The sequence below is a fragment of the Pongo abelii genome, chromosome 11 (genome assembly GCF_028885655.2).
Source record: "Pongo abelii isolate AG06213 chromosome 11, NHGRI_mPonAbe1-v2.0_pri, whole genome shotgun sequence".
Classification (NCBI taxonomy): Eukaryota; Metazoa; Chordata; class Mammalia; order Primates; family Hominidae; genus Pongo; species Pongo abelii.
Genome location: NC_071996.2, coordinates 3,365,441 through 3,437,529, shown reverse-complemented (window position 1 = coordinate 3,437,529; position 72,089 = coordinate 3,365,441).

The following is a 72,089-nucleotide window of genomic DNA, read 5'->3' as shown; positions in this document are numbered from 1 at the left end:
ATTTCATCAAATTCCTTTCCACGTTCCATTCCACATTCCATCCCATTCCATTCCATTCCACATTCCATTCCATTCCATTCCATTAAATTCCAATTCACATTCCATCCCATTCCATTCCATTCCATTCCATTCCAGTCCATTCCATTCCTTTCCACCTTCCATTCCATTCCATTCCACATTTCATTCCACATTCCCTTCCATTCAATTCCACCTTCCATTCCTTTCCATTCCATTCCATTCCATTCCATTCCATATTCAATTGCATTCCATTACATTCCATTCCACATTCCATTTTATTACAACCTACCTTCCTTTCCATTCCATTCCATATTCCATTCCACATTCCCTTCCATTCCATTCCACCCTCCTTTCCTTTCCGTTCCATTCCATTCCACATTCCATTACACATTCCCTTCCCTTCCTCTCCACATTCCTTTCCTTTCCGTTCCATTCCCTTCCAATTTCCTTTCCATTGCATTCCATTCTGCAATCACTTCCACTCCATTCTACTTTCCATTTGATTCCATTCCACTTTCCATTCCACATTCCTTTCCATTCCATTCCACAATCCATTCCATTCCGTTGCAACTTCCATTGAATTCCATTTCACATTCCATTCCTTTCCATTTCACCTTCCATTCCATTCCATTCTAGTCTATTCCACATTCCATTCCATTCCATTCCTCATGGAATTCCTTTCCATTCCATTCCATTACACAATGTATCCCATTCCATCCAATTCCATTCCTCATTGCATTCCATTTCATTCCATTCCGTTCCATATTCCATTCCATTCGATTCCATTCCACCTTCCATTCCATTCCAATCCACACTGAATTTCATTCCATTCCATGTTCCATTCCACGTTCCATTGAACTTTCTATTCCACGTTTTATTCCATGTTCCACTACACGTTATATTCCATTCCATTCCGCGTTCTATACCACATTCCATTCCACATACCATTCCACCTTTCATTCCAAGTTCCATTCCACTTTGCATTCCACATTGCATTCCACTTTCCATTCCATTGCATTCCACATTCCATTCCATTCCATTCCACTTTCCATTCCACGTTCCTTTCCACGTTCCCTTTGACGTTCCATTCCACGTTCCTTTCCATTCAATTCCACATTCCATTCCACATTGCTTTCCTTTGTATTCCGCATTCCATTCCAAATTCCATTCCATTCCATTCCACATTCCATTCCACATTCCATTCCAGATTCTATTCCACGTTCCATTCCAGATTTGATTCCACATTTCATTCCAATTCGTTCCACATTCCTTTCCATTACATTCCAAATTCCATTCCAAATTCCATTCCATTCCATTCCACATTCCATTCCACATTCCATTCAACTTTCCATTCCACGTTCCATTCTTTTTCATTCCATGTTCCATTCCACTTTCCATTCCATTCCAATTTCCATTCCACATTCCGTTGCACATTCCTTTCTACATTTCATTCCTTTCCGTTCCTCATTCCTTTCAACATTCCATTCCATTCCTTTCCACATTCCATTCCATTGCACTCCACATTTCATTCCACATTTCCTTGCATTCCATTCCACATTCTATTCCACGTTCCATTGCATTCAATTCCACGTTCCATTCCACGTTTCATTCCACATTCCATTCCACAATCCATTCCGTTCCATTCCGCAATCAATTCCACATTCCATTCCACATTCCAATCCATTGTATTCCACGTTCCATTGCACTTTGCATTCCATTCCATTTCACCTTCCATTCTCATTTCACTGAATTACGTTCCACATTCCATTCCACATTCCATTACATTCCATTCCACATTTCATACCACATTCCATTCCATTGCATTCCACTTTCCATTCCACTTTCAATTCCACGTTGCATTCCACGCTCCATTCCACGTTCTATTGCATTCTGTTCCATGATTCATTCCATTCCATTCCACGTTTCATTTCTTTCCGTTCTGCATTCCATTCCCCATTCCATTTCACAATCCTTTCCACATTCTATTTCACTTTCCATTCCATTCCATTCCATTTCATTTGCATTCCATTCCTTGTTCCATTCCATTCCATTCCACGTTTCATTTCTTTCCATTCCGCATTCAATTCCACATTCCATTTCACAATCCTTAACACATTCTGTTTCACTTTCCATTCCATTCCATTCCATTTCATTTCACATTCCATTCCATTCCATACCACATTCCATTCCATTCCATTGCACATTCCTTTCCACATGCCATTCCTCATTCCATTCTTTTCCATTCTATTCCAGATTCCATTGCATTCCATTCCATCGCAAAATCCATTACACATTCCACTCCAGTTTCCATTCTACTGCATTCCACATTCCAATCAATTTCACTCGTCCTTCCATTCCATTAAATTCCACATTCCTTTCCATTCCATTCAATACCACATTCCATTCCATTGCATTCCCAATTCCATTCAATTCCATTCCATTCCACATTCCACTCCATTCAATTCCATTGCACATTCCATTGCATTACATTCCACATTCCATTCCATTGCAATCCGCATTCTATTCCACGGTCCATTCCACGTTGCGTTCCATGTTCCATTGCACGTCCAATTTCACATTCAATTCCTTTCCATTCCACATTCCATTCTGTTGCATTCCACATTCCATTCCATTCTATTCCACATTCCATTCCAAATTCCATTCTATTGCATTCCACATTCCATTCCATTCTATTCCACATTCCACTCCACTTTCCATTCCATTACATTCCACGTTCCATTCCAGGTTCCATTCCACATTCCATTCCACTTTCCAATGCAGTCCATTCCACATTCCATTCCATTCAATTTCAGTTTCCATTCCATATTCCATTCCACATTCTATTCCACATTCCATTTCATGTTCCATTCCACGATCCATTCCACGATACATTGCAGGTTCCATTCAACATTCTATTCCATTCCATTCTATTCCACTCCATGTTCCCTTCCACATTCCTTTCCACGTTCCATTCTACGTTCCCTGCCACATTCCATTCAATTCCGTTCCACGTTCTATTCCATGTTCCTTTCCATTCCATTCAACTTCCCATTCCGTATTCCATTGCACATACCATTCCACATTCCATTCCATGTTCCATTCCACGTTCCATTCCATGTTCCATTCCACATTCCATTTCATTCCATTCCACTTTCCATTCCACATTCCATTCCACATTCCATTCCACATTCCATTCCACATTACATTCCGTTCCATTCCACATACTATTCCACATTCCATTCCACATTCCTTTGCAGATTCGATTCCAATCCATTCCACTTTCCATTCCACATTCCATTCTATTTTCTATTCCGCATTCCATTCCATTCCATTCCACATTCCATTCTCATTCCTTTGCATTTCATTCCACATTGCATTCCACATTGCATTTCATTCCAATTCACAATCCATTCCACATTCCGTTCCATTCCACATTCCATTCCGCATTCCATTCCACATTCCATTCCATTCCTTTGAAAATTCTATTCCATTCCATTCCATTTCACATTCCATTCCACTTTAAATTAAATTCTATTCCGCATTCCATTCCACAATCCTATCCATTCCATTACACATTCCATTCCATTACAATCCAAATTTCATTCCACAATTAATTCCATTCCTTTCCACATTCCATTCCACAATCCATTCCCTTCCATTCCACATTCAATTGCATTACATTCAATTCCATTCCACTTTCCATTCCACATTCCATTCCATTCCATTCCACATTCAATTGTATGTTCCATTCCACATTCCATTCCATTCCACTCCACGTTCCAATTCACACTCAATTCCACATTTCATTCCACATTCCATTCCGTTCCATTGCACTTTCCATTCCACATTCCATGCCACATACAATTCCCCATTCCTTTCCATGTTCCATTGCATGTTCCATTCCACATTCCATTCCATTCCATTCCACTTTCCATTCCATTCCATTCCACATTCCTTTCCATTCAATTGCTTACTTCTTTAAATCCCATTGCATTCCACTTTCCTTTACATTCCATTCCAAATCCTTTCCATTCCATTCCATTCCATTCCACCTTCCAATCCATTCCACTCCACATTCTATTCCACATTCTTTTCCACGTTCCTTTCCATTTCATTCTACATTCCATTCCATTCCATTCCACATGCCATTCCATTTGATTCCACATTCCTTTCCACTTTCCATTCCACATTCCATTCCACATTCCATTCCATTCCATTCCATTCCACGTTGCATTCCACATTCTGTTCCACTCCACATTCGTTTAGAGATTCCATTCCACATTACATTCCTTTCCGTTCCACATTCCATTCCCCATTCCATTCCACATTACATTGCTTTCCACTCCACATTCCATTCCACATTCCATTCCAATTTCCGTTCCATTCCATTCCACATTCCGTTCCATTCCGTTACACACTCCATTCCACATTCCACTCCGTTCTATTGAGCATTCCATTCCTCATTCCATTCCACATTCCATTTCATTCCAGTACTCTTTCCATTGCATTTCATTGCACATTCCTTTTCACATTCTACTCCATTCCATTCTACGTTCCTTTCCATTCCATTCCACATTACATTCCACATTATATTCCGCATTCCATTCCATCTTCCATTCCGTTGCATTTCAGGTTCCTTTCCACATTCCATTGCATTCCATTACACATTCAATTGCATATTCCATACCTTTTCATTGCACATTCCGTTCCACATTCCATTCAATTCCCTTGCACATTCCATTAAATTGCATTCCACTTTGCATTCCACGTTCCATTTCATTCCATACCACTTACATTTCCGCATTCCATTCCACAGTCCATTCCACATTACATTCCTTTCCATTCCACATTCCATTCCACATTCTATTCCACATTCCACTCCATACCATTCCAAATTGCATTCCATATTCCATTCCATTGCATTCCACATTTCATGCCACATTCCATTCCATTCCATTCCACAATCCATTCCACATTCCATTCCATTCCATTCCAAATTCCACGCCACATTCCATTCCATTCCATTCAATTTCATTCCACATTCCTTTCCATTTCATTCCACATTCGATTCAATTTCATTCCACGTTCCTTTCGATTTCATTCCACATTCCATTCCTTTCCATTCCACATTCCATTCTTTCCATTCCACATTCCATTCCTTTCCACTTCACATTCCATTCACTTCCACTCCACATTCCATTCCATTCCTTTCCATTCCATTCCACATTCCTTTTCATGCCATTCCACCTTCCATTCCATTCCAATCCATTCCGTATTCCATTCCATTGCATTCCACATTCCATTCAATTTCATTCCACGTTAAATTCCATTCCATTCCACATTCCATTCCATTTCATTCACCATTCCATTCCATTCCCCATTCCATTCCATTCCATTCCACATTTCATTCCATTCCATTCGACATTACATTCCCTTCCATTCCACATTCCATTCCATTCCATTGCATTCCACATTCTTTTCCATTCCAATCCACATTCGATTCCATTCAATTGCATTCCACATTCCATTCCATTCCACTCCACATTGCATTCGATTCCATTCCACATTCCATTCCACATTCAATTCCATTCCATTCCATTCCACATTCCATTCCATTCCATTCCATTCAAAGTTACATTCCACATTCCATTCTGTTCCATTCCATTCCATTCCACCTTCCATTTCACATTCCATTCCACATTCCATTCCATTGCATTCCACATTCTATTCCACATTCCTTTCCATTCCATTCCACATTCCATTCCACATTCCATTCCATTCAAAATTCCACTCCACTCCATTCCATTTCATTCCACATTGCATTCCATTCCATTCCATTCCACATTCCATTCCATTGCATTCCACATTCCATTCCATTCCATTCCACATTCCATTCTATTCCACATTCAATTCCATTCCATTCTATTCCATATTCCATTCCATTACTTTCCACATCGCATGCCATTCCATTCCACATTACATTCCATTCCACATTGAATTCCACTCCTTTCCATTCCACATTCCATTAGATTCCAGTCCATTGCACTCCACTTTCCAATCCAATCCATTCCACATTTCATTCCATTCCATTGCATTCCATTCCACATTGCTTTCCACATTCCATTCCACATTCCATTCCATTCCATTCCACATTCCTTTCCATTCTAATCCACCTTCCTTTCCATTCCATTTCACATTCCATTCCATTCCATTCCATTCCATTCCATTCCGCATTCCAATCCATTCCATTTCACATTCCATTCCACGTTCCATTCCACTTTCCATTCCACATTCCATTCCACGTTCATTTCCACGTTCCATTCAACTTTCCATTCCACTTTCCATTCCTCTTTCCATTGCACATTCAATTCCACATTGCATTCCATTTCATTCCACATTCCATTACTTTCCATACCACATTCCATTCCACATTCCATTGCACGTTCCATTACTCGTTCCATTGCACTTTCCCCTCCATGTTCAATTCCACATTCCATCATACTTTCCATTAAAATTTCCATTCCAATCCATTTCACGTTCCATTCAACATTCCATTCCACTCTATTTCACCTTCCATTCCAAACTCCATTCCGCTCAACGTTCCATTCCACTTTCCATTCCACGTTCCATTCCACATTCCAATCCATTACATTTCACGTTCCTTTCCAAATTACTTTCCAGTCCATTACACATTCCATTACACTTTCTATTCCTTTCTATTCCACATTACATTGTCTTCCATTCCACATTCCGTTCCACATTCCATTCCACGTTCCATTCTACGTTCCACTTCACTTTCCATTGAACGTTCTATTCCTCGTTCAGTTTCGCATTCCATTCCATTCCATTCCACATTCCATTCCACATTCCACTTCATTCCATTCCACGTTCCATTCCACATTCCATTCCATTTCATTCCACATTCCATTCCACTCCATTCCAAATTCCATTCCACATTCTATTCCATTCCATTCCATTCCACATTCCATTCCCTTCCATTCCGCATTCCATTCCATTCCATTACATTCCACATTCCATGCCATTCTTTTCGACGTTCCATTCCTCATTCCATTACACATTCCCTTCCATTCCATTCCACGTTGCATTCCATTCAATTCCACATTCCATTCAGCATGCAATTGCATTCCCTTCCACATTCCATTACGTATTCCATTACATTCCATTCCACATATCATTCCATTACATTCTCTTCCATTCCACATTTCCTTCCATTCCATTCCACATTCCATTCCAATCCATTCCATTCCAAATTCCATTCCATTCCATTCCATTTCACATCACATTACTTTCTTTTCCACTTTCCATTCCATTCCACATTCCATTCCATTCCATTCCATTCCATTTCATTCCATTCCACATTGCATTCCATTCCATTCCATTCCATATTCTCTCCAACATTTCATTTCATTCCATTCCACATTCCATTCCATTCCATTCCACGGTCCATTCCACATGCCATTCCACATTCCATTCCATTCCATTCCACATTCCGTTCCACATTCCATTCCATTCCATTCCACATTCCATTCCACAATCCATTACAATCCATTCAACTTTCCAATCCATTCCATTCCACATTCCATTCCATTCGTTTCCTCATTCAATTCCATTCCATTCCATTCCATTCTATATTCCATTCCATTCCATATCTCATTCCTTTCCGTTCCATTCCACATTCAATTTCATTCCTTTCCACGTTCCATTCCAGTCCATTCCATTCCACTCCACTTCATTCCATTCCACATTCCATTCCATTCCATTCCACATTCCATTCCATTCGTTTCCTCATTCAATTCCATTCCATTCCATTCCATTCTATATTCCATTCCATTCCATATCCCATTCCTTTCTGTTCCATTCCACATTCCATTTCATTCCTTTCCACGTTCCATTCCAGTCCATTCCATTCCACATTCCATTCCATTTCACATTGCATTCCATTCCACTTCACTTTTCATTCCAGACCATTCCACATTCCATTCAATTCCATTCCGCATTCCATTGCATTGCATTCCACCTTCCTTTCCATTCCACATTCCATTCCATTCCATTCCATTACACATTCCATTCAACATTGCATTCCATTCCACATTCCATTATATTCGATTCCAAATTCTATTTCATACCATTCCATATTCCATACCAATCCATTCCACTTTCCATTCCATTCCATTCCACATTTCATTCCATTCCATTCATCTTCTTGTTCCATTCCATTCACCATTCCATTCCATTACACTTTCCATTCCATTCCATTCCATTACACATTTGATTCCACATTCCATTCCACTTTCCATTCCATTTCAAATTTCATTCAATTCTCTTCCATTCCACATTCCTTTCAATTCCTTTCCATTCCACACTCCTTTCTGTTCCATTCCACAATCCAATCAATTCCATTCCATTCCATTCCCCATTCCATTCCATTCCATTCCCCATTCTCTTCCATTCCATTCTACATTCCATTCCATAGCATTGCGTTCCATTCCCCATTTCATTCCATTCAATTCCATTCCACATTCCATTCCATTCCATTCCACATTCCATTCCATTCCATTCCATTCCATTCCACATTCCATTCCATATTGCATTCCATTCCATTCTATTTTCCATACAATTCCATTCCACTTTCCATTTCATTCCATTCCATTACACATTCCATTCCATACCATTTCCCTTTCCATTCCATTCCATTCCTTTCCACATTCAATTCCATTCCAATTCACTTTCCATTCCATTCCATTCCACATTCCACATTCCATTCCAAGTTACATTCCACTTTCCATTCCACGTCGCATTCCACGTTCCATTCCATTCCATTCCATGTTCCATTCCACATTGCATTCCACATTCCATTCCATTCGATTCCACATTTCATTCGATTCCATTGCACTTTCCTTTCCATTGAATTCCATTCCATTACATTCCACATTCCATTCCATTCCATATTCCTTTTGATTCCATTCCACATTCCATTCTATTCCATTCCATTCCATATTCTATTCCATTCTACATTCTATTCCATTCCATTCCACATTGTATTCCTTTTCATTCCATTCCATTGCACATTCCTTTCCACATTCCATTCCATTCCATTCCGCATTCTATACTATTCCATTCCACATTTAATTCCTTTCCATTCCAACTTCCATTCCATTGCATTCCACATTGCATTCCATTCCATTCCTCGTTCCACTCCTTTTATTTCACATTCCTTTCCATTCCATTCCACATTCCATTCCATTCCATTCCATGCCATTCCACATTCCATTCCATTCCATTCCGCATTCCATACCATTCCATTACTCATTCCATTCCATTCCATTCCTCTTTCCATTCCAACGCTTTCCACATTCCTTTACATACCATTCCACATTCCATTCCATTCCATTCTTTTCCAGTCCACATTCCATACCATTGCATACGCATTCCATTCCATTCCATTTCACATTCCATTCCATTCCTTTCCACATCCCATTCCATTCCATTCCATTCCATTCCACATTCCATTTCATTCCACATTCCATCGTATTCCATATTCCATTCCACATTCCATTTCATTCCACATTCCATTGCATTCCATATTCCATTCTATTCCGTTCCATTCCACATTCCATTCCATTCCATTCCACATTCCATTCCATTCCATTCCACATTCCATTCCATTCCATTCAATTCCACATTGCACTGCATTTCACATTGCATTCCATTCTACTGCACATTTCATTCCACACCACTCCACATTCCGTTCAACTCCATTCCGCATTCCATTCCATTGCATTCCACTTTCCATTCCATTCCATTAAACATTCCATTCCACATTCCCTTCCATTCCACTTTGCACTCCATTCCATTCAAAATTTTATTCCATTCCATTCTATATTCCATTCCATTCCATTCCACTTTCCATTCCATTCCATTCCATTTTCCACACCATTCCATTCCACATTCCATTCCACATTCCACTCCATTCCATTCCACATTCCACTCCATTCCATTGAACACTCCATTCCATTTCATTCCAAATTCCATTCCATTGTATTCCACATTCCAATTCGCATTCCATTCATTTCCGTTTCACATCACTTTCCACTCCATTACATTTCGTATTCAGTTGAATTCCATTCCAAATTCCATTCCACATTCCATTTCATTCCATTCAACATTCCATTCCATTCCATTCCGCATTCTGTTCCATTGCATACCATTCCATTCCACATACCAATGCCTTCCTTTCCACACTCCAATCCATTCCATTCCACATTTCATTTTGCATTGCGTTCCATTACATCCCACAGTCCATTCCACATTCCATTCCATTCGATTCCACATTCCATTCCATTACATTCCACATTGCATTCCATTCCATTCCACACTGCGTTAAATTCCATTCCACATTCCATTCCAAATTACATTCCATTCCATTCCACATTCCATTTCTTTTCATTCCACATTCCATTTCATTTCATTCCACATTCCATTCCACATTCCATTCCACATTCCATTCCATGTCCCATTCCGCATTCCATTTAACCTTTCTTTCCATGTTCCATTCCACATTCTCTTCCACGTTCCATTCCATTCCATTCCACAATCCATTCCACATTCCATTCCACGTTCCATTCTATTTCATTCCGCATTCCATTCCACCTTCCATTCCATTCCACACTGCGTTAAATTCCATTCCACATTCCATTCCAAATTACATTCCTTTCCATTCCACATTCCATTCCATTCCATTCCACATTCCATTCCACATTCCTTTCCATTCCATTCCACATTCAATTCCACATTCCATTCCACTTTCCATTCAACGTTCCATTCCACGTTCCATTCAATTCCATTCCATGTTCCATTTCACATTCCATTAAATTCAATCCCACATTCCTTTTCACATTCCATTCCATTCCATTCCACATTCCTTTTCACTTTGCATTCCACGTTCCATTCCACATTCCATTTAATTCCATTTCACATTCCATTTCCCAATCCATTTCACATTCCATTCCATTCCATTGCAAATTTCATTCCATTCCACGTTCCCTTCCACATGCCATTCCACGTTCCACTCCACTTTCCATTCCATTCCATTCCACTTTCCATTAACCATTCCATTCCATTCCCTTCCACTTTAAATTCCACTTTCCATTCTACATTCCATTCAACTTTGCATTCCATTCCATTCCACATCCATTGCACATTCCATTGCATTCCATTCCACATTCCATTCCATTCCACTCCACATTCCATTCCACTCCATATACCATTCCACATCCCATTCCATTGCATTCCACATTTCATTGCACATTCCATTCCACATTCTATTCTGTTCCTTTCCACATTCCACTCCACGTTAAATTTCATTCCATTCCGCATTCCAATCCTCATTCCATTCCCCATTCCGTGACGTTCCTTTGCACATTCCTTTCCACATTTCATTCTACAATCCATTCCACATTCCATTCCACATTCCAACCAAATTCCATTCCTTTCCACATTCCATTCCACATTCCAAGTACACTCCATTCCATTCCATTCCTCATTCTATTCCACATTCTATTGAATTCCATTCCTCAGTCAATTCCATATTCCATTCCATTGCATTTGGCATACGTTTCCACGTTCCGTTCCACCTTCCACTCCACTTTCCATTCCACGTTCCATTCCATTGCATTCCACTTTCCATTCCACATTCCATTCCACATTACATTTCACATTCCCTTCCATTCCATTCCACATACCATTCCATTTCTTTACACATTCCATTCCTGATTGCATTCCATTCCATTCTATTCCACATTCCATTCCACATTCCTTTCCACCTTCCATTCCACATTCCTTTCCATTCCATTCCACATTCCATTCCACATTCCATTTTATGTTCCATTCTATTCCACATTCCATTCCATTCCTTTCCACATACTTTTCCTTTCAGTTTCACATTCAATTCCTCTTCATTGCATTCCACATTACAATCCATTCCATTCCTCATACAGTTCCATTCCATTCCATTTTATTCCAAATTCCATTCCATTCCATTCTCTTCCACTTTCCATTCCATTCCATTCTATTCCACATTCCATTCCACATAATTTCTCATTCCATTCAATTACATTCCAGATTCCATTACACATTCTTTCCAGATTCTATTCCACGTTCCATTCTCTTCTATTCCACATTCCATCCCATTCCATTCCATGTTCCATTCCATTCCATTCCACTTTCCATTCCATACTCCGTTCCACATTCATTTCCAAGTTCCATTCCACGTTCCATTCCACATTCCATTGCACGTTCTATTCCGTACCATTCCAAGTTCCATGGCACTTTCCACTCCATACCATTCCACGACCCATTCCAGATTGCATTCCACATAAAATTCCATTCCGTTAAATTCTATTCCACTTTACATTCCACGTTCCATTCCACCTTCCATTCCACTTTCCCTTCCATTCCGTTCCACATTCCATGACACATTTCATTCCATTCCATTCCACATTCCTTTGCACATTGCATTCCACATTCCATTCCATTCCATTCCACTTTCCATTGCATATTCCAATCCATTCCATTCCACATTCCATTCCATTGAATTTGACGTTACATTCCACGTTCCATTCCACATTCCATTCCATTCAATTCCACTTTCCATTGCATATTCCATTCCATTCCATTCAACATTCCATTCCATTCCATTCAACATTCCATTCCACATTCCATTCCATTCCTTCCAACATTCCAATCCTTTCCACATTCCATTACACGTTCCATTCCACATTCCATTCCATTCCATTTTACGTTCCATTCCACATTCCAGTCCACATTCCATTCCACTTTCCATTCCGTTCCTTTCCACATTCCATTCCACACTCTACTCTACATTCCGTTCCACATTCCATTCCGTTGCACTCTACGTTTCATTACACTTTCCATTCTACATTTCATTGCAGATTGCAGTCCATTCCATTACACATTCCATTCCACATGACCTTCCACATTTCATTCCAGGTGCCATTCCATTCCATATTCCATTCCATTGCATTCCACATTCCATTCCACTCCATTCCACATTCCATTCCACATTTCATTCCATTCCATTTCACAGTCCATTACGTTAGTTTCCACATAACTTTCCAATTCCATTCAACGTTCCATTCCACATTCAATTCCATAATCCATACCACATTCCATTGCATTCCATTCCTAGTTCCATTCCATTCCATTCCACATTCCATTCCATTTAATTTCACTTTCCATTCTGTTCCATTCCACATTCCTTTCCACATTCCATTCCACATTTCATTGCACATTCCGTTCCACACTCCATTCCAAATTCCGTTCCACATTCCAATTCACATTCCATTCTGTTCCATTTCACATTCCATTACACATCCCTTTCTACAATCCATTCCGTTCCATTCCACATTCCATTGCATTCCATTCCACATTCCTTTCCACTTTCCATTCCCTTACATTCCACATTCCATTTCATGTTCACTTCCACATTCCTTTCCACGTTACATTCCACATTCAATTCCATTCCATTCCACATTCCATTCCACATTCCATTCCATTCAACATTGCATTCCACATTCCATTAAACGTTACATTTTACGTTCCATTCCACGTTCCTTTCCATTCCATTCCACGTTCCATTCCACATTCCTTTCCATTCCATTCCATTTTCTATTGCACTTTCCATTCCACATTCTTTTCCACGTTACATTCCTTTCCATTCCACATTCCATTCCATATTCCATTACTCATTCCATTCCTCATTCCATTCCACATTCCATTCTATATTCCATTCCAAATTCCAATCCACATTCCATTTCACATTTCACTCCATTCCGTTTCACATTCCATTCCACATACCATTCCATTCAATTTCACATTCCATTCCACATTGCATGCCACATTCCATTCCAATCCATTCCACATTCCTTTCAACATTGCATTCCACTTTCCATTCCATTCCATCCCACATTCCATTCCACATTCCATTCCATTCCCTTAGGTATTTCATTCCACGTTCTATTCCACGTTCCATTCCGTGTTCCATTCCATATTCCATTCCATTCCCTTCCACATTTCATACAATTCCATTCCATTCTATTCCACAATCCATTCCGTTCCATTCCACATTCCAAACACATTCCATTCCTTTCCATTCCTCTTTCCATTTAACATTCCATTCCATTCCACATTCCATTCCACCTTCCATTCCATTCCACATTCCATTCCACATTTCGTTGGATGGGAATGGAATAGAAGTTGGAATGGAGTGGTATTGAACTTGGAATGGATTGGAAGTGAATGGAATGTGGAATGTAATGTAATACAATGTGGAATGGAATGGAATGGAATGGATTGTGGAATGAAATGCCACGGAAAGTCGAATGGAACTTGGAATGGAACGTGGAATGGAATGGAATGGAACGTGGAATGGAATGGAATGGGTTGTGGAATGGAATGAAAAGCAATGTTGATTGCAATGGAACGGAATATGGAAGGCAATGCAAGGAAATGGAATGTGTATTGTAAAGGAATTGAATGGAATGGAATGTCAATGGAATGGAATGTGGAATTGAATGGAAGGGAATATGGAATGGAATGTGGAACGGAATGGAATGGAATGTGGAATGGGTTGGAGAGTAATGGAATGGAATGGAATGGAATGGAATGTGGAAGGGAATGGAATGGAATGGAATGTGGAATGGAATGGAATGGAATGGAATGGAATGGAATGGAATCGGATGTGTAATGGGATGTGAAATGGACAAGAATGTGGAGTGGAATAGGAAATGAAATGGAATAGAATGTGTAATGGAATGTGGAATTGATGGAAATGGAATGATGAATGTAATGTGGAGTGGAATGGAATTTGGAATGGAATGGAATGGAATTCAAAGTCGAATGGAATGGAATGGAATGCGGAATGGAATAGAATTAATGTGGAATGGAGTGGAATGGAATGTGGTATGGAATTTGGAATGCAATGGAATGGAATGAGCAGTGGAATGTGGAATGGAACTTCGAATGGAATGTAGAATGGAATTTGAAATGGAATGGAATGGAATGTGCACTAGAATGTGGCATGGAACTTGGTATGGAATGGAATGGAATGGGAAGGAACATGGAATGTAATCGAAAGGAATGGAATGGAATGTGGAATGGGATGGGATGTGGATTGGAATTGAATGGAATTTAGAAGGGAAGGGAATGGAATGTGGAATGAATGGAATGCAATATGGAATGGAATGGAATGTGAAATGGAATGGAATGGAATGTGGATTGGAATGGAATAGAATGTGGAAGGGAATGTGGAATGGAATCTAGAATGGAATGAGCAATGGAATGGAATGGAATGGAAAGGATTGGAATTTGGAATGGAATGGAATGGAATGTGGAATGGAATGGAATGGAATGGAATGGAATGGAATGTGGAATGGAATTGAATGAAATGTGCAATGGAATGGAATGGAAAAGATTGTGTAATGGATTGGAACAGAATGTGGAATGGAATGGAATAGAACAGAATGTACAATGAAATGTGGAATGGAATGGAATGTGTAAAGGATTGTGTAATAGAATCGAATGAAATGGAAGGGAATGCATAATGGAATGTGTAAAGGAATGGAATGAAATGGAATGGAATGTGTAATGGAATGTGACAGAATGGAATGGAAAGTGGAATGGAATGTGTAACGGAATATGGAATGGAATGGAATGTGTAATGGAATGGAATGTAATGGAAAGGAATGTGGAATGCAATGTGAAATGCAATGTGGAATGGAATGGAATGGAATGGAATGTGAAATTAAATCCAATGGAATGGAATGTAATGGAATATGGAATGGAAAGGAATGCAATTGAATGTGAAATGGAATGGAATCGAATGTTGAATGGAATGGAATGGAATGTGGAATGGAATGGAATATGCAATGGAATGCAATGGAATCGAATGGGAAATGGAGTGGAATGGAATGTGGAAAGGAGTGGAATGTAATGGAATGGAATGTGGAATGAATGTTGAACGGAATTTAATGGAATGTGTAATGGAATGGAATGGAACATGGAATGGAATGTGGTATGAAATGGAATGGAATGGAGTGGAAAGTGGAATGGAATGGAATGGAATGAAGGGTGGAATGGAAGGGAATGGAATGTGGAATGGAATGGAATGGAATGAGAATGGAACGGAATGTGCAATGGAATGGAATGGAATGTGGAATGGAATGGATTGGAATTCGAATTGAATGGAATGTGGAATGGAATAAAACGAATGTGGAATTGAATAGATTGGAATGTGGAATGGAATGTGGAATGGAATGGAATGGAATGTGGAATGGAAAGGAATTAAATGTGGAATGGAATGAAGTGGAATGTGGAATGGAATGCAATGGAAACAATGTGAAATGAAATGGAATGGAATGTGGAATGGAATGTAATGGAATGTGGAATGCAATGGAATATAATGGAATGTGAAAAGGAATGGAATGGATAGTGTAATGGAATAGAATGTTGAATGGAATGTTATGTAATGTGGAATGGAATGTGGAATGCAATGTAATGGAATGTTGAATGGAATTCGGAGTGGAATTGAATAGAATGGAATGTAGTGGAATGTGGAAAGGAATTGAATGGAAAGTGGAATTGAATGGAATTGAATGGAATGTTAAATGGATTGGAATGGAATGTGGAATGGAAGGGAATGGAATGTGGTATGGAATGGAATGGAATGCGGTCTGGAATGGAATGGAATGTGGAATGGAATGGAAAGGAATGGAATGGGATGGGGAATGGAAAGTGCAATGGAATGGAATAGAATGGAAAGTAGAATGGAATGTGGTATGGAATCTGGAATGGAATGAGGAATGGAATAGAGTGGAATGTGGAATGGAATGTGATATGGAATCTGGAATGGAATGTGCAATGGAATGAAATGGAATGTGGAATTGAATGCAACTGAAGTTGGAGTGGAATGGAATGGAATGCAGAATGGAATGTAGAATGGAATGGAATGAAATGGGATAGAATGAACTCTGTAATGAATGTGGAATGGAATGAAATGGAATGGGTTGGAATGTGGAAAGGAGTGGAATGTGGAATGGAATGGAATGGAACAGAATGTGAAATGGAATGGAATGGAACGTGTAATACAGTGGAAAGGAATGAGGAATGGAATGGAAGGAAATGTGGAATGGAAAGTAGAATGGAATGGAATGGAACATGGAATGGAATCGAATGGAAGGCTGCATGTAGTGGAATGGTATGTGGAATGGAATGGAATGGAACGGAATGGAACGGAATGGAATGTAGAATGGAATGTAATGTAATGTGGAATGGAGTGTGGAATGGATTGTAATGGAAAGTGGAATGGAACATGGAATGGAAAGGAATGGAAGGGGGAATGGAAAGGAGAGGAATGTGGAATGAAATCTAATTGAAAGTGGAATAGAATGCAATGAAATGGAATTGAGTGTAGAGTGGAAAGGAATGGAATGTGGAATGGAACATGGAATGGAATGGAATTGAATGTGGAATGGTATTGAATGGAATGCGGAATGGAATGGAATGGAATGTGGATTGAAAAGTGGAATGGAATGGAATGGAAAGTGGAAAACTATGCAACGGAATGCAATTTGGAATGGAATGGAATGCAGTGGAACGTGCAATGGAAAGGAACTTAATGTGGAATGAAATGTAGAATGGAATGTGGAATGCAATGTGGAATTGAATTTGGAAAACAAACAAAAGAAATGTGGAAAGTAGTGGAATTGAATGTGAACTGGAATAGTATAGAATGGAATAGAACATGAAATGGAATGGATTGTGTAATGGAATTCAAAGGAATTTGGAATGCAATGGAATTGAATATGGAATGGAATGCAAAGGAATGTGGAATTCAAAGTGGAATAGAATGCAAATGAACTTGGATTGGAATGGAATGGATTGCAGAGTGGAATGGAATGGAATGGAATGTGGAAAGGAATGGAATGCAAATGATTGGAATAGAAAGTGGAATTGAACGCAATGGAATGTGGAATGGAATGCAATGGATCATGGAATGGAATGGAATGCAGAATGGAATGGAAAGGAAAGGAAAGTAATGAGGAATGCAATGTGGAATGGAAAGGAATGGAACGTGGAAAGGAAAGTGGAATGAAATGTGGAATGCAATGGAATGGAATGTGGAATGCAAAGGAATGGAATGAGGAATGGAATGCAATGAAAGAGGGAATGGAATGGAATTGAATGGAAAGTGGAATGGAATGGAATGGAATGCAGAAAGGAATGTAATGCAAAGGAATGGAAAGGTATGGAATGTGGAAAGGAATGGAATGGAATGGAATTGAATGTGCAATGGAATGGAATGGAATATGGAATGGAATCGAATGGAAAGTGGAATGGCAAGGAATGGAAAGTGGAATGGAAGGGAATGGAATGTGGAATGGAATGTGGAATGGTACGGAATGGAATGGAATGGAATGTGGAATGGAATGGAATCAATGATAGAACGGCATTTGGAATGCAATGGAAAGGAAATTGGAATGTAAGGTGGAATGTAAGGTGGCATGGAACGTGGAGTGGTACGTGGAAGGGAATGTAATAGAACATGGAATGGAACGTGAAATGGAATGGAATGGAACGTGGAATGGAACGTGGTATGGAATGTTGAATGGAACGTGGAATGGAATTTAATGGAACCTGGAATGGCATAGATTGGAATGTGGAAGGGAATGGAAGGGAATGTGGAATAGAATGGAATGGAAGGTGGCATGGAATGGAATTCAATGGAATGTGTACAGCAATCGAATTGAATTTGGAATGGAATATCGAATGTAAATGAAAGGAATTTGGAATAGTATGGAATGGAATGAGGAACGCAATGGAATGGAAAGTAGAATGGAAAAGAACGGAATGTGCAAAGGAATGTGGAATTGAGCAGAATGGAATGTGGAGTGGAATCGAATGGAATATGGAATGGAATGAAATGGAATGTGGAAAGGAATGGAATGGATTTGGAATGGAATGGAATGGAATGTGCAATGGAATGGAATGGAATGTGGAGAGGAATTGACTGCATTGGAAAGTGGAATGGAATGGAATGGAATGTGAAATGGAATGTAGTGGAATGTGGAATTAAATTGAATATAATGGACCTGGGAATTGAATTCAAACAATCGTGGTTTGGAATGTAATGAATGTGGAAAGGAATGGAATGGAATGTGGTAGAGAATGACACGGAAGGTGGAATAGAATGGAATGGAATCAAATGTGGAATGGAATGGAATGTGGAATGGAATGGAATGGAATGCAACTTGGAATGGAGTGGAATGTGGAATGGAATGGAATGTGGATTGCAATTGGATGGAATGGAATGGAAAGTGGAATGGAATGGAATGGTACGTGGAATGGAATGGATCGTAATGTGGAATCGAATCGAATGGAACTTGGAATGGATTAGAATGTAATGTAGAATGGAACGGAAGGGAATGGAATGTGGAATGGAATAGGATGTGGAATACAATGGGATGGAAAGTAGAATGGCATGGAATGGAATGTGGAATGGAATGGAATGGAATGTGGTATAGAATGTGGAGTGGAATGGAAGGCAATGTGGAATGCACTATGGATGGAATGTTGAATGGAATGTGGAATGGAATGGAATGTGGAATGGAATGTGAAATGGAATGGAATGGAATGGAAAGGAACATGAAATGGAATGGAATGTTGAATGAAATGGAATGGAATGGAATGGGATGTGGAATGCAGTGGAATGGAATGGAATGGAATGTGGAATGCAATGGAATGGAATGTGGAGTGGAATGGAATGGAATATAAAATGGAAGGGAATGTGGAGTGGAATGGAATGGAACGTGAAATGGACTGGAATTGTATGGAATGGAATGGAAAGAGAAATAAAATGGAATGGAATGTGGAATGGAATTGAATGGAATGTGGACAGCAATGGAATGGAATATGGAATGGAAAGTTGAATGGGAATGCAATGTGGAGTGGAGTGGAATGGAACGTGGAGTGGAATAGAATGGAAAGTGGAGTGGTATGGAATGGAATATGGAATGGAATGTGGACTGGAATAAAATGGAATGGGATGGAATCGATTGTGGAATGGAATGGAATGAAATGTGCAATGGAATGGAATGGAATGCAATGTGGAATGGAATGGAATGTGCAATGGAATGGAATGGAATGCAATGTGGAATGGAATGGAATGGAATGTGGAAAGGAATGGAATGAAATGTGGCGTGGGATGAAATGTGGAATGGTATGCGAAAAGGAATGAAATGGAATGGACTGGAATGGAATGTGGAATGGAATAGAATGTGGACTGGAATGGAATGGAATGTTGAAAGAAAAGTGGAATATAATGGAATGGAATGTCGAACGGAAAGTGGAATGGAGTGGAATGGAATGTGGAATGGAATATATTGGAATGTGGAATTGAATGGAATGGAATGGAATGTGGAATGGAATGGAATGGAATGTGGTATGGAATGTGGATTGGAATGGAATGTGGATGGAATGGAATGCAATGGAATGGAATGTATAATGGAATTCAATGTGGAATGGAATGCAATGGAATGTGGATTGCAACGTGGATTGGAATCGAAAGTGGAATGGAATGGAATGGAATGAGATGTGGAATGTGGAGTGGAATGGAAGGCAATGTGGAATGCACTATTGATGGAATGTTGAATGGAATGTGGAATGAAATGGAATGGAATGTGGAATGGAATGTGAAATGGAATGGAATGGAATGGAAAGGAACGTGAAATGGATTGGAATGCTGAATGAAATGGAATGGAATGGAATGGGATGCGGAATGCAGTGGAATGGAATGGAATGGAATGTGGAATGCAATGGAATGGAATGTGGAGTGGAATGGAAAGGAATATGAAATGGAACGTAATGTGGAGTGGAATGGAATGGAATGTGAAATGGAATTGTATGGAATGTGAAATGGAATTGTATGGAATGGAATGGAAAGAGAAATAGAATGGAATGGAATGTGGAATGGAATTGAATGTAATGTGGACAGCAATGGAATGGAATGTGGAATGGAAAGTTGAATGGGAATGCAATGTGGAGTGGAGTGGAATAGAATGGAATGTGGAGTGGTATGGAATGAAATATGGAATGGAAAGTGGACTGGAATAAAATGGAATGGAATGGAATCGAATGTGGAATGGAATGGAATGAAATGTGGAATGGAATGGAATGGATTGCAATGTGGAATGGAATGGAATGTGGAAAGGAATGGAATGAAATGTGGCGTGGAATGAAATGTGGAATGGTATGCGAAAGGGAATGAAATGGAATGGACTGGAATGGAATGTGGAATGGAATAGAATGTGGAGTAGAATGGAATGGAATGTTGTAAGAAAAGTGGAATGTAATGGAATGGAATGTGGAATGGAAAGTGGAACGGAGTGGAAAGGAATGTGGAATGGAATAGATTGGAAAGTGGAATTGAATGGAATGGAATGGAATGTGGAATGGAATACAATGGAATGTGGTATGGAATGTGGATTGGAATGGAATGTGGAATGGAATGGAATGCAATGGAATGGAATGTATAATGGAATTCAATGTGGAATGGAATGCAATGGAATGTGGAATGCAACGTGGATTGGAATGGAAAGTGGAATGGAATGGAATGCAATGGAATGGAATGTATAATGGAATTCAATGTGGAACGGAATGGAAAGGAACATGGAAAGGAAGGAGGAATGGAACGTGGCAAGGAACATAGAATGGAACTTGGAATGGAATGGAACGGAACGTGGAATTTAATGGAAGTGAATGTGGGATCAAACGTGGAATGGAACAGAAAGGAATGTGGAATGGAATGTGGAATGCAATGGAATGGAATGTGTAATATAAGGCAAAGCAATGTGGAACGGAATGGAACGGAATGTGGAATGGAAATTGTAATGGAGCGTGGTAAGGAACGTGGAATGGAACGTTGAATGGAAATTGGACTGCATTGTGGAATGCAATGGAATGGAATGTGGAATCGAATGTGGGATAGAATGGAATGCAGAGGAATGTGGAATGGAATGTGGAATGCAATGTGAAATGGAATGTAATGGAAAGTTGAATGGAATGTGGAAAGAAATGGAATGGAATGTGTAATGGAATGCAATGGAATGTGGAATGCAACGTGGAATGGGATGGAATGGAATGTGGAATGGGAGGTGGAAAGGAATGTGGAATGGAAAGTGGAATGGAATGGAATGTGGAATCGAATGTATAATGGAACGTGGAATGGAATGGAATGTAGAATGGATTGTGGAATGGAATGTGGAATGCTATGTGGAATGCAATGGAATGGAATGTGGAATGAAACGTGAAATGAGATGGAATGGAATGTGGAATGGAATGAAATATAAAGAGGAATGGAAAGGAATGGAATGGAATGTGGAATGGAATAGAATGTGGAATCGAATTGGATGGAATTTGGAATGGCTTGGAATGGAATATTGAACGGAACAGAAAGGAATGTGGAATGGAATGGAGTGGAATGGAATCGAATGTGGAATGGAACGTGGATTGGAACCTAGAATGGAACTTGGAATGTTACGTGGAACGATACATCAAATGGAACGTGGAATGGAATGTCTGATGGAAAGTGGGAAGGAATGCACAATGGAATGTGCAATGGAATGGAATGGAATGTGCAATGGAATGGAATGGAATGAAATGCAATGTGGAATGGTATGTGGAATGGAAAAGAATGGAAAGTGGAATGGAATTGAATTGAATGGAACTTGGAATGGAATGGAGTGGAAAGTGGAATGGAATCGAAAGGAATGTGGAATGGAAGTGAATGGAATGGAACATGGAATGGAATGGAATGTGGAGTGGAATGGAATGGAATGGAATTGGAAGTGGAATGGAAAGGAATGTGCAGTGGAATGGAATGTGGAATGGAATGGATTGGAAAGTAGAATGGAATGGAATGGAAGGTGGAATCTAACGTATGCATCAGGGAATGGAATGGAATGCAAGGTGGAATGGAATGGATAAGAATGTGGAATGGAATGGAATGTCATGGGGAATGGAATGGAATGGAATGTGGAATGGAATGGATTGCAATGGAATGATGAATGGAATAGAATGTGGAATGGAATGGAATGTCGACAGGAATGGAAAGTGGAATGGATTTGAATGAAACGTGGAATGGATTGGAAAGAAATGGAAAGTGGAATGGAAAGTGGAATCAAAAGGAATAGAATGTGGTATGGAACATGGAATGGAATGCAATGGAAGGTGGAATGGAACGTGGAAAGGAATGGAATGGAACATGGAACGGAAGGTGGAACAGAAAGTAGAATGATATGTGGAATGTGGAATGGAATGGAATGGATGTGGAATGGAATGGAATGGAATGTGAAATGGAATGGAATGGAACGTGGAATGGAATGGAATCAAATGAATTTGGAATGCAATAGAATGTTACGTGGAATGGAATGCAGAATGGAATGCAATGGAATGTAGATTGGAATGGAATCCCATGTGGAATGGAATGTAAAGGAATGAAGAATTGAATGGAATGGAATGTGGAATGCAACGTGGAATGGAATGGAATAGAATGGAAAGGAATGGAATGTGGAATGGAATGGAATGGAATGAGGAAAGTAAAGTGGAATGGAACGTGGAATGGAATGGAATGGAAGGTGCAATGGAAAGGAATGGAATCTGGAAAGGAATGTGGAATGGAAAGAAATGGAAAGTAGAATGGAATGGAATGGAATGTGGAATAGAATGGAATGGGATGTGGAACGGAATGGAAGGGAATGTGGATTGGAATGGCGTGGAATGTGGAGTGGAATGGAATGGAATGTGGAATGGAATGTGGAATGAAATGCACTCTCAAATGCAATGGAATGGAATGTGGAATTGAGTGGCATGTGAAATATAATGGAATGGAAAGTGAAATGAAATGGAAAGGAATGTGGAATGGAATGTGGCATGGAATGAAATGGAATGAGGAATGGAATGTGAAATAGAATGGAATCGAATGTGGAATGCTATGGAATGGAAAGTGGAATGGAATGGAATGGAATATGGAATGGAATGTGGAATGGAATGGAATGGAATTGAATGTGGAATGGAACGGAATGGATGGTGGAATGGAATGAAATGAAATGTGGAATGTGGAATGGAATAGAATGTGGAATGGAATGGAATGGAATGGATTGGTATGGAATGTGGAAAGGAATGGAATGGAATGTGGAATGGACTGGAATGGAATGTGTAAAGAAATGTGGAATGGAATGGAAACTTATGGAATGGAATGTGGAATTAAATGGAATGGAATGTGGAAATAAATGGAATAGAATGGAATGTGAAATGGAAATAGAATGGAATGTGGAATGGAATGCAACGGAATGTTGAATTGAATGGAATGGAATGTGGAATGGAATGGAATATGGAGTGGAATGGAATGGAATGTGGAGTGGAAGGTGGAATGGAATGGAATGGAATGTGGAATGCAATGGAATGGAATGGAATGGAAGGTGGAATAGAATGGAATGGAAAGCGGAATGAAATGTGGAATGGAATTGAATGGAATGTGGAAAGGAATGGAATGGAATGGAATGGGAATATAATGGAATGGAATGTTGAATGGATTGTGGAAACGAATATGGAATGGAATGTGGAATGGAATGCAATCGAACTGAAAGGATTGTGGAATGGAATGGAATGGAATTTGGAATGCAATGGAATTGAATGGAATGTCAGATGGAATGGAAATTAATGTGGAATGGGATGCAATGGAATGTGTAATGGAATGGAATGGAATGTGCAATATAATGGAAAGGCATATGGAATGCAATGCTGAATGGTATGGAATGGAATGTAGAATGGAATGGAATGAAATGTGCAATGCAATGTGGAATGGAAAGGAATGTGGAGTGGAATGTGGAAGGAAATGGAATGGAACCTGGAATGCAATGGAAAATAATGGAATGTGGAATGGAATGGAATGGACGAAATTTAGAATAGAATGGAATGGATTGATATGTGGAATGGAATGGAATGGAATGTGGATTGGAACGGAATGGAATGTGGAAAGGAATGGAATGCGGAATGGAATGTGGAATGAAACGCACTCTCAAATGGAATGGAATGGAATGTGGAGTTCAATGGCATGTGAAATGGAATGGAATGGAAAGTGAAATGGAATGGAATGAAAAGAAATGTGGAATGGAATGGAATGGAATGTGGAAAGGAATGTGGAATGGAATGGAAAGGAATGTGGAATGCTATGCAATGGAATGTGGAATGAAATGGAATGGAATATGGAATGGAATGGAATGGAATGGAATGGAATGGAATAGAATGGGAAAATAAAGGAATGGAATGTGGAATGGAATGTGGAAAGCAATATGGAATGGAATGTGGAATGGAATGCAATCGAACAGAAAGGATTGTGGAATGCAATGGAATGGAATGTGGAATGGAATGGAATGGAATGGAATGTGAAATGCAATGGAAAAGAATGGAATGGAGGTGGAAAATAATGGAATGGAATGCAGAGTGGAATGTGGAATGGAATGTGGAAAGCAATGTGGAATGGAATGTGGAATGGAATGCAATCGAACAGAAAAGATTCTGGAATGGAATGGAATGGAATTTGGAATGCAATGGAATTGAAAGGAATGTGAGATGGATTGGAAAGGAATGTGGAATGGAATGGAATGGAATGTGTAATGGAATGGAATGGAATGTGTAATGGAATTTATCGGAATGTGTAATGGAATGGAAAGGAATGTGGAATGCAAAGTGGAATAGTATGGAATTTAGTGTGGAATGGAATGGAATGGAAAGTGCAATGCAATTGTGGAATGGAAAGGAATGGGGAGTGGAAAGTGGAAGGGAAATGAATGGAATCTGAAATACAATACAATGGAATGGAATGTGGAATGCAATGGAACGGAATGGAGTGGAATGGAACGGAATAGAATGGAATGGAATGGAATGGAATGGAATGTGGAATGCAAAGGAATGGAATGTGGAAAGAAATGGATTAGAATTTGGAACACAATGTGGAATGGAATGGAATGGGATGTGGAACGGAATGTGGAATGGAATGCAATGTGGAATGGAATGGAATGGAATGGAACGTAATGTGTAATGAAAAGGAATGGAATGGAATCTGAAATGGAAAAAGAATGGAATGTTTTATGGAATGGTATGGAATGTGGAATGAAATGAAATGGAATGTGGAATGGAATGTGGAATGGAATGGAATGGAAAGTGAAATGGAATGGAATGGAAAGTGGGATGCAATCTGAAATGGAATGTAACGGAATGGAGTTTAATGTGGAATCGAATGGAATGGAAAGGAATGTGAAATGGAAATAGAATCGAATGTTTAATGGAATGGAATGGAATGTGGAATTTAATTGAACGGAATGTGGAATGGAATGTAATGGAACGTGGAAAGGCATTTGCAATGGAATGAGATGGAATGTGGAATGCAATAGAATGGAAGGTGGAATGGAATGGAATGGAATGTGAAAAGCAAAGGAATGGAATGGAATGGAAAGTGGAATGGAATGGAATGTGGAATGGAAAGGCATATAATGGAAAGAAATGTGGAATTGAATGGAATGGAGTGGAATGTGTCATAGAATTTAATGGAACGGAATTGAATTTGGAATGCAATGGAATTGAATGGAATGGAATGAGGAATACAAAGGAATGGAATGTGGAATGGAATGAAATGGAATGTTGAATGTAATGGCATGGAACGTGGAATGGAACGTGGAATGGAATATAATGGAATGTGGAATGGATTGTGGAATGGAACGTGGAATGGAACGGAATGGAATGGAATGGAATGTGGAATAGAATGGAAAGTAATTGAATATGGAATAGAATGGGATGGAATGGAATGTGGAAGTAAATGTGGAATGGAATGGAACAGAATGTGGAATGGAATGGACTAGAACGTGGAATGGAATGGAATGGAATGGAATAGAATATAATGTGGAATGGAAGGGAATGGAATGTGGAATGGAATGGAATGGAAGGTGGAGTGGAATGGAATGGAATGTGGAATGAAATGGTATCTAATTTGGAACAGAAGGTGGAATATAATGGAATGGGTTGTGGATTGGAATGTGCAATGGAAAGGAAAGGAATGTGGAATGGAATGGAACGGAATGTGGAATGGAATACAATGGAAATTGGAATGGAATGGAATGTGAAATGGAATGAAGTGGAATGTGAATGTGATGTGGAATGGAATGTGGAAGGGAATGGAATGGAATAGAATATGGAATGGAATAGAATGGAATGTGGAATGGAATGGAATGGAAAAGAATGCGAAGTTTAATGGAATGGAATGTGGAATGGAATCTGTAATGGAAAGTGGAATGGAATGGAATGGAATGTGGATGGAATGGAATGGAATCTGGAATGGAATGGAAGGGAATGTGGAATGGAATGGAATGGAAAGTGGAATGGAATGGAATGGAATGTGGAATGGGATGTGGAATGGAGTGGAATAGACGGTGGAATGGAATGTGGAAGGCAAAGAATTGGAATTGAATGGAATGTGGAATTGAAAGGAAAGGAAATTGGAATGGTATTTAATAGAATGGAATGGAATGTGGAATGGAATGTGGAATGGAATGTGGAAAGGAATGCGGAATGGAATTTGGAATGGAATGGAATGGAATGTGGAGTGGAATGAGGAATTTAATGTGGAATATAATGGAATGGAAAGTGGAATAGAATGTGGAATGGAAAGTGGAATGGAATTGAATTCTACACGGAGTTTAATGGAAAGTGCAGTGGAGTGGAAAGGAGCGTGGAATGGATTGTGGAATGGAACGGAATGGAATGTGGAATGGAATGGAAAGGAATGTTGAATACAATGTGGAATGGAAAGTGGAATGGAATGAGGAATGGAATGGAACGAAATGTGGAACGGAATGGAATAGAAGGTGGAAAGGAATGTGTAATCAAATGTGGAATTGAACGGGGAATGAAATGGAATGGTGTGGAATATGGAATGAAATGTGGAATGGAATGGAATGGAAGCAGTACTGGAATGGAATGGAATGCAATGTGGAACGCAATGGAATGGAATGGTATGTGGAAAGTAACAGAATGGAATGTGGAATGGAATGGAATGGAATGGAATGGAATGTGGAAAGGAATGTGGAATGGAAAGGAATGGAATGGAATGTGGAAAGGAATGGTATGCAATGGATTGGATTGTGGTATGGAACGGAATGTGGAATGGAATGGAATGGAATGGAATGTAGACTGGAACGGAATTAGAATGGAATGGAATGGAATGTGGAATGGAATGGAATAAAATGTGGAAAGTAACGGAATGTGTAATGGAATGGAATGGAATGTGGAATGGAAAGGACTGGAATGTGGAATGGAATGGAATTAAATTTCGAAAGGACGGGAATGTAATGTGGAATGGAAAGTGGAATGGAATGTGTAATGGAATCGAATGGAATGTGGAATGGAATGGAATGGAGGGTGGAATGGAATGTTAAATGGAATGCAATCAAATTTGGAATGGAATGGAATGGAAAGGAACAATGAATGGAATGGAAGGGGATGTGGAATATAATGGAATGGAATGGAGCAATGAATGGAATGGAAGGGGATGTGGAATATAATGGAATGGAATGTGGAATGGAATGTTGAATGGAATGGAAAGGCATGTGTAATGGAATGTGGATTGAAATACAATGTGGATTGAAATTAAATGGAATTGAATGGAATGTGGAATATAATGGAGTGCAATATGGAATAGAATGAAATGGAAACTGGAATGGAATAGAATGAAATGGAAAGGAATGTGGAATGCAATGCAATGGAATGTGAAATGGAATGGTATGGAATGTGGAATGGATTGTGGAATGGAATGGGATGAAATGTTGTATGAAATGGAATGGAATGGAATGTGAAATGGATTGTAATGCAATGTAGAATGGCATGGAATGGGATGTGGAATGGATTGGAATGTAATGGAAAGAAATGTGGAGTGGAAGTGAGTGTTGAATGGATTTGAATTTGGAATGGATTGGAATGGAATGTGGAGTGTAATGGAATGGAATGTGGAATGGAATGGAAAGTAATGTGGAAGGGATCGTGGAATGTAATGGATTGGAACGTGGAATGTAATGTGGAATGGAAAGTGGAATGTAATGTGGAGTGGAATGGAGTGTGGAATGGAAGCTGGAATGGAATGGAATGGAATGTGGAATGGAACGTGGAATGGAATGTAATGGAACGTTTAATGGAAGGTAGAATGGAAAGTGGAATGGAACGTGGAGTAGAACTTGGAATGAACGAGTAATGGAACGTGGAATGGAAAGTGGAACGGAAAGTGGAATGGAAGGGAATGGAAAGTGGAATGGAATGGAATGGAATGCGGAATGGAATGGAATGTTGTATGGAAAGGAAAGGAATGTGGTATGGTAGGGAATGAAATGTGGAATGGAATGGAATAGAAAGTGGAATTGAATGTAGAATGGACTGAGAAATGGAAAGTCGAATGGAAAGTTGAATGAAACGTGGAAAGGAACGTGGAATGGAATGTGGAATGGAACGTGGAATGGAACGTGGAATGTAATGGAATGGAATGCGGAATGGAATGGAATGGAATGGAATGGAATGGAATGGAATGGAATGCAATGGAAAGAGAAATGGAGTGGAAAGGAATGTGGATTAGAATGGAATGGAATGTGGAAAGGAATGGAATGGAATGTGGAATGGAATGTGGAAAGGAAGGGAATGGAATGTGAAAAGGAAGGGAATGGAATGTGGAATGGAATGGAATGGAATGTGGAATGGAATGTTGTATGAATCGAATGGAATGTTAAATGGAAGGGAATGGAAAGTGTAATGGAATGGAATGTGGAATGGAATGGAATGGAATTTGGAATGGAATAGAATGCAGTGTGGGATGGAATGGAATGGAATTTGGAATGGAATGCAAAGGAATGTGGAATGGAATGGAATTGAATGTGGAATGGAATGCGGAATGGAATTGAATGGAATGTGGAATGGAATGGAAGGGAATGCAATGTGGAATGGAATGGAACGGAATATGTAATGGAAAGTGGAATGCAATGGAATGGAATGGAATGGAATGTGGAATGGAATGGAATGGAATGTGGAATGGCATGAAATGCAATGTGGAATGGAACGTTGAATGAAACGTGGAATGGAATGTGGAAAAGAATGAAATGAAATGTGTAATGGAAGGGAATGCAATGGAATTGAATGGTATGTGAAAAGGAATGGAATGGAATGTGGATTGGAATGGAATGGAATGTGGAATCGAATGCAATGAAATGTGGAATGGAATGTGGAACGGAATGTGGAATGGAATGGAATGAGGAATGGATTGGAATGGAAAGTGGAATTGAATGGAATCCAAAGGAATATGGAATGGAATGTGGAATGGAATATAATATGGAATGGAATACAATGTGGAATGGAAAGGATTGGAATCTGCAAAGGAATGGAATAGAATGTGGAATGGAACGGAATGGAATGTGGAATGGAATGGAATGGAATGTGGAATGCAATGGAATGGTATTTGGAATGGAATGGAATGGAATGTGGAATGGAACGTGGAATGGAACGCGAAATGTAACGTAGAATGGAATGTGGAACGTAATTTGGAATGCAAGGGTATGGAAAGTGAAATGGAATGGAAGGTAAAGTGTAATGGAATGTAATGGAATGGAATGGAATGTGGAATGGAACGGAATGAAATGAAATTGAATGGACTGGAATGGGGAATGTAATGAGGAATGGAACGTGGAATGGAATGGAATGGACTGTGGAATGGAAAGGAATGGAATGGAATGGAATGGAATGCGGAATGGTATGTGGAATGGAATGGAATGTGGAATGGAATGGAAGGAAATGAGGAATGGAACGTGGAATGGAATGTGGAATGGAAATGAATATGGAATGGAATTGAATGCAATGTGAAATGAAATGTTGAATGGAATGTGGAATGAAATGGAAAGGAATGTGGAATGGAATGTGGAAAGCAAAGTGGAATGTAGTGTAATGTGGAATGGGAGGGAATGGAATGTGCAATGGAATCTAGAAAGGAATGTGGAATGGAATGGAATGGAAGGTGGAATGGAATCTGGAATGGAATGTGGAATGCAATGTGGAATGGAATGGAATGTGGAATGGAATCTGGAATGGAATGTGGAATGCAATGTGGAATGGAATGGAATGTGGAATGGAATTGAATGGAATGTGCAATGAAATCTGGAATGGAATGTGGAATGGAATGGAATGTGGAATCGAATGCAATGGAATGGAATCTGGAATGGAATGGAATCGAACGTGGAATGGTAAGTGGAATGGAACGTGGAATGGAATGGAAAGGAATGCAGAATGGAATGTGGAATGGAATGGAATGGAATGTTGAATGGTAAGAGGAATGGAACATGGAATGGAATACAATAGAATGTGGAATGGAATGGAATGGAAAGTTGAATGGAATGTGGAAAGGAATGGAATGGAATGCAAAGTGGAGATGAATGGAATGCAAAGCGGAAAGGAGTGGAATGGAATGGAATGGAATGTGGAATTTATTGGAATGGAATGCGAAATGGAACGTGGAATGGAATGGAATGGAACATGGAGTGGAATGGAATGGAACGGGAAATGGAAGGGATTGCAACTTGGAATGGAATGGAACGGAACGTGGAATGCAATGGAATGGAATGTGCAATGTAATGGAATTGAAATTGGAATTCAATGGAATTGAATGTGGAATGGAATGGAATGGAATGTGGAATGGAATGGAATGGAATGTGAAATGGAATGGAATGGAATGTGAAATGGAATTTGGAATGTAAGAGAATGCAGAGTGGGAAGGAATGGAATGGAATATGGAATGGAATGCAATGGAAGGTGGAATGGAATTTAATTGAATGTGGAATGGAATGGAATGTGGAATGGAATGAGGAATGAAATGTAATGGAAGGTGGAATGGAATGGAAGGTAACGGAATGTGGAGTGGAATGGAACAGAATCTGTAATGGAAAGCGGAATGCAATGGACTGGAATGGAATGAATTGTGGAATAGAATGCAACATGGAATGGAATGGAATGGAACGGAATGTGCAATGTCTTGAAATGCAATGTGGAATGGACTGGAATGGAATGTGGAATGGAATGTGTAAAGGAATGGAATGGAATGTGGTATGGAATGTTGAATGGAATGGAATGGTATGGGTAACGGTATTGAACGGAAAGTGGAATGGAAATTGGAACGGAATGGAATGGATGGTCTAATTGAATGGAATGGAATGTGGTATGGAATCTGGAATGGAATGGAATGGAATGTGGTATGGAAGGTGGAATGGAATGTGGAATGGATTGTGTAATGTAATTTAATGGTATGTGGGAAGGAATGTGGAACTGAACGTGGAATGGAATGTGGAATGGAATTGAATGGAATCTGGAATGGTATGAGAATAGAATGGAATGGTATGTAGAATGGAACATGGAATGCAATGTCGAATGGAATGTGGAATGGAATGGAATGGAACGTGGAATGGAATGGAAAGGAATGGAATGTGGAATGGAATGGAATGGAACGTGGAATGGAATTGAATAGTATGTGCAATGGAATGGACTAATGTGGAATGGAATCTGGAATGGAAAGGTATGGAAAGTGGAATGGAATATGGAATGGAATAGAGTGGAATGGAATATGGAATGGAATAGAGTGGAATGGAATGGAATGTGAAATGGACTTTAGTGGAATGGAAAGGAAAGTTGAATGGAATTTGGAATGGAAAGGAGTGGAATGGAAAGGAATGCGGAACGGAATGTGGAATGGAATGGAATGGAATGTGAATGGAATGTGGAATGGAATGTGGAATTGAACGTGGAATGCATGTGGAATGGAATGAGGAATGGAATGTGGACAGGAATGGAATGGGATTAGGAATTGAATGCACTGGAATGTGGAATGAAAAGGAATGGAATGTGGAATGTAAATGAATTGAATGGAGTGGAATGTGGAATGTAATGTAAAGGAATGAGTAATGAAACTTAGAATGGAATGAAATGGAATGCGGAATTGAATGGAATGGAGTGTGGAATAAAACGTGGATTGGAATGGAATGGAATGTGGAATTTAACGTGTAATGGAATGTGGAATGGAACGTGTAATGTGTTGGAATGTCAAAAGGAATGTGAAACGGAACGTGGAATGAAATGGAATGGAATGTGGAATGGAACATGCAATGGAAACACGAATGGAACATGGAATGGAATGGAATGTGGAATTCAATGGAATGGAATATGCAATGGATTGTATTTCAATGTGGAATGGAATGGAATGGAATGGAATGTGGAACGAAATGTAGAATGGAATGGATTGGAATATGGAATGGAATGTGGAGTGGAAAGTGGAATGGAATGTTTAATGGAACATGTTATGGTATGTGGAATGGAATGTGGAATGAAACGTGGAAAGGAATGGAATGTGGAAAGGAATATGTAATGGAATTGAATGAAATGCTATGTGGAATGGAATGGAATCGAATGTGGAATGGAATGCAATGGAATCTGGAATGGAAAAAAGTGGAATGGAATGTGAAATAGAATGTAATGGAATGTGAAATGGAACGTGGAATGAAATGTAATGGAATGTAGAATGGAATGTGGAATGGAATGTGAAATGGAATGGAATGGAATGGAATGTGGAATGGAAAGTGGAATGGAGTGGAATTGAATGTGCAATGCAGTGGAATGCAATGTGGAATGGAATGGAATGGAATGAAGAATGGAGTGCGGAATGGAATGGAAAGGAATGTGGAATTGAATGCGGAATGCAATGGAATGGAAAGTGGAATGGAATGAATGGAATGTGGAATGGAATGGGCAATGGAATGGAATGGAATTTGGAATGCAATGCGGAATGGAATGGAAAGGAAAGTGTAAAGGAATGTGGAATGGAATGGAATGGAAAGTATAATAGAATGCGGAATGAAATGGAAAGGAATGTGGAACGGAATGCGGAATGGAACGGAATGGAATGTGGAATGGAATGGGGAATGGAATGGAATGGAACTTGGAATGGAATGGAATGGAATGTGGAATGGAATGCGAAATGGAAAGGAATTGAATTCCTAATGGAATGTGGAATGAAATGGAATGGATTGTGGAATGGATTGGAATGGAATGTGGAATTCAACGTGGAATGGAATGGATTGGAATGTGAAATGGAACGTGGAATGGAATATGGAAGAGAATATTCAATGGAACATGGAATGGAATGGAAAGTGGAATGGAATGTAATGGAATGGAATATAGAATGGAAAGTGCAGTGCAAAGTGGAATGAAACGTGGAATGGAGTGGAATGTGGAATGGACTGTGGAATGTAACCTGGAATGGAAAGTGGAATGGAATGGAATGGAAGGTGGAAAGGAAGGTGGAACGGAAGGTGGAACGGGATTGAAAGGAATGTGGAATGGAATGGATAGCAATGTGGAATGGAACGTGGAATCGCATGGAGTGGAATGTGGAATGGAATGTAGAATGGAATGTGGAAGGGAACGTGGAATGGAATGAAATGTGGAACGGAAAGTGGAATGGATTGTGGAATGGAATGGATTGTGGCATGGATTGTGGAATGGAATGTGGTATGGAATGTGGAATGGAATGCAATGGAATGCGGAATGGAATGTGGAAAGAAATAGAACGGAATGTGGAATGGAATGTGGAATGAAGTGGAATGGAATGTGGAATGGAATGGAATGGAATCTTGAATTCAACTTTAAATGGAATGGAATGGAATGTGAAATGGAAGGTGGAATGGATTGTGGAATGGAACTTGTAATGGAACGGAAAGTGGAATGGAATGTGGAATGGAACATGGAATGGAATGTATTGTGGAATGGAATGGAATGGAATGTGGAATGGAACGTGCAATGGAATGTGGAATGGAACGTGTAATGGAGTGGAATGTAGAATGGATCGTGGAATGGAACTTGGAATGGAATTGTATGTGGAATGGATTGTGGAATGTAATTTGGATTGCAACGTGAAATGGAATGGAATGGAATGTGGAATGGAATGTGGAATGAGATGGAATGAAATGTGGAATGGAATGCACTGGAATGTGGAATGGAACGTGAAATCGAATGGAATGGAATGCAGTATACAACGTGGAATGCAATGTGGAAAGGAACGTGGAATGGAATGGAATGCAGAATGGAAAGTGGAATGGATCGTGGAATGAAATGGAATTTGGAAAGGATTGTGGAATGGAGAGTGATACGGAATGTGGAATGGAAAGGAAAGGAATGTGGGAAGGAATGTGGAATGGAACGTGGAGATGAATGGAATGGAATGGAATGTGGAATGGAAAGTGGAATGGAACGGAATGGAACGTGGAATGGAATGGAAAGGAAAGTGGAATGGAATGTGGAATGGAATGTGGAATGTAATGGAGTGGAATGTGGAATGGGATGGAATGCAATGGAATGGAATGTGGAATGGAATGGAAAGGGAAGTGAAATGGAATAGTATGGAAGCTGGAATGGAATGGAATGTAGTGGAAATTGGAATGGAATGGAATGGAATGTGAAATGGAATGTAGAATGGAATGTGGAGTGGAATCTGGAATGGAAAGTGGAATGGAATGTGGAACGTAATGTGCAATGGAATGTGGAATGCAATGAAATGAAACTGGAATGGAACGTGGAATGGATGGTGGAATGGAACGTGGAATGGAAGATGGAATGGAACGTGTAATGGAATGGAATAGAATGTTAAATGGAACATGGAATGGAATGGAATGGAACGTGGAGTGGAATGCAATGGAAATTGGAATGGAATCTAATGGAATGTGTAATGCAATGGAGTAGAAAGTAGTATGGAATGCAAAGGAAAGTGGAATGGAACGTGGAATGGAATGGAATGGAATGTGGAAAGGAATGGAATGGAATGCGGAATGGAATGGATTGGAATGTGGAATGGAATGTGGAATGGAAAGGAATGCAATGTGGAATGGAAAGGAATGGAGTGGAATGTGGAATGGAATGTAGAATGGAATGTGGAATGCAATGTGGAACGGAATGAGGAATGGAATGGAATGGAATGTGGAATGTAGTGGAATAGAAAGTTAATTGGATTGGAATGGAAAGGAATGGAACGTGAAATGCAATGAAACGTGGAATGGAATTCAATTCAATTTTGGAATGGAATGGAAAGGAATGTGGAAAGGAATGGAAAGGAAACAGGAATGGAAAGTGGAATTGAAAGTGGAATTGAAAGGAATGGATTGTGGAATAGAATGGAATTGAATGGAATGTGGAATGGAATGGAATGGAAACGAATGGAATGGAATGTGGAATGGAATGTAATGGAAAGTGGAATGGAATGTAATAGAAAGTGCAATGGAATGGAAAGAAAAGTAGAATGTAACGCAATGGAAAGTGGAATGAAATGGAATGGAACGTGGAATGGGATGGAATGGAATGGAACAGGGAATGGAATGAAATGGAAAAGATTGAAATGTGGAATGGAATGTGGACTGGAATAAAATGGAATGTGGAATGGAATGGAATGTGCATTGGAATGTGGACTGCAAAGGAATGGAATGTGTAATGCAATGGAATGGAAAGGAATGGAATGTGGAATGGAATGTTTAATGGAATTTGGAATGGAATGCTTAATGGAATGTGGAATGTAATGTGGAATGGGAAGTAATGCATTGTGGAATGGAATGGAGTGGAATATTGAATGGTATCAGGACTGGAAAGGAATGGAATGTCGAATGGTATGCAATGGGATGTGGAATGGAATTGAATGGAATTTGGAATGGAAAGTGGAATGAAATGGAATGGAATGTGGCATGGAATGAGGAATGGAATGTGGATTGGGAAGGAATGGAATGTGGAATGCTGTGGAATGGAACGTGGAATGGAATGGAATGTGGAATTGAATGTGGAATGGAATGGAATGGATTCTGGATTGGAATGAAATGAAATGTTGAATGAAATGGGAAGTGGAAAGGAATGGAATTTAGAATGCAGTGGAATGGAATGTAGATTGCAGTGGAATGAAATGTACAATGGAATGTCGAATGGAATGGAATGGAATGGAATGTGGAAAGGAATGGAATGGAAGGGAATGCGGAATGGAAAGGAATAGAATGTGGATTGGAATGTGGAATGGAACGGAAAGGAATGTGGAATGGAATATGGAATGGAATGGAACTGAATGTGGAATGGAATGGAACTGAATGTGGAATGGAATGGAATGGAATGTGGAATGGAATGTGGAATGGAATGGAATGCAATGTGGAATGGAATGGAAAGGAATGTGGAATGGAATGTTGAATGGAATGGAATGGAATGTGGTTTGCAATGGAATGCAATGAAATGTGTAATGCAACGTGGAATGGAAAGTGGAATGGAAAGTCGAGTGGAATGTGTAATGGGACGTGGAATGGAATGGAATGTGGAATGGAATGTGGAATGGAATGGAATGGTATGTAGAATGGAATGTGACATGGAATGGACTGGAAAGTGGGTTGGATCGTAGAATGGAATCTGTGATATAACGTGGAACGTAATTGAATGTGGAATGGAATGGAATGGAATGTGGAATGGAATGGAAAGTAATATGGAATGGAATGGAATGGAATGGAATATGGAAAGGAATGGAATGGAATGTGGATTGGAATGGAATGGAATGTGGAATGGAATGGAACGGAAAGGAATGTGGAAAGGAATGTAATGGAATGTGGAATGAAAAGGAATGCAATGTGGAATGTAATGGAAAGAAATGTAATGTGGCCGGGAATGGAAAGTGGAATAGAATGGAATGCAATGTGGAATGGAATGGAATGGAATGCGGAATGGAATTGAATGGAATGTGGAATGGAATGTGGACTGGAAAGGAAAGGAATATGGAATGGAATGGATTTAAATGGAAAGTGGAATGGAATGTGGAATGGAAAGTGGAGGGGGAAGGAATGGATAGTTTAATGGAATGGATTGGAATGTGGAACGGAATGTGGACTGGAAAGGAGTGGAATGTGGAATGGAATGGAAAGAAATGTAGAATGCAATGGAATGGAAAGAGGAATGGAACTTGGAATGAAATGGAAATGAATGTGAAATGGAACGTGGAATGGAATGTGGAACAGGAAGGAATGGAATGTGGAGCAGAATGGAATGAAATGTGGAAAGGAATGGAATGGAAACTGGAATGGAATGGAATGGAATGTGGAAAACATTGGAATGGAATGGAATGTGGAATGGAATGCAATGGAATTGAATGTGGAATGGAATGTGGAATGGAAAGGAATGGAATGTGGAATGGAATGGAATGGAATTTGGACTAGAAAGGAATGGAATGGAATGGACTGTGGAATGGAATGGAATGGAATTTGGAATGCCATGGAATGAAATGTGGAATGGATAGTCGAATTAAAAGGAATGGAAAGGAATGTGGAATGGAATGGAATGGAATGGAATATTGAATGGAATGGAACATGGAATGGAATTGAAAGTAATGCGTAATGGAATGTTGAATGGAATGAAAGGGAAAGTGGAATGGTATGGAATGGAATGTGGAAAGGAATGTGGAAGGAAATGGCATGGAATGTTGAATGGAATTTGGAATGGAATGTGGAATGGAATGGAATGTGGAAAACAATTTGGAATGAAACGGAATGGAAAGTGGAATGGAAAGGAATGGAAAGTGGAATGGAATGGAATGGAGTGGAATGTGGAATGGAATGGAATGGAATGTGAAATGCATTGTAAAATGGAATGTGGATTGGAACGTGGAATGGAATGGAATTGAATGTGGAATTCATTGTAAAATGGAATTTGGAATGGAACGTGGAATGGAATGTGGAATGGAATGGATAGAAATTTGGAATATAATAGATTGGAATGTGGACTGGAATTGAATGGAATGGAACGTGAAATGGAATGCAATGCAATTTGGAAAGGAATTCAATCTAGTTTGGAATGGAATGGAATGGAATGTGTTCTGGAATAGAAAGGAATGTGGAATGTAAAGTAGAATGGAATGGAATGAAATGTGGAATGGAATTGAATGGATTACAGAATGGAATGGAATGGAATGGGATTTGGAATTTGATGCAATGGAAATAAATGGAATGGAATGTGGAATGGAATGCAATGGAAAGTGGAATGGAATGGAATGGAATGGAATGTGGAACGGAATGGAATGGAATATGGAATGGAATGGAATGGAATTGAATGTAGAATGGAATGCAATGTGGAATGGAATGGAATGGAACGTGTAATGGAACGCGGAATGGAATGTGGAATGGAATGGAATGGAATGTGGAATGAATGAGGAATGGACTGCGAAGGAATGTGAAATCAAATGTAGAATGGAATGGAATGGAAAGTGGAATAGAACGTGGAACGGAATCTGGATTGGAACGTGGAATGGAACGTTTAACGGAAAATGAAATGGAATGTGGGATGGAATATGGAATGGAATGGAATAGAAAGTGGAATGGAATGTGGAATGGCATGTGGAATGGAATATTGAATGGAATGGAATGGATTGCAATGTGGAATGGAATGGAATGGAGTGGATTGTGGAATGTCATGAAATGGTATGAGGAATAGAATGTGGAATGGAAAATGGAATGGAATGTGGAATGGAATGAAGTGGATTGTGGATTGGAATGTGCAATGGAATGGAGTGGAATGTGGAATCGAATGTAACGGAATGTGGAATGTAATGTGGAAGGGAATGGAATGGAATGTGGAATGGAAAGGAATGCAAAGTGGAATGGAATTTGGCATGGAATGTGGAATGCAGCGTTTAAAGGAACGGAATGCAACGTGGAATGGAATGGAATGAAATATGGAATTGAATGCAACCGAATGTGGAATGGAATGGCATAGAATGAAATGGAAATTGAAATGGAATGGAATGGAATATGGAATGGAATGGAAAGTAATGTGGAATGTAAACGGGAATGGAATGGAATTGAATGGAATGTGGAATGGAATGGAATGGATTGCGGAATGGAATGGAATGGAATGGAATGTGGAATGCAATGGAATGTAAACGAAAGGAATGAAATGTGGAATGATATGCAACAGAATGTGGAATGGAATGGAATGCAATGTGGAATGGCATGGAATGGAATTGAACGTGGAATGGAAAGGAATGGAATGTAATGGAATGTGGAATGGGATAGAATGGAAAGTGGAGTGAAATAGAATGGAATTTCGACAGGAATGAAAAGGAATGGAATGGATTGTGCAATGGAATGGAAGGTGGAATGGAATTTTAAAAAATGGGGAATCGAATGGAATGGAATGTAGAGCGGAAAGTCAAATGGAACGTAGAGTGGAATTGAAAGGAATGTGGAATGGAATGGACTGGAATGTGGAACGAAATGCGGAATGGAATGGAATGGAATGTGGAATGGAATGTGGTATGGATTGGAATGGAAAGTGGAATGAAACGCAATGGATTGTGTAATGGAATGGAATGGAATGGAATGGAATATGTAATGGAATGGAATGGAATAGAATAAATGTGGAATGGAATGGAATGGAATGGAATGGAATGGAATATGGATTCTAATGGAATGGATTCTTGACTGGAATTTAATGGAATGGAATGGAACGTGAAATGGAATGGAATGGAATGTGAACTGGAATTGAATGGAACTTGGAATGGAATGGAACAGAATGCGGAATGGAATGGAAAGCAATGTGTAATGGAAACTGGAATGGCATGGAATGGCATGGAAGGTGGAATGGAAAGGAATAAAGCGGATGGTGGAATGGATTGGAATGCAATGAGGACTGGAATATGTGAATGAATGAGGAATGGAATGCGTAATATAATGGAATGGAACGGAATGGAATGCGGAATGAAATGTGCAATGGAATGGAAAGGAATGTGAAAAGGAATGCAATGTAATGTGGACTGGAATGGAATGATGCGGATAGTGGAATGGATTGGAATGGAATGTGGAATGGAATGTGGACTGGAATATGGAATGGAATGTGGAATGGAATGCGGAATGTAATGGAGTGGAATGTGGAATGGGATGGAATGCAATGGAATGGAATGTGGAATGGAATGGAATGGGAAGTGAAATGGAATACTATGGAAGTTGGCATGGAATGGAATGGAGTGGAAATTGGAATGGAATTGAATGGAATGTGGAATGGAATGTAGAATGGAACGTGGAATGACATGTGGAATGGAATGTGGAATGTAATGTGCAATGGAAGGTGGAATGCAATGGAATGAAACTGGAATGGAACGTGGACTGGATGGTGGAATGGAACGTGGAATGGAAGATGGAATGGAATGTGGACGGAATGGAATGGAATGTGAAACAGAACACGGAATGGAATGTAATGGAACGTGGAATGTAGTGGAATGGAAAGTGGAATGGAATCTAATGGAATGTGGAAAACAATGGAGTGGAATGTAGTATGGAATGGAGTGGAAAGTGGAATGGAGTGGAATGGAATGTGGAAAGGAATGGAATGGAATGCAGAATGGAATGGAGTGGAATGTGGAATTGAATGTGGAATGGAATGGAATGGAATATGGAATACAATGGAAAGGAGTGGAATGTGGAATGGAATGGAATGGGATGTGGAATGGAATGTTGAATGGAATGTGGAATGGAATGCGGAATGGAATGTGGAATGGAATGCTATGTGGAATGTAGTGGAATAAAAAGTGAACTGGAATGGAATGGAATGGAATGGAATGGAACGTGAAATACAATGGAAGGTGGAATGGAATTCAATGCAATTTTGGAATGGAATGGAAAGGATTGTGGAATGGAATGGAAAGGAAAGTGAAATGGAATGGAATGGAATGTGGAGTGGAATGGAATGGATTGTGGTATGGGATGGAATTGAATGAAATGGAATGTGGAATGGAATGTAATGGAAATGAATGGAATGGAATGGAATGTGGAATGGAATGTAACGGAAAGAAGAATGGAATGAAATGGATTGTGCAATGCAATGGAAAGAAAAGTAGAATGTAATGCAATGGAAAGTGGAATGCAATGGAATGGAACTTGGAATGGGAAGGAATGGAATGGAATGTGGAATGGAATGAAATGGAAAGCAATCGAATGTGGAATGGAATGTTGAATGGAATAAAATGGAAAGCAATCGAATGTGGAATGGAATATGGAATGGAAATGAGTGGAAAGTGGAATGTAATGTGGAATGGAATGGAATGGAATGTGGAATGCAAGGGAATGGAATGTGAAATGGAATTTAATGGAATGTGCAATGAAATGGAATGGAATGGACTGTGGAAAGAATGCAATGGAAGGGAATGTATTGGAATGGAATGTGGAATGGAATGGAATGCAATGTATAATGGAAGGGGAATATGAATGGAATTTAGTGGAATGTGAAATGGAATTTAACGGAGTGAAAAGTGCAATGGAATGGAATGGAATGGAATGTGGAATGGAATGGAATGGAATGTGGAATGGAACGTGAAATGCAACGTGGAATGGAATGGAATGGAACGTGGAGTGGAACGTGGAATGGAACGCGGAATGGAACGTGGAATGCAATGGAATGCAATGTGGAATGGAATCTAATGGAAGGTGGAATGGAGTGCAAAGGAAGGCGGAATGTAATGGTATAGAATGTGGAAATGAATTGTGTGGAATTTGGAATGGAATATGCAATGTAATGGAATGGAAAGTGGAATGAAACGTGGAATGGAATGGAATGGAATGTGGAATGGAATGTGGAATGGAAAGGAATGGAATGCAAAAAGGATTGGCATGGAATGTGGAATTGAATGGAATGGAATGTGGAATGGAATGTGGAATGGAATGGAATGGAATGTGGAATGCAATGGAATGGAATGTGGAATGGAATGTGGAATGGAATGGAATGGAACGTGGAACGGATCGTGAAATCCAACGTGGAATGGAGAGTGGAAAGGAACGTGGAATGTAAAGTTTAATGGACCGTGGAATGGAATGTTTAATTAAATGGAATAGAATCAAATGGAATGTGGAATGGAATGGAAAGCAATTTGTAATGGAATATGGAAGGGAATGGAATGCAATGTGAAAAGGAATGGAATGGAATGTGGAATGCATTGTGAAATGGAATGGAATGGAATGTGGAATGGAATGGAATGATATATGAAATGTAAAGTGGAATGGAATGGAATGTGAAATGGAATGGAATCGAATGGAATGGAATGTGGATTGGAATGGAATGGGATGTGAAATGTAATGGAATGGAAGGTGGAATGGGATGGAATGGAGTGGAAAGTGGAATTTAATGGAATGGAATGTGGAATGGAATGCAGAATAGAACGTGGAATGGAATGTGGAATGCAATGTGGAATGGAATGGAATGGAATGTGGATTCTAATGGAATGGATTCTGCGCAGGAATTTAATGGAATGGAATGGAATGTGAAATGGAATGGAATGGAATGTGGACAGGAATGGAACGGAATGTGGAATGGAATGTGGAATGGAAAGGAATGGAACATGGAAGGAAATATGGAATGGAATGTGGAAAGTAAAGTGGATTGGAATTTGCAATGGGAAGGAAAGGAATGTGGAATAGAATGGAATGTAGTGTGCAATGGAAAGGAATGGAGTGCAATGTAAAATGGCATGGAAAGGAATGTTTATCAGAATGTGGAATACAATGTGGAATGGAATGAAGTGGAATGTGGCGTGGAAAGTGGGATGGAATGAGGAAAGGAATGGAGTGGAATGTGGAATGGAATCGAAATGAGTGGAAAATGGAATGGAGTGGAATGTGGAATGGAATGCAATGTAGAATGGAATGTGGAATGGAATGAAATTTAATGTGGAATGGAATGTGGAATGGAATGGAATGGAATATGGTATGGAAAGTGGAATTGAATGTGGAATGGAACGTGGAAAGGAATGCAATGGAACGTGGAATGGAATGTAAGGCAATGTGGACTGCAATACAACAGAATGTGGAATGGAATGGAATGGAATGAAATGGAAATTGAAATGGCATGGAATTGAATGGGGTATGGAATGAAATGGAATGGACTGTGGAAAGGAATGTAATGCAATGGAATGGATTGGAATGGGATGTGGAATGGAATGGAATGGAATGTGGAATGGAAGAAGAAATGGAATGGAATGGAGTGGAATGTGAAATGGAATTTAATGGAGTGAAATGTGAAATGCAATGGAATTGAATGGAATGTGGAATGGAACGGAATGTAAAGTGGAATGTAATGTGAAATGGAACGTGGAATGGAATGGAATGGAACGTTGAGTGAAAAGTGTAATGGAACGTGGAATGGAACGTGGAATGCAATGGAATGCAATGTGGAATGGAATGGAATGGAAGGTGGAATGGAGTGGAATGGAATGCGGAATGTAATGGAATGGAATGTGGAAATGAATGGTACAGAATTTGGAATGGAATGTGGAATGTAGTGGAATGGAAAGTGGAATGGAATGTGGAATGGAATGGAATGGAATGTGGAATGGAAAGGAATGGAATGTGAAAAGGAATGGAATGGAAAATCAAATGGAATGGAATGTGGAAATGTATAGAATGGAATGTGGAAAAGAATGGAATGAAATGTGGAATGCAAGGGAATGGAATGTGGAATGGAATGTGGAATGGAATGGAATGGAACGTTGAATGGATCGTGGAATCTAACGTGGAATGGAGAGTGGAAAGGAACGTGGAATGTAACGTGGAATGGTCCGTGGAGTGGAATGGAATATTTAATTCAATGGAATGGAATCGAACGGAATGTGGAATGGAACGAAATGGAATCTGGAATGGAATGAACTGCAATTTGTAATGGAATGTGGAAGGGAATGGAATGCAATGTGAAATGGAATGGAAAGGAATGTGGAATGCATTGTGAAATAGAATGGAATGGAATGTGGAATGGAAAGGAATGTGAAATGGCATGGAAAGGAATGGAATGGAATGTGGAATGGAATGGAATGGGATGTTAAATGGAACACTATGGAAGGTGGAATGGAATGGAATGGAGTGGAAATTGGAATGAAATGGAATGGAATGTGGAATGGAATGTAGAATGGAATGTGGAATGGAATGTAGAATGCAATGTGGAATGTAATGTAGAATTGAATGTGGAATGCAATGGAATGGATCTGGAATGGAACGTGGAATGGATGGTGGAATGGAAGGTGGAAAGGAATGGAATGGAATGTGGAATGGAATGTGGAATGGAATGGAATGGAACATGGATTGGAACGTGAAATACAACTTGGAAAGAAAAGTTGAATGGAACGTGGAATGGAACGTGGAAAGGAATGGAAAGCAATGTGGAATGGAATGGAATGGAAAGTGGAATGGAATGGAATGTGAAATGGAATGGAAAGGAATGGAATGGACTGTGGAATGGAATGGAATGGGATGTAAATGGAACACTATGGAAGGTGGAATGGAATGGAATGGAGTGGAAATTGGAATAGAATGGAATGGAATGTGGAATGGAATGTAGAATGGAATGTGGAATGGAATGTAGAATGGAATGAGGAATGCAATGGAATGGATCTGTAATGGAACCTGGAATGGATGGTGGAATAGAAGGTGGAAAGGAATGGAATGGAAGGTGGAGTGGAATGGAATGGAACTTGGAATGGAACGTGAAATGCAACGTGGAAAGAAAGGTTGAATGGAACGTGGAATGGAACGTGGAGAGGAATGGAAAGCAATGTGGAATGGAAAAGAAAGGAAGGTGGAATGGAATGGAATGTGAAGTGGAATGGAAAGGAATGGAATGGAATGTGCATTGGAATGGAATGGGAAGTGAAATGGAACACTATGGAAGGTGGAATGGAATAGAATGGAGGGGAAATTGGAATGGAATGGAATGGAATGTGGAATGGAATGTAGAATGGAATGTGCAATGGAATGTAGAATGGTATGTGGAATGTAATGTAGAATGGAATGTGGAATGCAATGGAATCAATCTGGAATGGAACGTGGAATGGATGGTGGAATGGAAGGTGGAAAGCAATGGAATGGAATGTGGAATGGAATGTGGAATGGAATGGAATGGAACTTGGAATGCAACGTGAAATGCAACGTGGAAAGAAAAGTTGAATGGAACGTGGAATGCAACGTGGAGAGGAATGGAAAGCAATGTGGAATGGAAGGGAAAGGAAGGTGGAATGGAATGGAATGTGAAATGGAATGGAATGGAATGTGGAATGCATTGTGAAATTAAATGGAATGGAAAGTGGAATGGAATGGAATAATACATGGAATGGAAGGTGGAATAGAATGGAATGGAATGTGAAATGGAATGGAATGGAAGGGAATGGAAGGGAATGTGGAATGGAATGGAATGGGATGTGAAATGGAATGGAAAGGAAGGTGGAATGGAATATAAGAGCGGAAAGTGGAGTGGAATGGAATGTGGAATGGACTGTAGAATGAAATGAGGAATGGAATGTGGAATGGAATGCGGAATGGAACGTGGAATGGAATGGAATGGAACCTGGAATGGATACTGGAATGGAATGTAATGGAACGTGTAATGGAATGTGGAATTGGTCATGGAATGGAACATAGAATGGAACGGAATGGAATGTGGAATTCAATGTGGAATGGAATGGAATGGAATGTTAAATCAATGTGCAATGGAATCGAATGGAATGTGGAATGGAATGTGTATTGGAATGGATGGAATGTGGAATGAAATGTAATGGAAAAATGGAATGGAATGCGGACAGGAATGCAAAGCAATTTTTAATAGAATGTGGAATGGAATGGAATGTGGAATGGAATGTGGAATCAAAAGTGGAATGGAATGGAAAGGAACGTGGAATGTAATGTGGAATGGAACGAAATGGTATGTGGAATGGAACGTAATGGTATGTGGAATGGAATGTGGAATTGAAGTGGAATTGAAACTGGAATGGAATGGAATGCTGAAAGCAATGAGGAAGGGAATGTGGAATGGAATGTGGAATGGAATGTTGAATGGAATGGAAGGGAATGTGGATTGGAATGTGGAATGGAATGTGGAATGGAATGTGGAATGGAATGGAATGGAATGTGGAATGGAACATGGAATGTACCATGGAATGTAACGTGGAAAGAAACGTGGAATGGAAAGTGGAATGGAACCTGGAATGGAATGTGAAAAGGAATCTGTAATGCAATGGAATGAAATGGAAGATGGAATGGAACGTGGAATGGAATGGAATGGAATGGAAACTGGAATACAACGCGGAATGGAATGTGGAATGGAACGTGGATTGGAATGGAATGGAATGTGGAATGGAATGGAACGGAACATTTAATGGAATGTGCAATGAAATATGGAATGGAATTTTAAATGGAATGTGCAATGGAATGTGGAATGGAAAGGAATGGAAAGTGGAATGGAATTGAATGGAATGTGGAATGCAATGGAATGGAATGGTATGGAATGTGAAATGGAATGGAATGGAACGTGAAATGAAACGTGGAACGGAAAGTGCAATGAAATGTGGACAGGAACGTGGAATTGAGTGTGGAGTGGAATGGAATGGAATGTGGAAAGAAATGGAATGCAATGTGGAATGGAAAGGAAAGGAATGTGGAATGGAATGGAATGGTATGGAATGTAGGTTAGAAATAAAAAGAATTGAATGGAATGTGGAATGAAATTGAATGGATTGTGGAATGGAATGGAATGAAATCGAATGTGGAATGGAAAGGAATGAACTGCGGAATGGAATGAAATTGAATGTGAAATGGAAAGGAATGAACTGTGGAATGAAATGGAATGGAACCGAATTTGGAATGGAATGGAATGAAATGGAGTGGAATGCAGAATGGAATGGAATGGAATGCAAAATGGAAAGGAATGGAAGGGAATGGAATGTGGAATTCAATGGAATGGTATGTGGAATGGAATGGAATGGAATGTGGAATGCAATGGAGAGGAACGGAAAGGATTTGAATATTGAATGGAATGGAATTCAATGCAGAATAGAATGGAATGGAATGCGGAATGGAATGGAATGGAATTGAATGGAATGGAATGTGGAATGGAATGGAATGTGGAATGGAATGGAATGGAATGTGGAATGGAATGGAGTGGAATATGGAATGAAATGGAATGGAACGTGGAAAGGAAAGTGGAATGGAATTCGGAATGAAATGGAAAGGAATCGCATGTGGAATTGTATACAACGGAATGTGGAATTGAATGGAATGAAATGTAGAATGGAATGGAAAGGGAAGTGGAATGGAATGTGAAAAGGAATGTGGACTGGAATGTGGAATAGAATGGAATGGAAAGTGGAATGGAAAGGAATGCAATGTGGTATAGTATGGAATGGAATGCAATGTGGAATGGAATGTGAAAAGTAATGGAATGGAATATGAAATGTAAGGTGGAGTGGAATGGAATGGAATGTGGAATGGAATGTGCAATGGAATGGAATGGAATGTGGAATGAAATGGAATGGAACATGGAATGGAACGTGGAATGCAATGTGGAAGGGAAAGGAATGGAATGTGGAATGAAATGAAATGGAATGGAATGTGGAATGGAATGTGGAACGCAATGTGGAACGGAATGTGGAAAGGACTGTGGAATGGAATGTGGAATGGAATGTGGAATGGAATGTGCAATGGCAGGTGGAATTGAAAGTGGAATGGAATGTGGAATGAAACGTGGAATGGAATGTGCTATGGAATGTAATTGAATGTGGAATGGAATGTGGAATGCAATGTGGAATGGAATGGAAAGGAATGTGGAATGGAATGTGGAATGGAATGTGGAATAGTATGTGGAATGGAATGGAATGGAATGTGGAAGGAAATGTGGAATGTAATGTGGAATGGAAGGTAGAAGAGAACATTCAATTGAATGGAATGGAATGTGGAATGCACTGTGGAATAGAATCTGGAATGTAAAGTGGAATGGAACGGAATGGAATGTGGAAAGAAATGGAATGAGGAATGGAATGGACTGTAATGTGGAAAGGAATGTGGAATGGAATGTAATGGAATGTGGAACGAAACGGAATGGAATGTGGAATGGAATGTGGAATGGAACGTGGAGGGCATCGGAATGCCAAGTGGAAAGGAATTTGTATTGGAATTGTGGAATGGAACGTGAAATGGAATGGAATGGAATGTAGAGAGGAACGTGGAATGGAATGGAATGGAACATGGAATGTAACGTGGAATGAAAAGTGGAATGGAGTGGAATGGAAAGTGGAATGGAATGTTGAATAGAATGGAATGGAATGGAATGGAATGTGGAATGGAACGGAATGGAATGTGTAATGGAAAGGAATGAAATGTGGAATGCCATGGAATGGTATGGAATGTTGAATGGAATGGAATGTAATTTAATGAAATGTGCAATGGAATGGAATGGAATGTGGAATGGAATAGAATGAAATGTGGAACAGAATGGAATGGAATGTGTAGTGGAATGGAATGCAATGGAATGTGGAATGGAATGCAGTGGAATAGAATGAAATGTAATGGAATATGGAATGTACCGTGGAAGGCAAGGTGGAATGGAATGGAATGAATTGTGGAATAGAATGGAATGGAAAGTGCAATTTAAATTAAGTGAATGTGTAATGCAATGGAATTGTATGGAAAGTGAAATGAAATGGAATGCAATGGAATGGAATGTGCAATGGAATGGATTGGAATATGGAATGGAATAGAATAGAATGTGGAATGGAATATTTTGGAATGTGGAGAGGATTGTAATAGAATGGAATGTGGAATGGAATGCAATGGAATAGAATGAAATGGAAGGGAATGTGGAATGGAATGTGAAATGCAATGGAATGCAATGCAATGTGGAATGGAATGGAACGTGGAATGTAACGTGGAATGGAACGTGGAATGGAATGTGGAATGGAATGTGAATGGAATTTGGAATGGAACGTGGAATGGAACCTGCAATGAAATGGAATGGAATGTCAAATGGAACGTGGAATGGAAACACGAATGAAATGGAATGTATTGTGGAATGGAATGTGCAATGGAATGGAATGGAATGTGGAATGGAATGTGGAATAAAATGTGGAATACAATGGAATGGAATACGGAATGGAAAGTGGATTGGAATGGAAAGGAATGTGGAATAGAATGGAATGGAATGTGGAATCGAATGTGGAATGAAATGCAATGGGATGTGGAATGGAATCTGGACTAAAATGGAATGGAATGTGGAATGGAATGTGGTATGGAATGTGGAAACTATTGTGGAATGAAATGGAATATAATGTGGAATGGAATCTGGAATGGAATGGAATGTGGAATGGAAAGTGGAATGGAATGTGGAATGGTATGTGGAATGTAACGTGGAATGGAACATAATGTAATGTGGAATGGAATCTGTAATGGAATCTGGCATGGAAAGTGGAATGGAATGAAACGGAGAGTGGAATGGAATGTGGAATACCTTGGAATGGAACGTGGAATGGAATGAGGAATGGAATGCAAAGGAATGTGGAAAGAAATGTGCAATGGAATGTCGAATAGAATGGAATGGAATGTGGAATGGTATGTGGAGTGGAATGGAATGGAAGGTGGAATGGAATTGAATGGTATCTAGAATGGAATGTTGAGTGGAATGTGGAATGGAATGTGGAATCCAATGGAATGGAATGTGGAATACAATATGGAATGGAATGTGGAATACAATATGGATTAGAATGTGAAATGGAATGGAATGGAATGTGGAATTGAATGTGGAATGGAGTGTGGAATAGAATGTGGAATGGAAAGGAATAGAATGTGGAACTAAATGTGGAATGGAGAGTGGAATGGAATGTGGAATGGAACGGAATGGAATGTGGAACAGAAGGTGGAATGAAATATGGAATGGAAGGGAATGGACTGTGGAATGGAATGGAATGGAATGGTATGGAATATGGAATGGAATGGAATGGAATGTGGAATGGATCGTGGAAACGATCATGGAATGGAACGTTTAATGGAACGCGGAATGTAAAGTGGAATGCAATTGAATGGAACGTGGAATGCAATGTGGAATAGAATGGAAAGGAACGTGGAATGGAATGTTGAATGGCATGGAATGGAAATTGTAATGCAATGTGGGACGGAATGGAATGGAATGTGGAATGGAATGTGGAATGGAACCTGGAATAGAATGTGGAATGGCATGTGGAATGGAACGTGGAAAGTAATTGACTGGAATGTGGAATGGAATGGAATGGATTGTGGAATAGAATGGAATGGAATGGAATGTGGAATAGAATGGAATGCAATGGAATTTAATGCAGAATGTAATGGAATGGAATGTGAAATGCAATGTAATATAATGGAACGGGAAATTGAATGGAATGGAATTGAATGTGGAATGGAATGGAATGGAATGTCGAATGGAATGTACTGGGGAGTGGAATGCAAAGTGGAATGCAATGTGGAAAGGAATGTGGAATGGATTGGAATGGAATGTGGAATGGAATGTGGAATGGAATGTGGAATGAAATGGAATGGAATGTGGAAAGGAATGGAATGGAATGGAATGTGGAACAGGATGGAATGGAATGAAATGTGGAATGGAATGTGGAATGGAATGTCGAATGAAATGGAATGGAATGTGGAACGGAATGGAATGGAATGGAATGTGGAATAGGATGGAATGGAATGAAATGTGGAATGGAACGTGGAATATAATGGAATGGAATATGGAATGGAATGGAATGGAAAGTGAAATGGAATGGAATGGAATGTGGAACAGAATGAAACGTGGAATGGAATGGAATGCAACGTGGATTGGAATGGAACGGAATGTGCAATGGAATGGAGTGGAATGGAGTTTAAAGTGAAATGGAATGCGGAATGAAATGAGAAATGGAAGTGGAAAGGAATGTGGAGTGGAAAGTGGAATGGAATGAAATGGATTGTGGAAAGAAATGGAATGGAAAGTAGAATGAAACGTGGAATGGAAATTGGAAAGGAATGTGGAATGGAATGGATTGGAATGTGGAATGGAATGTGAAATGAAATGTGGAATGACATGGATTGAAATGTGCAGGGGAATGTGGAATGGAATACAATGGAACGTGGAATGGACCGTGGAACGGATCGTGGAAAGGAACGTGGAATGGAACGTGGAATGAAATGTGGAATGGAATGGAATGGAATGTGGAATGCAATGTTGAAAGGAAAGCAATGAAATGAGGAATGGAATGTGGAATGGAATGGAAAGGAATGTTGAATGGAATGGAGTGGAACGTGGAAAAGAATGTTGAATGGAATGTGGAAGGGAACGTGGAATGGAATGGAATGGAATGTGGAGTGAATGGAATGGAATGTGGAATAGAATGGAATGGAATGGAATGGGATGCAGAATTGAATGGAATGGAATGTGGAATGGAATGGAATGGAATGGAATGTAGAATTGAATGGAATAGAATGTAGAAAGTAACGGAATAGAATGTGGAATAGTAAGGAAAACAATGTGGAATAGAATGTGGAATGAAATGTGGAATGGAATGTGGAAAGTAATTGAATGGAATGTGGAATATAATAGAATGGAACGTGGAATAGAATGGAATGGAATGGAATGTGGAATAGAAGGGAAGGCAATGGAATGGAAAGCGGAATGGAATGGAAAGGAATGTGGAATGCAACGGAATGGAACGAAATGTGGAATTAAATGGAATGGAATGTCGAATGGAATGGAATAGAATGTGCAATGGAAAGGAATGGAACGTTGATAAGAATGTGGAATGGCATGTGGAATGGAATGTGGAATGTAATTGAATGGAATGTGGAACATAATGGAATGGAATGTGGAATGGAATGTAATGGAATGGAATGTGGAATAGAATGGAATGCAATGGAATGGAAGGTGGAATGGAATGGACTAGAATGTGGAATGCAATCTTGATTGGAATGTGGAATGGAATGTGGAATGAAATGTGGAATGGAAAGGAATGTAATGTGGAATGCAATGTGGAATGGAATGTGGAATGGAAAGTGGTATGGAATGGAATAGAAAGTGGAATGGAACATGGAATGGAATGAAATGGAACGTGGAGTGGAACGTGGAATGGAACGTGAAAGGGAACATGGAATGGAATGAAATGTGGAATAGAATGGAATGGAATGTGAAATCGAATGTGAAATGGAATGTGGAAAGTATAGTTGAATGGAATGTTGAATGGAATGGAAAGGAATGTGGAATGAAATGTGGAATGGAATCTGGAATGGAATGTGGAATGGAATGTCGAACATGAAATGGAATGAATTGGAATGTGGAATGGAATGTGGAATAGAATGTGGAATGGAAAGTGGAATGGAATGGAATGGAATGTGGAATAGAGTTTGGAAAGTAATGTGGAATGGAATGGAATGTGGAATGGAATGGATTTGAATGTGGAAAGGAATGTGGAATGGATTGAAAAGGAATGTGGAATGGTATATAGAAAGAAAAATGGAATGGAATGGAATGGAATGGAATGTGAAAAGGAATGTGGAATGGAATGTGAAACGGAACACGGAATGGACTGTAGAATGGAATGAAATGGAACTTGGAATGGAACGTGGAAGGGAATGTGAAATCGAATGGAATGGAATGTGGAATGGAATGTAGAATGTAATGCAATGGAATGTGGAATGGAATGTGCAATGGAATGGAATGGAATGTTCAAAGGAATGTAGAATGGAATATATAAGGGAATGCAATAGTGTGTCAAATGGAATGTGGAATGGAATGTGAACTGGAATATGGAAAGAAATGTCGAAGTGAATGGAATGAAACTTGGAATGGAATGGAATGGAACGTGGAATAGAACGTGCAATGGAACGTGGAAAGGAAATTGGAATGTAATGGAATGAAATGTGGAAAGGAATGTAGAATGGAATGTGGAATGGAATGGAATGGAATGTAAAGGAATGTGGAAAGGAATGTGGAATGGAACGTTCAATGGAACGTGGAATGGAATGTAATGGAACGTGGAATGGAACGTGGAATGGTACGTGGAATGGAACATGGAATGGAATGAGAAATGCAATGCAAAGCATTCTGGAATGGAATGTGAAAAGCAATGTGGAATTGAATGGAATGGAAAGTGGAAGGGAACATGGAATTGAATGGAATGGAACGTGGAATGGAACATGGAATGGAATGGAATGAAACGTGGAATGGAACGTGGGAAGGAAAGTGGAATGGAATGTGGAATGGAATGGGAAATGGAATGGAATAGAATGTTGAATGGAATGTGGAAGGGAATGTGGAATAGAATGGAATGGAATGTGGAATGGATTGTGGAATGGAATGTGGAATGCAATGAGGAATGGAATCTGAAATTGAATGGAATGGAATGTGGAATGGAATGTGGAAAGGAATGTGGAATAGAATGGAATGGAATGTGGAATGGAATGTAGTGGGTTGTGGAATGCAATGTGGAACGGAATTTGATGGAATGTGGAATGGAATGAGGAATGGAATGTGGAAAGTGATGTGGAATGGAACGGAAAGGAATGTGCAATGGAATCTGGAATGGAGTGTGGATTGGAATGTGAAATGGAACGGAATAGAAAGTGGAATGGAATGTGGAATGGAATGTGGAATGGAGAGAATGGAACGTGGATTGGAATGTGGAGTGGAATGGAATGGAAAGTTCAATGGAATGTGGAATGGAATGGAATGGAATGTGGAATAGAATGTTGAGCGGCATGTGGAATTGAATGTGGAATGGAAAGAAAAGGAATGTGGAATGGAATGTGGAATGGAAAGGAATGTAATGTGAAATGTAATGTGGAATGGAATGTGGAATGGAAAATGGAATGGAATGGAGGGCAGTGTGGAATGGAACGTGGTGTGGAATGGAATGGAACTTGGAATGCATCATGGAATGGAAAGTGGAATGGAATGAAATATGGAATTGACGTAATGGAATGTGGAATGGAATGTGAAAAGGAACGTGGAATTGAAGGTTGAATGGAATGGAAAGGAATGTGGAATAGAAAGTGGAATGGAATATGGAAGGGAACATGGATTGCAATGTAATGGAATGTGGAATGAAATGTGGAATAGAATGAAGAATGGAATGTAGAATGGAATGCAAAGGAATGTGTAATGGAATGTGGAATAGAATGTGAAATGGAAAGTGCAGTGGAATGGAATGTGGAATGGAAGAGATTGGAAAGTGGAAAGGAATGTTGAATGGAATGCAATGTAATGTGGCATGGAACTAAGTGGAATGTGGAATGCAATGTGGAATGTAATGTGGAATGATACGGAATGGAATGTGGATTGCAATGTGGAATGGAGTGTGGAATGGAATGTTGAATGGAAAGAATAGAATGTTGAATGGAAAGGAATGGAATGTGGAATGGAATGTGGAATGGAACAAGCATTGGAATGGAATGCACTGTGGAATGGAAAGGAATGGATTAGTATGGAATATGGAATGGAGTGGAATGGACCACGGAAAGGAACGTGGAATGGAAAGTGGAATGGAACATGGAATGGAAGGTGGAATGGAAAGCAAGGGAAAGAGGAATGGAATGTGGAATGCAATGGAATGGTATGTGCAATAGATTGCAATGTGGAATGGAATGGAATGGAATGTGGAATTGAATTTGGAATGGAATGGAATGGCATGTCGAAAGGAATGTGGGACGGACTGGAGTGGAATGTGGAATGGAAGGTGGAATGGAATAGAATGTGGAATGGAAAGGAGTGAAACGTGGAATGGAACGTGGAATGCAATGTGAAATGGAAAGTGGAATAGAATGGAATGGAATGTGGAATGTAACGTGGTATGCAATGGAATGGAACGCGGAACTGAAAGGGGAACGGAGTGTGTAATGGAATGTATTTAATCATGGAATGGAACGTGGAAAGGAAAGGAAAGGAACATGGAATGGAATGTGGAATGGAAACTGGAATGGAATGTGGAATGATAAGAAGAATGGAATGGAACGTGGAATGGAATGTGCAATAGAATGGAATGGAATGGGGAATGAAATGTGAAATTGAATGGAATGGAATGCGGCATCGAATGGAATGGAATGTTGAATGGGATGTGGAATGGAATGGAATGTGGAATGGATTGTGGAATGGAATGTGGAATAGAACGGAATCGAATGTGGAATTGAAGGAGGAATGCAATGTGGAATGGAACGTGGAATTGAACATGGATTGGAATGGAATGGAACGTGGAATAGAATGTGGAATGGAATGGAATGGAATGTGGAATGGAACGTGGAGTGGAATGGAATGGAGTGTGGAATGGAATGAAATGGAATGTGGAATGCAATGTGGAACAGAATGGAATGGAACGTGGAATGGAATGGAATGGAACATGGAATGGAATGTGAGATGGAATGGAATGCAATGTTGAATGCAATGGAATGGAATGTGGAATGGAATGGAATGGAATGTGGAATGCAATGTGAAATGGAATGTGCAAAGGAATGTGGAATGGAATGGAATGAAACGTAAAACGGAAGGTGCAATGGAATGGAATGGAATGTGGAATGGAATATGAAATGGAATGTGGAATGGAATATGAAATGGAATGTTGAATGGAATGTGGAATGGAATATGGAATGGTGTGGAATGGAATATGGAATTGAATGGAATGGAATCTGGAGTGGAATGTGGAATGAAATGGAATTGATTGTCGAATTGAATGGAATGGATTGAGGAATGGAATGTGAAATGGAATATGAAACGCAATGTGGAATGTAATGGAATGGAAAGTGGAAGGGAATGGAAAGGAATGTGGAATGGAATGGGGAATGTAATGTGAAATGGACCATGGAACGGAAAGGAATGGAATGTGGAATGGAACGTGGAATGGAACGTTTAATGGAAAGTGGAATGGAACGTGGAATGTAATGTGGAATGGAAGGTACAATGGAATGTGCAATGGAAAGTGTAATGGAAGGAGGAATTGAAAGAAACGGATCCTGGAATGCAACATGGAACGGAATGAAATGCTACGTAGAATGGAATGTGGAACGGAATGCGGAATGGAATGTGGAATGGAAAGTGGAATGGAATGTAATGGAATGTGGAATGGAATGTCGAATGGAATTGAATGGAATATGGAATGGAATGTGGAATGGAATGTGGAATGGCATGGAATGAAATGTGGAATCCAATGTGGATTGGAATTGAATGAAATGAGGAATGGATTGGAATGGAATGTGGAATGGAATGCAGACTGGAATGCATTGGAATGTGGAAAGGATTGTGGAAAGGAATGGAATGGAATGGAATATGGAATGGAACATGGAATGGAATGTGGAACGGAATGTGGAATGGAATGTCGACAGGAATGCAATGGAATGTGGAATGCAATGTGGAATGGAGTAGAATGGAATGTGGAATGGAAAGTGGATCTGAATGTGGACAGGAAAGCAATGGAATGTGGAATGGAATGTGGAATCGAGTGCAATGGAATCGAATGAAATGTAAGGTAATGTGGAATGGACTGTGGAATGGAAGATGGAATGGATTGGAATGGAAGGTGGAATGGATTTGAATGGAATGTGGAATGGAAGGTGGAATGGATTGGAATGGAATGTGGAATGGAATGGAATGGAAGGTGGAATGGAAAGGAATGGAATGTGTAATGGAAAGGAATGTAATGTGGAATGCAATGGAATGGTATGGAAAGTGGAATAGAATGGAATGGAATGGAATGGAATGTGCAATGGAATGGATTGGAATGTGGAATGGAAAAGAAAAGAATGTGGAATGGAATGGAATGGAATGGAATGTGGAGAGGATTGGAATGGTTTGGAATGTTGGATGGAATGCAATGTAATAGAATGAAATGGAATGCAACGTGGAATGGAATGTGGAATGGAATGGAATGCAATGGAATGTGGAATGGAATGGAACGTGGAATGGAATGTGGAATGGAATGTGGAATGGATCCTGCAATGGAAACCGGAATGGAATGGAATGGAATGTGGAAAACAATGTGGAATGGAACGTGGAATAGAATGAGGAATGGAATGGAATGGATTGTGGAATGGAATGTGTAATGGAATGGAATGGAATGTGGAAAAGAATGTGGAATGGAACGTGGAATAGAACGAGGAATGGAATGGAATGGATTGTGGAATGGAATGTGTAATGGAATGGAAAGGAATGTGGAACAGAATGTGGAATAGAATATGGAATAGAATGGAATGGAATGTGGAATGGGAATTGGATTGAAATGAAATGGAATTTGGAATGGAATGGAGTGGAATGTGGAATCGAAAGTGGACTGGAATTCAATGGGATTTGGAATGGAATGTGGAATGGAATGTGGAATGGTTTGTGGAATGGGATGTGGAATGGAACATAATGTAACGTAAAATGGAACGTGGAATAGAATGGAATGGAACGTGGAATGGAACGTGGAATGAAATGGAATGGTATGCGGAATTGAATGTGGAATGGAACGTGCAATGGAATAGAAAGTGGAATGGAATGGAAAGGAACGTGGGAAGGAATGTGGAATGAAATGTGGAATGCAACGTGGAATTGAATGAGGAACGGAATGTGGAATGCAAAGTTATGGAATAGGGAATGGTATGGAATTTAATGTGGAAAGGAATTTAATGGAATGCAGAATGGAATGTGGAATGGAATGGAATGGAAGGTGGAATGGTATGGAACGTGGAATGGAATGGCAGTTAATGGTATGGAATATGGAATGGAATTGAGTGTAATGTGCAGTGGAATCTGGAATGGAATGGAATGGAACATGGAATGGAACGTGGAATTGAACGGGTAATGGAACACGGAATGGAACGTGGAATGGAAAGTGGAATGAAATGTGGAATGGAATGTAATGGAATATGGAATAGAGGGGAATGTAATGTGCAATGGAATGTGGAATGGAATGGAATGAAATGGAATGGAATGTGGAATAGAATTCAATCGAATGTGTAAAGGAAAGGAATGGAATATGGAATGGAAGGGAATGTTATGAAATGTGGAATGGAATTGAATGGTATGTAATGGAACGTGGAATGGAATGGAATGTAACGTGGAATAGAATGGAATGAAACGTGCAATGGAAAGTGAAATGGAATGTAGAATGGGACGTGGAATTGAATACTGAATGGAATGTGGAATGGAAAGTTATGGGATGTGGAATGGAAAGTTATGGGATGTGGAATGGAATGGAATGGAATGTGGAATGGAATGAAATGGAATGTTGAATGGAATATGGAATGGAATGGAACTGAAAGTGGAATGGAATGGAATGGAATGTGGAGAGGAATGGAATGGAATGTGGAATGCAATATCGAATGCAATGTGGAATGAAATGGAATGGAATGTGGAATGGAATGGAATGGAATGTGGAATGGCAGAGAATAGTAGGGAATGCGGAATGGAATGGAATGGAACGGGGAATGGAATGTGGAATGGAATGTGGAATGGAAAGTGGAATGGAATGGATTGTAATGCAATGTGGAAAGGAATATGGAATGCAATGAAATGTAATGTGGGATGGAATGTAATGGAGTGTGGAACGGAATGGAACATGGAATGGAAAGGAATGCGACGTGGATTGGAATGGAATGGATTCTGGAATGGAATGCGAAATGGAATGTATAATGGAATGTGGAATGGAATGATATGGATCATGGAATGGAATGAAATGGAACATGGAATGGAAAGGAATGGAATGTGGAATGGAATGGAATGGAACGTGTAATGGAATGTGAAATGGATTGTGGAATGGAACATGGAATGGAACGTGGAATGGAATGGAATGCAACGTGGATTGGAACTTGGAAAGGAACGTGGAAAAGAAAGTGGAATGTAAGGTGGAATGGAAAGGAATGGAATGTGGAATGAAATGAAATGGAATGGAATGTGGAATGGAATGAGGAACGGAATGTGGAATGGAATGTGGAATGGAATGTGGAAAGGAATTCGGAATGGAGCGGAATGGAATTGTGAAATGGAACGGATTGGAATGTGGAATGGAATGTGGATTGGAATGTGTAATGGTCGGTGGAATGGTATGTGGAAACGAATGTGGAATGGAACGGAATGGAATGTGAAATGGATTGGATTGGAATGTTGAACCGAATGGAATGGAATGTGGAATGGAATGTGGAAAGAATTGGAATGGAGTGTGAAATGGAATGGAATGGAATGTAGAACTGAATGTCGGACAGAATGTGAAATGGAATGTGGAATGGAATGTGGAAAGGAATGTGGAATTGAATGGAATGGAATCTGAAATGGAATGGAATGGAAAGTGTAATGGGATGTGGAATGAAACGGAATGGAATCTGGAATGAAATGTGGAATTGAATGTGGAATGGAAAGGAATGGAATGTGGAATTGAATGTGGAATGGAGTGTGGAATGTAATGTGGAATGGAATGTGAAATGGAATGTGGAATGGAAAGGAATGGAATGTGGAATGGAATGTGAAATGTAATGGAATGGAAAGTGGAATTGAAAGGAATGGAACGTGGAAAGGAATGGAATGGAATGAAGTCTGGAACGTGGAATGAAACGTGGACAAGAACATGGAATGTAGCGTGGAATGGAAAGGAATGGAATGTGGAATGGAATGGAATGGAATGTGGAAAAGAAAGTGGAATGGAATGGAATGTAATGTGGAATGGAATGAAATGGAATGTGGAATGGAATGGGGAATGGAATCTGCAAAGGTATGTGGAATGGAAAGGAATGAAATGGAATGTGGAATGGAATGTGGAATGGAATGTGGAATGGAGTGTGCAACTGAATGTGGAATGGATTGTGAAACGGAATGTGAAATGGAATCTGGAATGGAATGGAATGGAATGTGTAATGGAATGGAATGGAATGTGGAATGGAATGTGGAATGTAATCTGGAAAGAAATGTGGAATGGAACGGAATGGAATCTGCAAAGGAATGTGGAATGGAGTGTGGAATTGAATGGAATAGAATGTGGAAAGGAATTTGGAATGGAGTGTGGAATGCAATATGGAATTGACAGAAAGGAACTTGGAATAGAATTTGGAATGGAATGTAGCAAGGAACGTGAAATGGAATGGAATTGACTGTGGAATTCAACGCGGAATGAAAAGAAATGGGACGTGGAATGGAACGTGGAATGGAACGTGGAATGGAGAGGAAAGGAACATTAAATGGAATGTGGAATGGGATGTGGAAAGGAATGGAATGGAATGTGGAATGGAATGTGAAATCGAATGTGGAATGGAATGGAATGGAATGTGGAATGGAATGGAATGGAATGTGGAATGGTATGTGGAATGGAATGTGGAATGAATGTGGAATGGAACGGAGTGGAATATGAAATGGAATGTGGAATGGAATGGAATGGAATGTGGAATGAATGTGGAGTGGAACGGAATGGAATGTGAAATGGAACGTGGAATGGAATGGAATGGAACTTGGAATGGAATGGATTGGAACGTGGAATGGAATGGATTGGAATGTCAAATGGAATGAGGAATGGAATGAAATAGAATGGAATTGCATGTGTAATTTAATGGAAAGGAACTTCGAATGGAATCTAATGTAATGTGAAATGGAATGAGGAATGGAATGGAAGAGAATGGAATGGAATATGGCTTGTAATGGAATGGAATGGAATGGAACGTGGAATGGAATGTGGAATGCAGTGGAATGGAATGAGGAATGGAATGGAATGGAATGTAGAATAGAATGTGCAGTGGAATGTGAAATGGAATGGAATGGAACGTGGAATGGAATGAGGAATGGAACATGGAATGTAATGTAATGAAACATGGAATGGAATGTGGAATGAAACGTGGAGTGGAACGAGTAAAGCAAAGTGGAATGGAAAGTGGAATGGAATGTGGAATGGAAAGTGGAGAGGAATGGAGTGGAGTGGAATGTGGAATGGAATGGAATGGATTCTGGAATGGAATGGAATGGAATGTAGAAACAAATGAAATGGAATGTGGAATGGAATGGTTTAGAACGGAATGGAGTGGAATGTGGAATGGAATGGAGAGCAATGTGGAATGGAATGTGGAAAGGAATTTGGAATGGAATTGAATGGACTGTGGAAAGGAATGGAAAGGAATCGAATGTGTAATGGAATAGAATGGATTGTGGAATGGAAAGGTATGGAATGGAATGTGGAATGGAATGGAATGTGGAATGGAATGTGGAATGGAATGGAATGGAAAGGGGAAAGGAAATGTATGGAATGTGGAATGGAATGGAATGGAATGTGGAATGGAACGTAGAATGGAATGGAATGGAATGTGAAATGGAATCAGGAATGGAATGGAATGTAATGTGAAATGGAATCAGTAATGGAATGGAAAAGAATGGAATGGAATGCGGACTTTAATAGAATGGAACGTGGAATGGAATGTGGAATGGAATGGATTGGAACGTGGAATGCAATGGAATGGAACGGAATGGAATGGAGCATGGAATGGAATCGAATGGAATGGGGAATGGAATTTGTAATGGAATGGTGTGGAATGGGATGTGTAATGGAAAGGATTGGAATGCAATGGAATGTGGATTTGAATGGAATTTAATGTGGATTGGAATTGAATTGAATGTGGAATGGAAAGGAATGGAAAGCGAATGGAATAGAAAGGAATGGAATGCGAATGGAAAGGAAAGTGGAATGGAATGGTGTGGAATGTGGAATGGAATGGAATGGAATGTTGAATGGAATGGAATGGAACGTGGAATGCAGTGGAATGGAATGGAAAGGAATGTCTAATGGAACGGTATTGAATTTGGAATGGAATGGAATGTGAAATGCAATGGAATGGAATGTGGAACGCAATGGAATGCAATAGAACGTGAAATGGAATGGAATGGAATGTGGAATGGAAGGGAATGGAATGTGGAATGGAAGGGAATGGAATCGAATGCAATGTGGAATGGAATGGAATGGAATATGGAATGGAATATGGAATGGAATGGAATGGAATGTCGAATGCAACGTTAAATGGAATGGAATGGAACGTGGAGTAGAATGGTATGGAATGTGAAATGGAATGAGGAATGGAATGAAATGGAATGGAATGGAATGTGGAATGGAATGGAATCGAATGTGAAAAGGAATGGAATGGAATGTGAAATCGAATAAGGAATGGAATGGAATGTGGATTGTTCTGTAATGGAATGTGGTTCCTAATGGAATGGAAAGCAGAGTGGAATGTGGAATGGATTGGAATGGAACATGGAATAGAATGTGGAACGGAATGGAATGGAATGAGGAATGGAACGTGGAATAGAATGTGGAATGGAATGGAATGGAATGTGAATGGAATGAGGAATGAAATGGGGAATGAAATGGAATGTAACATGGAATGGAATGTCTAACGGAACGTGGAGTGGAAAGTGGAATGGAAAGTGGAAAGGAACGTGAAATGAAACGTGGAGTGGAACGTGGAGTGGAACGTGGAATGGAAAGTGGAATGGAATGGAAAATTGAATGGAACGGAAGGTGGATTTGAATGGAATGGAAACAGAAAGGAATGGAATGCATGGTGGAATGGAATGGAAAGGAAAGAGGAATGGAATGGAATGTGGAATAGAATGTGGATTGGAATGGAATGGAAAGTTGAATTGAACGGAATAGAAAGTGGAATGGAATGGAATGCAATGAGGAATGGAATGTGGAATGCAATGGAATGAAACGCGGAATGGAATGAGGAATGGAACGTGGAATGGAATGGAATGGAAAGTGGAATGGAATGGAATGGAACGTGGAATGGTATGGAAAGGAAGGTGGAATGGAATGGAACGTGTAATGGAGTGAAATGGAAAATGAAATGGAAAGTGGAATAGAATGGTATGGAATGTGGAAAGGAATGTGGAATGGAATGTGGAATGGAATGTGGAATGGAATGGAATGTGGATTGGAAGGAGGAATGGAATGTGGAAGGGAACACAGAATGGAATGGAATGGAAGATGGAATGGAAGGGAAAGTGGAATGGAACGGAATGGATAGTGAAATGGAATGGAATGGAAAGTGGAATGGAATGGATCGTTGAATGGAGAGGAATGGAACGTTAAATGGAAATTGGAATGGAATGGAATGGAATGTGAAAAGGAATAAAGTGGAATGTGGAATGGAAAGCGGAATGGTATGTGAAATGGAACGTGGAATGGAATGGAAAGGAAAGTGGAATTGAATGTGGAATGGAATGGAATGGAGTGTGGAATGGAATGGAGTGGAAAGTTGAATGAAATGGAATGGAATGGAATGAGGAATGTAATGGAATGGAATATTGAAAGGAATGTAATTGAATTAAATGTGTAATGGAAAGAAATGGAATATGGAATAGAATGGAATGGAATGTGGAAAGGAATGGAATGGAATGTGGAAAGGAATGTGATGGAATGTGGAATGGAATGAGGAATGCAATGGAATGGAATGTGGAATGGAACGTGGAAAGTAATGGAATGGAATGTGGAATGCAATGGAGTCGAAACTGTAATGGAAAGGAATGGAATGGAACGTGGACTTGAATGGAATTGAATGGAACGGAATGTGGAATGGAATGGAACTGAATGCGGAATGGAACGTGGAATGTAATGGAATGGAATGTAAAATAGAATGTGGAGTGGAATGGAATGTGGTATGGAATGGATTTGAATGGAATGTGGAAAGGAATGGAAAGGAATGGAATGTGACAAGGAATGGAATGGAATGAAATTGAATGTGGAATGAAACGGAATGAAATTGAATGTGGAGCGGAAAGGAATGGAAACGAATGGAATGTCGAACGGAATGGAAGGGAATGTGGAATGGACAGTGGAATGGAATGGAATTTAATGTGGAAAGGAATGGAATGGTTTGGAATTGACTGGAATGGAGTGTGGAATTGAATGGAATGGAATGTGGAATGGAATGGAACGCAATGTGGAATGGAATGGAAAGGAATGTGGAATGGAATGGAACGGAATACGGAATGGAATAGAATGGAATGTGCAATGGATTGTGGAATGGAATGTACAATGAAATGGAATGAAATGTGGAATGGAACGTTTAATGGAATGTGGAATGGAATGTGGATTGGAAAGGAATGGAATGAAATGTGGAAAGGAATGGAATGGAAAGTGGAATGAATTGGAATGAAATTTGGAAAGGGAAGCTGAATGGAAGCGGGAAAGAAATGTGGAATGGAATGTGGAACGGAACATGGAAAGGAATGTGGAATGGAACGTGGAAAGGAAGGTGGAAAGGAAAGTGGAATGGAACGTGGAATGGATCATGGAATGGACTGAAATGGAACATGGATTGGAACGTGGAATGCAACGTGGAATGGAAAGTGGAAAGGAATGGAATGCAATGTGGAATGGAATGGAATGTGGAATGGAATGGAAAGGAATGTGGAATGGAATGGAATGGAATATGCAATGGAATGTGGAATGGAATGGAATGGAATTTGGAACGGAATGTCGAATGTAATTGAATGGAATTTGCAATGCAATGCGGAATGGAATGGAATAGAATTTGTAATGGAATGTGGAATGGAATGGAATGGAATGTGGAACGGAATGGAAAAGAATGTGGAAATGAATGGATTGGAATGTAGAATGAGGGAATGGAATAGAATGGAATGTCAAATTGAATGAATGGGAAAGGAAAATGGAATGGAATGTTCAATGGAATGGTAGGCAATATGGAATTGAATGTGGAAAGGAATGGAATGCAATGTGGAATGGAAGGGAATGGAATGGAATAGAATCAAATTGAATGTGAGATGGAAACTGGAAAGGAATGGAATGGTATGAAATGTGGAATGGAATGGAAAGGAATGTGGAATGGAATGTGGAATGGAATGGAATGGAGAGTGGAATGCAATGGAATATGGAAAGGAATGGAATGGAATTGAAAGTGGAATGCAATGGAATGGAACAGAATGGAATGTGAAATGGAATGAAATGGAACATGGAATGGAATGGAAACGAATGGAAAGTGGAATGGAATGGAAAGGAATACTGAATGGACTGTGGAATTGAATGGATCGGAATGTGGAATGGAACGTGGAATGGATTGGAATGGAACGTGGAATGGAATGGAATGGAATGTGAAATGGAATGAGGAATGGAATGAAGCAGAATGGAATTGCATGTGTAATTTAATGGAATGGAATGTGAAATGGAATGTGGAATGAAATGAAATAGAATGGAATTGCATGTGTAGTTTAAAGGAATGGAACTTCGAATGGAATCTAACGTAATGTGTATTGGAATGAGGATCGGAATGGAATAGAATGGAATGGAATGTGGTTTGTAATGGAATGGAATGGAATGGAATGTGGAATGGAATGTGGAACGCAATGGAATGGAATGTGGAATGGAATGGAATGGAATGAGGAATAGAATGTACAGTGGAATGTGAAATGGAATGGAATGGAACGTGGAATGGAATGAGGAAAGGAACATGGAATGCAATGAAATGGAACATGGAGTGGAATGTGGAATGAAACGTGGAGTGGAACGAGTAAAGGAAAGTGGAATGGAAAGTGGAATGGAATGTGGAATGGAACGTGGAGAGGAATGGAGTTGAATGGATTGTGCAATGGAATCGAATGGATTCTGGATTGGAATGGAATGGAATGTAGAATCAAATGAAATGGAATGTGGAATGGAATTGTTTGGAACGGAATGGAATGGAATGTGGAATGGAATGAGGAAAGGAATTTGGAATGGAATGGAATGGACTGTGAAATGGAATGGAAAGGAATGGAATGTGTAATGGAATGGATTGGATTGTGGAATGGAAATGGATAGAATGGAATGTGGAATGGAATGGAATGGAATGGAATGGAATGGAATGGAATGTGGAATGGAATGGGATGTGGAATGGAATGTGGAATGGAATGGAATGGAAAGTGGAATGGAATGGTATGGAAAGTGGAATGGAATGGAATGGAATGTGGAATGAAATGGAATAGAATGTGGAATGGAATGTGGAATGGAACGTGGAATGGAATGGAATGGAACGTGGAAAGGAATGGAATGTAATGTTCAATGGAATCTGTAATGGAATGGAATAGAATGGAATGGAATGCAGACTTTAACAGAATGGAATGTGGAATGGAATCTGGAATGGAATGGAATGGAATGGAGTGGAACGTGAAATGGAACGTGGAACGGAATGGAATGGAATGTGGAATGGAATGGAATAGAACACGGAATGGAATGTGCAATGGAATGTGGAATGGAAATTGGAATGGAATAACGAATGGAACATGGAATGGAAAGGAACGGAACATGGAATGGAACGTGGAATGAAACCTGGATCGGAAAATGTAATGGAAAGTGGAATTGAACGTGGAAAGGATTATGGAATGGAACGTGGAGTGGAATGCAATGGAATGGAAGGTGGAATGCAATGGAATTGATTGTGGAATGGAGTGGAATGGAATGTAGAATCGAATGAAATGGCATGTGGAATAGAAAGGATTGGAAAGGAACGGATTGGAATGTGGAATGCAATGGAGTGGAACGTGGAATGGAATGTGGAAAGGAATAGAATGGACTGTGGAGTGGAATGGAAAGGAATCGGATGTGAAATGGAACGGATTGGATTGTGGAATGGAATTGTAAGCATCGGAATGTGGAATGGAATGGAATGGAATGTGGAATGGAATGGAATGGAATGTGGAATGGAATGGAATGGAATGGAATGTGGAATGAAATAAAATGAAATGTGAAATGGAACGTGGAACGGACTGGAAAGGAAAGTGCAATGGAATGGAATGGAATGTGAAATGGAATCAGGAATGGAATGGAAAAGAAAGGAATGGAATGTGCAATGTAATGGGATGCAATATGGAATGGAATAAAGAGTGTATTGGAATGGAATGTGGAATGGAATGTGGAACTGAATGTAATGGAATGTGGAATGGAAAGGAATGGAACGTGGAATAGAATGTTTAATGCAATGTGGAATGAAAGTAATGGAAGGTGGAATGGAATGGGGAATGGAAAACGGAATAGAATGGAATGGAACGTGGAAAGGAATGTGGAATGGAATGTGGAATGGAATGGAATGAAATGGAGCGGAATGGAGTGGACTGGACTGAAATACAGTGGAATGGAGTTGAAATACAGTGGAATGGAATGGAATGGGGTTGAAGGGAGTGGAGTGGAATGGAGTGGAATGGATTGGATTGGTGTGGAATGAAGTGGAACGGAATGAAATGGAATGGAGCGCAGTGGAGTGGAATGGGTTAGAGTGGAATGAAATGGAGTGGAGTGGAATGAAGTGGAGTGGAATGGAGTGGAATGGAGTGGAGTGGAGTGGAATGGAGTGGAGCGGAATGCAGTGCAGTGGGATGTAATCGAATGGAATGGGATGGAGCGTAATGGAATGGAGTGGAGTGGAGTGGAGTGGAATTCAGCGGAGAGGAATGGAATGGAATGAAATGGAGTGGAGTAGAGTGGAGTTGAGTGGAATGGAATGGATTCGAATGAATTCGGATGGAGTGGAATGGAATGGAATGGAGTGGAGTGGAGTGAAACACTATGGCATGGAAGTTGATGGAATGGAATGCAATGGAAAGGTGAAAAGAAACGTAAGCTGATATTGTGCCACTGCACTCCAGCCTTTGTGACAGAGTGAGATACTATGGAAAGAAAGGAATTGAATGGAATGGAATAGAGTGGAACGGAATGGAGTATAGTGGAGTGGATTCGAGTAGACTGGAGTAGAATGGAGCGGATTTGAATGGAATGGAATGCAGTGGATTGGAGTGGAGTGGAGTGGAATAGAGTGGAATGGAATGGAGTAGAATCTAATGGAATGGAATGGAATGGAATGGAATGGAATGGAATGGAATGGAATGGAATGGAATGGAATGGAGTGGAGTGTAATGGATTGGAGTGGAGTGGAGTTGAATGGAGTGGAGTAGAGGGGAATGTAATGGAATTGAATTGAATGGAGTGGCTCGGAATGGAGTGGAGTAGAGTAGGGTGGAGTGGAGAGGAATCATATGGAATGGAATGGATTGCAGTGGAGTAGAATGGAGTGGAGTGGAGTGGAAGGGAGTGGAATGGAAAGGAGTGGAATGGAGAGGAGTGGAGTGGAATTCAGTGGAGTGGAGTGGACAGGAATGGATTGGAAAGGAATGAAATGGAGTGGAATGGAATGGAATGGACTGGAGTGGATTGGGGTGGAATGGAGTGGATTGGAGTGGAATGCAGTGGAGTGGAATGGAATGCAATGGAATGTAATGGAGTGCAGTGGAATGGAGTGGAGTGGAATGGAATGGAATGGAATGGAATGGAATGGAATGGAATAGAGTGGGTTGGAGTGGAGTGGAGTGGAGTGGAGTGGAGTGGAGTGGAAGGGAATGGATAGGAATGAATGGAGAAGAGGGGAGTGGAATGAAACGCAGTGTAGTAGAGTGGAGTGGGGTGGAATGCAATGGAATGGAATAGAATGAAGTGGAATCGAATGGAGTGGAATGGAATGAAACGGTATGGAGAGAAGTGGAGTAGAATTGAGTGGATTGGAGTGGAATGGAATGGTGTGGAATGGAGTGGCAGAAAATGTAGTGGAATTTAATGGAATGGAGTGGAGTGGAATGGAATAGACTGAATTGGAGTGGAGGGGTGTTGTGTGGAGAGGAATGGAATTGAATGGAATGGAATGGAATGGAATGGAATGGAATGTAGTGGAGTGGAGTGGAGTGGAATGGAATGGAGTGGAGTGTTTTGGAATGGAGTGGAGTGGAGTGGAGTGGATTAAACTAGAATGGAGTTGAATGGAATGGAATGGGGTGGAATGGATTGGAATGGAGTGGAGTAGAGTGGAATGGAGGGGAGTGGAGTGGAATAGAATGGAATGCAATGGAGTCGAGAGGAATAGAGTGGAGTGGAGTGGACAGTAATGGAGTGGAGTGGATTGGAGTCGATTGGAGTGGAGTGGAATGGCATGGAATGGAATGGAACACAATGGAGTGCAATGGATTGGAGTGGACTGGGATAGAATGGAGTGGAATGGAACGGATCAGAATGTAATGGAGTGGAGTATAGTGGAAAGAAGTGGAGTTGAGTGGCATGGCATGGAATTACATGGAACGGCATGGAGTGGAAGTAGTGGAGTGGTATTGGCTGGAGTTTGATGGAGTGTAGGGCAGTGAAATGGGGTTGAGGGGAGTGGAATGGAATGGAATGGAATGGAGTGGAGTGGTATGGGGTGGAGTGGATTGGGGTGGAGTGGAGTGGAATGGAATGGAGTGGAGTGGATTGGAGTGGAGTGCAATGGAGTGGAATGGAATGGAGTGGAATGGATTTTACTGGATTGGAGTGGAGTAGAGTGGAGTGGAAAGGAATGGAATTGAATGGAATGGAATGAATTAGAATGTTGAGGAGTGGAGTGGAGTGGAGTGGAGTGGAATGAAGTTGACTGGAGAGGAATGGAGTGGAGTGGAGGGGAATGGAATGCAGTGAAATGTAATGGAAACGTATGGACAGAAGTGGAGTAGAATTCAGTGCAGTGGAGTGGAATGGAGTGGAGTGGAATAGAGTGGCAAAGAATGGAGTGCAATGGATTGGAATGGAGTGGAGTGGAATGGATTGGAGTGGAGTTGAGTGGAATGAAATGAAGTGGAATGGAGTGGAAAGGAATGGAATGGAATGGAATGGAATGGAATGCAGAGGAATGGAATGGAATGGAGTGGAATGAAATGGAATGGAATGGAATGGAATGGAGCAGAATAGAGTGGAGTGGAGTGGAGTGGAGTGGAGTGGAATGTAGTGGAATGTAATGGGGTGTAGTGGGGTGGAATAGAATGGGATCATGGAATGGAGTGGAGTGGAATGGATTGGAATGGAATGGAGTGGAGTGGAGTAGACTGGAATGGAATGTAATGGAGTTGTGTGAAATGTAGTGGAATAGAATGGGGTGGAATGGAGTGTAATGGAGTAGGGTGGAGTGCAGTGGAGTGGACTGGAGTCGAATGGAACGGAATGGAATGGAACCTGAGATTGTGCCACTGCCCTCCAGGATGATTAACTGAGTGAGATACTGTCAAAAGAAAGGAATGGAATGGAATTCACTGGAATGGAATGACATGGAATGGATTGGAGTGGAGTGGACTGCAGTGGAGTGGAGTGGAGTGGAGTGGAGTGGAGTGGAATGGAGAGGAATGGAAGGGGATGGAATGGAATGGAATGAAGTGGAGTGGAGTGGAGTGCAGTGGAATGGATCAGAAAGGAATGTAATGGAGTGGAATGGAGTAGATTGGAGTGCAGTGGAGTGGAGAGGAGTGGAATTCAGTGGAATGGATTCAGATGGCATGGAATGTAGTGCACTAGAGTTACATGGAGTGGAAAGGAGTGTAATGGAATTCAATGGAATGGAATGGAATGGTATTGAATGGAAAGCCATGGAATGCAGTGGAATAGATTTCAATGCAATGGAAAGTGACATGTAATGTGAGCTGAGATTGTGCCACTGCACTCCAGCCTGGATGACAGTGATATCATGTCAAAAGAAAGGAATGGAATGCAATGGAGTGAAATGGAATGGAATGGAGTGGAGTGGAGTACAGTGGAGTGGATTGGAATGGAGCCAAAAGGAATGGGATGGAGTGGAATGAATGGAAGTCGAGTGCAGTGGAGGGGAGTGAAATGGCATTGAATGGAATGGGATGGAATGGAATGCAATGGAACAGTGAAAAGAAATGTGAGCTGAGATTGTGCCACTTCACTCCATCTTTTGTGACAGGGTGAGATCCTGCGGAAAAAAAAGGAATGGAATGGAATGAAATGAAGTGGAATGGAATGGAGTAGAGTGGAGAAGAGTAGAGTGGTGTGGAATGAAGTGGTGTCGAAGGGAATGTATTAGAATTGAAACGAATGGAGTGGAATGGATTGTAGAGGAGTGAAGAGGAGGGGAGTGAAGTGGAGTGGAGTGGATTATAATGGAATACAGAGGAATGGAGTGGAATGCAATTGAATGGAGTGGAGTGGAGTGGAATGAAGTAGGGTGGAGTGCAATGGAGTCTAATGGAGTGGAATG